Source organism: Nicotiana tomentosiformis, chromosome 9, assembly GCF_000390325.3.
Source record: "Nicotiana tomentosiformis chromosome 9, ASM39032v3, whole genome shotgun sequence".
In the NCBI taxonomy this organism is placed as follows: Eukaryota; Viridiplantae; Streptophyta; class Magnoliopsida; order Solanales; family Solanaceae; genus Nicotiana; species Nicotiana tomentosiformis.
The window spans coordinates 27691549-27752816 of NC_090820.1; the positions used below are offsets into that span (position 1 = coordinate 27691549).

Below are 61268 nucleotides of genomic sequence, written 5' to 3' on the forward strand. Positions count from 1 at the left end.
ATGTGCTCTTGTTAATCCTAATTCCATAAGAATAGAGGCGTTAGGTTAGTTTGAATAGGCGAGTAGTTCTTCGGGAGAATGCTACGAGTAATATTAACCTTGTCAATTAATAAACCAGATAAATTAATTCGACAATTTAGGTAAAAAACTCAACTGGATTGTTAGCTAACCCATAACTCTAGAATATCGTCTCTCATTGAATTTGTGTCTAATTTCGCCAACTTGTTCCTTTAATCTCTTAGTTTGTTACTCTAGATTAGTTTGAGTTAATTATTCATACTTTAAGAATTGCTTGAATAGATTAATCGTTTGGGTTTAATTTAGTTGATAGTTAATCACAAGTCCATGTGGGTACGATATCTGGACTTACAATCCTATATTACTTGTCGACCACGTATACTTGTGTGTGCGTTTGGGAGCAACGGATTTTTGGCGCCGTTGCCGAGGACTTAGAAATTAACTATATTACTAGATTAAATTTTTACTTTTTATCTATTTGAGTTTTATTTATTTATTTTATCTTAGTTTAATATTTTATAATCTTTGTTGATATAGCATCTTGGAATGAGGATTGGTCGAATATTGGTTATTCTTATTATGGTGACCCTTGTCCATATTGTGGAGGTCCAAACTTGTGGCAAAATTATGAATCTAAATCTTATGAGTGGAATATTTATAATGTGTGTGGTGGTTAAAGTGGTCATTGGGATAGTTGTCCTAATTCTTATTATACTTCCCAGAGCTCTTATTATGATGTTTCTAATAATGTTTATGAGTTTAATAGGAGCAATGAAGTGGAGGATATGGAACGCGTTACTCGTATTATGGACATGATGAGTCAAGAAGCCGGGCAACAAGATGAAATTCACAAAAAGGTTGCCTTAGCAATCGATGTATTACAGGCTAGAATGGGCAAATTAATGGCCAATTTTTAAGAAGAACCTCAACTCGACGAAGACAGCGTGTCCCCGCGAGAAGATAACTTTGAAAAAGCAAATATCGTGAGCCAAATTTGGCTAGAGGAACAACCTCAACAGGTAAAATTTTATGGGATTCTACGTAATGGTCTTTCAAATATGACAAAACAGTTGATAGATGAAAGAACTGAGCTCGAGCAGGAGAAAGACCAATTTGGCTCAAATATCCGTGACTTGCATGCTCAATTGAATAAAAAGGTTGAGGCGACTGATGCCCTACAATCAATTGATGTGGATACTAATCAGCTTGTGGAGCAAAAAGAGGAGTTCCAACTATTCGACCACAATATTATTAATGATGCCAAGGTTGACGAAGTGTGCAAAAGTGAGGATGTTAAAAGTGAAACGATTTTAGAGTTGGAGCGTATTGGACCTCATTCTAACCACTTTTCAACATTGTGTTTGGTTGGTGATACGAGAATTGATCCATTCAAGCATATGGAGGAGTCAATGGATGGGGAACAAAGTGCATACATTCTGAAATTTGCGATACCAAGGAGGCAAAATGACATCCCTCACTTAAGGGCCAAGAAGTACCAGATGCGATATCTATTACTTGGTTCCTTTATTTTCACACCACCACCTAAGGAACGTGACAGAAAAATTGATGCAAAATTGGAGGCGCAATTCATATCCTCAAAGTGAAAGGAAAAGTGGTGAAAATGATGGCGTCGTACCGCGACTATAAATAAAGTGCTTGTTGGGAGGCAACCCAATTCTACTGTTTCTTTTTATTTTGTTTATTTTTTTATTTATTATTGTATTAGTTTTATAGTGTTATTTTTGTACTTTATAGGAGTAGGAGCATGGAGTCAAATCCAATAGGCGACTGCAAAAGCGAGCAGTTGGTTGAAATTAAGTGTGAGGTACCCGCACAAAGGATCATACCTAGGAGAAGTCTAAGTATCCCGTGAGTGAGTTGCTAATACTTTGGCATTCGGCCTACCATGGAGTCTCTTTTACCTTCTTATTATTTATTGTATGCATTGAGGACATTGCACTATTTTAAGTGTGGGGTGAGGAGATTGTCTGAATAATTTTCCGTGCTACCCTAGCTTAGTTATAATATTATTTCTTAGTGTAGGGATTTTTGAGGGAAAAAAAAGAAAATGAAAAGGATATATTTTTTTAGAAATTTGGACTTTTCCCATCGATGGATTTTGTGGGGAGCTTTCTTGAGGGATTAAAGTCCGATTAAAAAATACCAAAAAGAATTTTTTTAGTATAGTTAGGTAGAATCTCTTGGTTTTGTTTTGGCGCTGGTTCTTTTCAAAGTGTATAGCTTGAACTAGGTACTTTATTTTTTTTATGAGTAGGTTAGGAAGAAACTGAGTTGTTCTGAGGTGCCTGGTGACATGTTTGGTGCTGGCACATTAGGCTATGACATGCGATCTATCTTCCTATACATTTGATCTGATTTGTGATGCCTGAGTAAAATAAATAGCCTATGACACCTTCTCTAAGTTGTTTGACTTTGTATGCCACATAGTATAATATTGCTTAAAATTTCTCAATTATATGTGCTTGCTGGACTTGAGAGTTGAACAGACCCGTCTTGATTGAGTCATGTGCAATGTATGCGTGAGAATTTGTGATCTTCTGTGCTATCCTGTGTAGTCTAGAACTTGCCCCGTGTGTTAATCGAAGCGAAATCATTAAGTTGAGCTAGTCTAAGAGATGACATAGGCGTTTCTTGCTTGATAATAGATGTGCTTGTAACATAAAAATAAATATTTCCGCCGCTAGCCCCTTTGAGCCTATAGACCTTTTCTTTGGGACCCACATTACAAGTCGTACCCCTATTTGTTCTTAATTACAGATTGTTCAACCTTTACCTCCTAAGGAACTTAGTCCCTAAAAGAAGTAAGGTGAGACATTGGGGAGTAGCTTTCGAGTGAAACCATGGAAGGGTCCTTAAGGCGCACTAAAGTTGTGAAAAAAGGTCACTAGCCGATGAACCTTAATGTATGGAGTGTGTGTAGAAAAGAAATTGCAAGAAAGAAAAATAAATTTCAAATAATGTAGAAAAACACACATCTCCTAATCCTACTAATTCGTGCTAGTAGAAATATAGAGGTGCTTAATTGAAAAGAGGGTTATATTATATATGATGTATGACGAGTGAATTGGTTGAGAAGAAGATATTCTCGATTGTTTATTGTAGTGTATTAAAGTGCTTAGGAGGATTAGTCACTATTCCTAAATGTATCCTACCCGTCCCTTAGCCTACATTACAACCTTAAAGTCCTAATTGATCCTAGATTTGGCTAGCTTAGATTGGTAGAAATGTTCACTACGGGCAAGCTTATGGTACGACCATGAGATGCACATGAATTCTTTGTGAGAGTGAGCGAATTTTGTTCAATTGTGTGATGTCCGTAAATTATATTCAAAGGCATACTTGAATGTGTGGACTATTCTATATTCACTTTTTTGTTTGTTGGTGAGGGCACATGATCTCATGAAGGATTGGTAATGTTGTAAACTTCTCTTGTTGGGTGAGTGCGCGAGTGAGGGTGCTTAGTGGTAACAAGTCGGCTCTTGAGGTAGGGTGGTTACGGATAGGTTGTTTGAATTCATTAGATTGAAATGATATACTTGGGCATATTTAAAATAGGAATAATGTGAAATTTGTATGTTCGTGCTTGATTACCGGTATCGATCATAGTCAAGAGTAGATTGTATAGTTAAAAAATTTGAACTAGTTGAGATGTGTACATTGTTGGGGTGTAGTTGATAGTCCCGTTGCTCGAGGACGAGCAAGAGTCTAAGTGTGGGGTGTTAATATTTGGCTTAAAGTATATAGATTTATATGTATATCGCCTCATGTTTTACTCATGTCTCGTAGATTTTGGATGTACAATATATTGATTTATGTTAATTCGTGATATTTCTATATGTAGCAATCATCTGGATGCAATAAGGGGCGAAATGTGCGAGATTAGAGTCAAAACAGAGAAAAAATGGAAATTGTTGAATTGCAGTGCCACAGGCAGCGCCCCACGCCACATGTGGCGCCGTTTATAGAATGCTCAATTTCCCAGAGCCAGTGTGTAACGACCCGACCGGTCGTTTCGAGAGTTATTACCCCGTTTTCCCCATTTCTACTTCTTTTTATGTTATTCAACTATATTATGTTATATCGGGTTAGTTGGTTCGGGACCAGAGTGATTTCAGAGTGAATTGAGACACTTAGGACCCGTTTGGCCATGAGTTTTGCCAAAATAAATTTGGGATAAATTTGGAATTTATTTGAAAAACACATGTTTGGCCATAGATTTTGGCCACATTTTAGCAAGATCCCAAATCCCAAATCCCAAAATCACCTCAATTGCTGATTTTGGGCCAAAACATGATCATTATAATTTTTAAAATTTTTAAATATTACCCCAAACTTTTATAGTTTGTAAAAGAGCCCACATTTAAATAATCACCTCAATTTCTGCTCTTGTTCCTGCTTCTCTCTTTGTATCTGCTCTCGAAAGAAACTGAGATTGATATCTACTTTGAGGAAGCTGTGACTACCCACTTGCAATTTGTCTTGCAAAAATATGGTTTAGCTGACGAAAAATTTTCACCAGCAGTGCCTTTCTTGCTTAACCCCAGCTTTTGCAAGATATTCGTTCATATGACCGAAAAAAATCAAGTCGAATGGTTTAATGACTTAAAGAAAAATTGAGCTAACTGTTATTTTCATTTTGTTATGTTGTACTCTAATGCATGAAATGCTGATGCTAATTATTTTAGTTGTACGTTGTGGTGTAGGCATGATTGTAATATGAGTAATGACTTCCTATGTGTAATATGAGTAATGACTTCCTATGTGTAATCTGAGTAATGAAGGTTTTGTATATACAAGATAGCAAGTTTGTTTGTTTGGTACTATTGGGTATTTGTGATAGTTTTTGGAACTTGTGGGTATAAGTCATGTTTCATGTTTTTTCAAATAAAAAGTAAAATATGTTTTGAAAAATCATGTCCAAACACATTTTCATCTTCAAATCAAACTTTACCCAAATCAGAATTTTTAAAACAAATTTGGGAATCTACGGCCAAACGCTAGCTTAGTCTCTTAAGTAGAAACTTAAGTTGGAAAAGTCAATCGGATGTTGACATATGTGTAAACGATCTCGGATTTGAATTCCGATCATTCCGTTAGCTCCGTTATGTGATTTTGGACTTAGGAGTACGTCCGAAATGTGATTTGGAGGCCCGTGGTAGAATTAGACTTGAATTGGCGAAATTGAAAATTTGGCGATTTCAGTCGGCAGTGGAAAATTTGATATCGAGGTCGGAATGGAATTCCGAAAGTTGGAGTAGGTTTGTAGTGTCATTTGTGACGTGTGTGCAAAATTTGAGGTCATTCGAACGTGGTTTGGTTGGTTTCAGCATCGATTGCCGAATTTGAAAATTTAGAAGTTCTTAGGCTTGAATCCGAGGGTAATTTGATGATTTGATGTTGTTTTGAGTGATTCGAAGGTTCGACTAAGTTTGTATATTGATATATGACTTGTTGGTATTTTTGGTTGAGGTCCCGAGGGCCTCGGGATGATTTCGGAAGGTTAACGGGAAGTTTGAAGTTAGAAAAATACAGTTGGTGCTGCTGTTCTGGTGTGGCCACACCTGCGGGTAGGGAACCGCAGGTGCGAGTTTCGCAGGTGCGGGGTTTGGAAGCCTAGGGTTTTATCGCAGAAGCAGATGAGGGGTCGCACCTGCGAGACCGCAGGTGCAAAGAGGTGATCGCAGGTGCGGGTTTTAGGACCTTAAATGACTTCCGCAGATACGGGATTTTGGGTGCAGAAGCGGAGGCCGCAGGTGCACTATTTGGACCACTGATGCGGGTTTGCTCGGCGGAAAGGCATAAATTGAACCCTTCGCAAATTTTGGTCATTCTTCACAATTTTAACTCGGGTTTTGGAGCTTTTGGAGGGTTTTGAAGAGGGAATCAAGGGGGTTTCGTTGAGGCAAGTTACTTGATCCCTAATACTTGTATATATGATAATTTTCAATTGTTTAATCATGGTAATTAGTGAAAATGAGGGGTTAGGGCTTGGAATTTTTTGAAAGTAATTTAAGGATTTGAAGGACCAAACGATGTCGGATTTTGATGAATTTGGTATGGTTAGACTCGTGAGTGAATGAGCTTTCTAGTTTGTGAATTTTGTCGGATTTCGAGATGTGGGCCAGGGGGCGGGTTTGAGTCAATTTCGGGTTTTGGTCTAATTTTGTAGCTTTTCTTGTGGAATTCATTCCATTAGCGCGTATTGATGGTATTGTACTGATTGTGAATAGATTCAGAGCATTTAGAGGCCGAGTCCAGAGGCAAGAGCATTGCGGGGTAGAGATTTGACCGGTTTGAGGTAAGTAACGATTGTAAATCTAGTCCTCAGGGTACGAAACCCTGGATTTTGTATCATTCCACTATTTTTAGTGACGCACATGCTAGGTGACGGGCGTGTGGGCGTGCACTATTGGGGATTTGTGACTTGATTTGTCCCGTAGCAACTGTAAAGTTGCATACTTTGTTGAAACTATATGATACTTATATGTTTTAGAAAGAATTTCAGTAAATTGGGTTGAATGCCATGTTTGGGCCTTGCGGCAATGCTGTTTGGACCCTTAGGGGCTGTTTCTTACCATCCTCTCATTGTTTTCGATTGAAAATTTATACTCAATCATGTTTATACTTGTTTACCGCATAACTCAGTTTTATGACTCTATTTTGATGCATATAAATGTTTTGGGCCGAATGCCCTGTTTTACTGAGATGCCCGAGTGGCTTGAAAGGTTTATGACTGAGTGAGGCCGAGGTCCTGATTTGTGAGGATGAGTGTGGATCGGGGCTACCCGCCTGCAGCACACTTTATTATTATGGCACGTGAGTTGTCCGTGCAGCACGTGAGTTGTCCATGCAGATTATAGCGCTTGGGCTGAAGTAGCCCCTACGGAATCTGTACACACCCCCAGTGAGCGCAAGTACCTACTGAGTGCGAGTGCCGAGTTCTGAGTGACTGGGAGGCATGAGTGATTGTGAGGTATGCCCGAGTGGCAAGAGTGATTGCGAGGTATGCCCGAGTGGCACGAGTGACTGTGAGGTTTGCCCGAGGGGCTGTATATGAGTGATGTTTTGCCCGAGGGACTGTTTATGATTTCATCATTTTTGCTCACCTTTGCATTGATCCTTTGTTTGAAAAACTGTTGGAAAAATATCTTTAAATGATTTTTGCTTGAACCGGGTTTAAACGAGATGATTTGATTCAAACACTGATTTTTAAAACCTGTTGTACTTTACTGAGATTTCATGATATGAACGTTATATGCTTTATTGCTCGTCACTACTGCTCAGTCTTTATTTATTGTTGTTACTTACTAAGTTTGCGTACTCACGTTACTCCCTGCACCTTGTGTGCAGATTCAGGTGTAGCTGGACACGGTAGCAGTTATTGAGTGTTCTGGTTGCAGACGTTTTTCTTGGAGATAGCAAGGTAGCTATTTGGCGATCGCAGCCCTTGCTCTTCTCCCACTTATCTTCCTCTAGTTGTATTTAGCTATTTTTCAGGCTGAGTTAGCCTTGATATTGTTAGACAGATTGTACTAGATGCTCTTGACTAGTGACACCCCGATGTCGGGCTTTTCTTTTCCGCACTTCTATTTTCTTTGATTTGAACTCCTTAAATGAAGGTTTTATGTTAAACAGTATTGAAATTATCTTTGAAATGAAAATATTGGTTTGTTTGTAAATGAGTCGGCTTACCTAGTTCCACGATAGGCCCCATCACGACAGATTAGGTTTTTGAGTCGTAACAGATTGGTATCAGAGCCTAGGTTACATAGGTCTCACGAGTCATGAGCGGGTTTAGTAGAGTCTTGCGGATCAGTACGGAGACGTTAGTACTTATTTTCGAGAGGCTGCAGAACCTTTAGAAAACTCCACATTCTTGAATTCTTGTCGTGCGAATCTGTTGATTCTAGTAACTAAACATTTGTTGTTTCATTCTCTCACGGATGGTGATGACTCGTACTACCGGTCAGGAGGGCCAGCCACCAGTACCACCAGCCAGGGCCGCGAGAGGCTGAGGCCACGGTAGAGGCCGTGGTAGGGGCAGAGGTGCAGCCCGTACAGCAGCTGGGGCAGTACCTGCAGATCCACCGATTGTCCTAGATAAGGACCAGGTTCCAGTTGTTGATGCACCAGCTCAGGCACCACATGTGCCTATTGTGATTCCAGGCCTTCAGGAGGCCCTAGCTCAGATTCTGACAGCGTGTACTGGCCTTGCTCAGGCGGTCTCTATTTCGACGGCCGCAGCCACTTCTCAGGCCAGGGGAGGCACTCAGACTCCCATCGCTCGCACACCCGAGCAGGTTATTCAGGGACTTCAGACACCAGAGGCCCAACCAGCCCAGGCAGTTGCAGTTGCTCAGGATTATGTGGTTCCTGCTATGCTTGAGGATGATCAGCATAGGTTGGAGAGGTTTCGGAGACTCCAGCCACCACCTTTCAGTGGCATAGAGAGAGAGGATGCTCAGGACTTTTTGGACAGGTGTCAGAGGATACTCCGTACTGCTGGTACTTTGGAGACTTGTGTGGTCTCATTCACTACCTTTCAGTTTTCTGGGGCTGTACTCAGATGGTGGGAGATTTACGAGAGGCGCAGGCCTGTTGGCGCAGCACTCCTTACTTGGCAGCAGTTCTCCGTGGTCTTTTTGGAGAAGTTCGTGCCTCGATCTCGCAGAGAGGAGCTACGCAGACAGTTTGAGCGGCTTCGCCAGGGTGATATGTCTGTGACACAGTATGAGATGCGATTCTCTTATTTGACCCATCATACTATCTGGTTAGTTCCCACGGACAGAGAGAGGATCATGAGGTCTATTGATGGTCTCACTTATCAGCTACAGTTGCTCATGACCAGAGAGAGGGTTTCAGGTGCTACTTTTGATGAGGTTGTCGACATTGCTCGGCAGATTGAGATGGTTCGCAGTCAGGAGATGGTTGAGAGGGAGTCCAAGAGGCCTCGTGGTCAGGGTGGATTCAGCGGTGCTCCTTTTAGGGATCAGTTCCAGCATGGTAGAGGTCATCATTTCAGACAGGCTCAGTCAGCTCGGCCATTTCATCGGGGTGCATCATCTGGACATGGTTCTCACAGTTCTCATCAGGGCCACTCATCACTTAGTGCCCTTCCAGTTTAGAGTTTGTCCCGTGCTCCACCTGTTCAGGGCTCTTCCTTGCCAGGTTCTTCTACCAGTCATCCCGGTGCTAGGGGTTCCCTTCAATTTCCGCCGCCAGCACCAGGGAGTTATTTTGAGTGTGGGGAGCTTGGGCATATGTGGAGGCAGTGTCCTCGTCGTTATGGAGGTCTATCTCAGCAGAGGAGTCAGCTTATGACTACAGCACCAGTTACCTCACCACCTGCCCAGTCAGCTCAGGGTGGAGGTCAGTCAGCTAGGGGTCGCCCTAGAGGGGGAGGCAGATCAGGGGGTGGTCAGGCCGATTTCTATGCCCTCCCTGCCAGACCAGATGATATTGCTTCAGATGCTGTGATTACAGGTATTGTCTCAGTTTGTCATAGAGATGCCTCAGTATTATTTGACCCTGGTTCCACGTATTCATATGTTTTCTCGTATTTCGCCCATTTTCTGGATATGCTCCATGAGTCCTTAGTTTCAGCTGTACATGTATCTACTCTTGTGGGCGATACTATCATTGTGGACCGCGTATATCGGTCATATGTGGTAATTATTGGGGGTCTGGAGACCCGAGTGGATCTATTGTTGCTCAGTATGGTTGACTTTGATGTGATATTGGGTATGGATTGGTTATCTCCACGTCATGTTATGTTAAATTGTCACGCTAAGACGATGACGTTGGCTATGCCGGAAATTCTGAGGGTTGAGTGGAGCGGTTCTTTAGATTATGTGCCAAGTAGGGTGATTTCATATTTGAAGGCTCAGCGCATGTTTGAGAAGGGTTGCCTATCTTATTTGGATTTTGTGAGGGATGTTAGTGCAGAGACTCTTGTCATTGATTCTGTTCTGGTGGTGCGTGATTTTTCGGATGTATTTCCTGCAGGCCTGCCGGGCATGCCGCCTGACAGGGATATTGACTTTGGTATTGATTTGGTGTCGGGCACTCAGCCCATTTCTATTCCACCATATCGAATGGCACCGACGGAGTTGAAGGAATTGAAAGAACAACTTCAGAAACTCCTTGATAAGGGGTTTATTCGGCTTAGTGTGTCACCTTGGGGTGCACTGGTTCTATTTGTGAAAAAGAAGGATGGTTCCATGAGAATGTGTATTGATTACAGGCAGTTGAACAAAGTCACAGTCAAGAACAAGTATCCTTTGCCTCGTATTGATGATTTATTCCACCAGCTTCAGGGAGCGAGGGTGTTCTCTAAGATCGATTTGAGGTCCGGTTATCACCAGCTGAAGATTCGGGATTCATATATTCTTAAGACAACTTTTAGGACCCGATATGGCTATTATGAGTTCTTGGTGATGTCTTTTGGGCTGACCAATGCCCCAGCAGCGTTCATGCATTTGATGAACAGTGTATTCCAGCCCCATTTAGACTTATTCGTTATTGTATTCATTGATGACATCCTGGTGTACTCTCGTAGCCAGGAAGAGCACGCTCAGCATTTGAGGATTGTATTACAGAGATTGAGAGAGGGGAAGCTTTATGCAAAGTTCTCCAAATGTGAGTTTTGGCTCAGTTCAGTAGCATTCTTGGGGCACGTGGTGTCTAGTGAGGGTATTCACGTGGATCCAAAGAAGATAGAGGCGGTGCAGAGTTGGCCCAGACCATCCTCGGCCACGGAGATTAGCAGCTTTCTTGAATTGGCGGGTTATTACCGTCGCTTTATGGAGGGATTTTCATCTATTGCATCGCCCTTGACCAAATTGATCCAAAAGGGTGCTCCATTCAGTTGGTCGGATGAATGTGAGGAGAGCTTTCAGAAGCTCAAGACTGCTTTGACCATAGCTCCAGTGTTAGTTCTGCCATCAACTTCAGGTTCTTACACCGTGTATTGTGATGCCTCGAGGATAGGCATTGGTTGTATTTTGATGCAGGATGGTAGGGTGATTGCCTATGCCGAACTATCATGTCCATGATCTTGAGTTAGCAGCCATTGTTCATGCCTTGAAGATTTGGCGACATTATGAGATCTATACTGATCACCGGAATCTGCAGTATCTGTTAAAGCAGAAGGATCTTAACTTGCATCAGCGGAGATGGTTGAAGCTTATTAAGGACTATGATATCACTATTTTGTACCATCCGGGGAAGGCCAATGTGGTGGTCGATGCTTTGAGTCGCCGGGCAAAGAGTTTGGCGAGTTTAGCATATCTTCCAGCAGCAGAGAGACCTTTGGCATTGGATGTCCAGGCCTTAGCGGTCCAGCATATCAGATTGGATATTTCGGAGCCTAGTCGGGTATTGGCTTGTGTGGTCTCCGGGTCTTATCTTTATGACTGTATCAGGGAGCATTAGTATGATGAACCCCACTTGCTCGTTCTTCAGGATAGGGTTCGGAGAGGTGATGCTAGGGATGTGACTATTGGTGATGATGGCATGCTAAGAATGCAGGGCCGGATATGTGTGTTGATGGGCTTCGAGAGTTGATTCTTGAGGAGGCCCACAGCTCGCGGTATTCCATCCATCCAGGTGTCGCGAAGATGTACCAAGATTTGAGGTAGCATTATTGGTGGAGGCGGATGAAGAAGGATATAGTTGGGTTTGTGGCTCGGTATCTCAATTGTCAGCAGGTTAAGTATGAGCATCAGAAACCGGGTGGCTTGCTTCAGAGATTAGATATCCAAGAGTGGAAGTGGGAGCGAATCACCATGGACTTTGTAGTTGGGCTCCCACGGACTTCGAGGAAGTTCGACGCTATTTGGGTTATTGTGGATCAGCTGACCAAGTCCGCGCACTTCATTCCAGTTGGTACTACTTACTCTTCAGATCGGTTGGCTGAGATTTACATCCGAGAGATCGTTCGCCTGCATGGTGTCCCAGTTTCCATCATTTCAGATAGGGGTACTCAGTTCACATCACAGTTTTGGAGGGCCGTGCAGCGAGAGTTGGGTACTCAGGTTGAGTTGAGTACAGCTTTTCACCCTCAGATGGATGGGCAGTCCGAGCGCACTATTCAGATATTAGAAGACATGTTGCGTGCTTGTGTCATTGACTTTGGGGGTTCATGGGACCAGTTTCTGCCACTCGCGGAGTTTGCATATAACAACAGTTATCAGTCGAGTATTCAGGTGGCTCCGTACGAGGCTTTATATGGGAGGAGGTGTAGATCTCCAGTTGGATGGTTTGAGCCGCGTGAGGCTAGGCTCTTAGGTACAGATTTGGTCCAAGACACATTAGATAAGGTGACATTGATTCAGGAGCGGCTTCGCACAGCGCAGTCTAGGCAGAAGAGCAATACGGATAGGAAGGTCTGTGATGTGTCTTTTATGGTTGGGGAGAAGGTCTTGCTGAAGGTATCACCCATGAAGGGTGTTATGAGGTTTGGTAAGAGGGGCAAGTTGAGCCCCCGGTTCATTGGGCCTTTTGAGGTGCTTTAGAGAATAGGGAAAGTGGCTTATAAGCTTGCCTTGCCACCCAGCTTATCGAGTGTGCATCCAGTGTTTCATGTTTCCATGATCCGGAAGTATATTTGAGATCCGTCCCAAGTTTTGGATTTCAGCATGGTTCAGTTGGAGGGTGATATGACTTATGATGTGGAGCCGGTGGCTATTTTGGATTGGCAGGTTCGAAGGTTGAGGTCAAAGGATATAGCTTCAGTGAAGGTGCAATGGAGAGGTCAGCCTGTGGAGGAGGCCACCTGGGAGACCGAGCGGGAGATGCGGAGCAGATATCCAAGCCTATTCGAGACTCCGGGTATGTTTCTAGACCCGTTCGAGGACGAACAGATGTTTAAGAGGGGAAGGATGTAACGACCCGGTCGGTCGTTTCGAGAGTTATAACCCCATTTTTCCTATTTCTACTTCTTTTTGTGTTATTCAACTATATTATGTTATATCGGGTTAGTTGGTTCGGGACCGGAGTGGTTTCAGAGTGAATTGAGATACTTAGTCTCTTAAGTAGAAACTTAAGTTGGAAAAGTCAACCGGATATTGACCTATGTGTAAACGATCTCAGATTTGAATTCCGATGGTTCTGTTAGCTCTGTTAGGTGATTTTGGACTTAGGAGTGCATCCAGAATGTGATTTGGAGGCCCGTGGTAGAATTAGGCTTGAATTGGCAAAATTGGAAATTTGGCGATTTCGGTCGGCAGTGAAGAATTTGATATCGGGGTCGGAATGGAATTCCAAAAGTTGGATTAGATTCGTAGTGTCATTTGTGACGTGTGTGCAAAATTTGAGGTCATTCGGACGTGGTTTGGTTAGTTTCGGCATCGGTTGCCGAATTTGAAAATTTAGAAGTTCTTAGGCTTGAATCCGAGGGTAATTTGATGATTTGATATTGTTTTGAGTGATTCGAAGGTTCGACTAAGTTTTTATGTTGATATATGACTTGTTGGTATTTTTTGTTGAGGTCCCGAGGGCCTCGGGATGATTTCGGAAGGTTAACGGGAAGTTTGAAGTTGGAAAAATGCACCTGGTGCTGCTGTTTTGGTGTGGCCGCACCTGCTGGTTGGGAACCGCAGGTGCGAGTTTCGCAGGTGCGGAATTTAGTCGCAGGTGCAGGGTTTGGAAGCCTGGGGTTTTATCGTAGAAGAGAATGAGGGGTCGCACCTGCGAGACCTCAGGTGCAAAGAGGTGATCGCAGGTGCGAGTTTTAGGACCTTAAGTGAGTTCCGCAGATGCGGGATTTTGGGTGCAGAAGTGGAGGCCACAGGTGAGCTATTTGGACCTCATATGCGGTTTTGCTGGGCAGAAAGGCATAAATTGAACCCTTCGCGAATTTTGGTCATTCTTCACAATTTCAACTCGGGTTTTGGAGCTTTTGGAGGGTTTTGAAGAGAGAATCAAGGGGGTTTCGTTGAGGCAAGTTACTTGAGCCATAATACTTGTATATATGGTGATTTTCCGTTGTTTAATCATGGTAATTAGTGAAAATGAGGGGTTAGGGCTTGGAATTTTTGGAAAGTAATTTAAGGATTTGAAGGACCAAACGATGTCGGATTTTGATGAATTTGGTATGGTTAGACTCGTGAGTGGATGAGCTTTCTAGTTTGTGAATTTTGTCGGATTTCGAGACGTGGGCCAGGGGGCGGGTTTGAGCCAATTTTGGATTTTGGTCTAATTTTGTAGCTTTTCTTGTGGAATTCATTCCATTAGCGCATATTGATGGTATTGTGCTGATTGTGAATAGATTCAGAGCATTTAGAGGCCGAGTCTAGAGGCAAGAGCATTGCGGGGTAGAGATTTGACCGGTTTGAGGTAAGTAACGATTGTAAATCTAGTCCTGAGGGTACGAAACCCCGAATTTTGTATCATTCCACTATTTTTAGTGATGCACATGCTAGGTGACGGGCGTGTGGGCGTGCACTATTGGGGATTTATGACTTGGTCCGTCCCGTAGCAACTGTAAAGTTGCATACTTTGTTGAAACTATATGATACTTATATGTTTTAGAAAGAAATTCTGTAAATTGGGTTGAATGCCATGTTTGGGCCTTGCGCCAATGCTGTTTGGACCCTTAGGGGCTGTTTCTTACCATCCTCTCATTGTTTTCGATTGAAAATCTATACTTAGTCATGTTTATACTTGTTTACCGCATAACTCAGTTTTATGACTCTATTTTGATGCATATAAATATTTTGGGCCAAATGCCCTGTTTTACTTAGATGCCCGAGTGGCTTGAGAGGTTTATGACTGAGTGAGGCCGAGGGCCTGATTTGTGAGGATGAGTGTGGATCGGGGTTGCCCGCCTGCAACATACTTTATTATTATGGCACGTGAGTTGTCCGTGCAGATTATAGCGCTTGGGCTGAAGGAGCCCCTCCGGAGTCTGTACACACCCCCAGTGAGTGCAGGTACCTACTGAGTGCTAGTGCCGAGTGCTGAGTGACTGGAAGACATGAGTGATTGTGAGGTATGCCCGAGTGACAAGAGTGATTATAAGGTATGCCCCAGTGGCACGAGTGACTGTGAGGTTTGCCCGAGGGGCTGTATATGAGTGATGTTTTGCCTGAGGGGCTGTTTATGATTTCATCATTTTTGCTCACTTTTGCATTGATCCTTTGTTTGAAAAACTGTTGGAAAAATATATTTAAATAATTTTTACTTGAACCGGGTTTAAACGAGATGATTTGATTCAAACACTGATTTTTAAAGCCTATTGTACTTTACTGAGATTTCATGATATGAACGTTATATGCTTTATTGCTCGTCACTGCTGCTCAGTATTTATTTATTGTTGTTACTTACTGAGTTTTACTCCCTGCACCTTGTGTGAAGATTCAGGTGTAGCTGGACACGGTAGCGGTTATTGAGTGTTCTGGTTGCAGATATTTTTCTTGGAGATAGCAAGGTAGCTGTTCGGCGATCGCAGCCCTTGCTCTTCTCCCTCTTATCTTCCTCTAGTTGTATTTAGCTATTTTCCAGGTTGAGTTAGCCTTGATATTGTTAGAGAGATTGTAGTAGATGTTCATGACTAGTGACACCCCGATGTCGGGCTTTTCTTTTCCGCACTTCTGTTTTTTTTTATTCGAACTCCTTAAATGAAGGTTTTATGTTAAATAGTATTGAAATTATCTTTGAAATAAAAATATCGGTTTGTTTGGAAATGAATCGGCTTGCCTAGTTCCACGATAGGCGCCATCACGACAGATTAGGTTTTTGGGTCATGACACAAGGCCAGCACCCCACGCTATCCTGGGCACTGGTGACGGAAAATATCTCCTACTTCGCCTGGGACAAGGTTATTTCGGCCCAAGACCCCTCCCCAAGACCCCCTCCCCCCAACTCGTATAAAATCAAGTCTAAACCTAATTTGGAGGGTATCTAACATATTTTTAAGGGAGAAAACTTTGGAGGAGGAGAACATAAACCACGCTTGGAGCAAGGATTCTTAGTTTTGCTTCCCTTTAATCTCATAGTTTATTACTTCTAGAGTTTTGGGTGTTACTTGAACGTTGTAGTTTGAAACTTGAATTATTCTTATTATTTTGTCATATTGGTTTATTTATTCAATCTTGTGATTAATTATTTGATTGTTTGATCACCAATTAAATATTATCTACATATCTAGGATTGAACTCGGGAGAGGGAATTCTAGATGGGAATTCTACATTGCATATAAGATTGAGTAGAGAAAGATCTTGAACTCGAGCATCGGGAATGGATTTGCGGTTAGGATAGGAATATACCTAATTACCTTGCTTGGTTATTATACGGAAATTATTAATGCGTTCTTGTTAATCCTAATTTCATAGGAATATAGTCGTTAGGTTAGTTAAAATAGGCGAGTAGGCTACGAGTAATATTAATACTGTCAATCAATAAACCAGATAAATTAATTCGACAATTTAGGTAGAAAACTCAACGAGATTGTTAGCTAACCCATAGCTCTAGAATATCGTCTCTTATTGAATTCGTGTCTAATTTCGCCGACTTATTCCTTTAATCTCTTAGTTTGTTATTCTAGATTAGTTTGAGTTAATTATTTATACTTTAGGAATCGCTTGAATAGATTAATTATTTGGGTTTAATTTAGTTGGTAGTTAATCACAAGTCCCTTTGGGTACGATATCTGGACTTAATTAAAATCTTATATTACTTGTCGACCACGTATATTGCATGTGCGTTTGGGAACAACATAGTTTATTTCTGACATGAGTAGGCTCGTAATAGGACCCTAACCCTGGAACCCATCTTGCAATTGCTATCTTCTTCTCACATAGGTATGAGATAGCTCATATCACAAAGGTTTAGGTAATGTTTTAAAGGAATATTAAAGTTGATATTACCTTTTTTTCAAATAATCATCTTCTGATGATCCCAATTATTTATCGTTGAGTAGAATGTCAAATATAATTTCATAGTTCGGACGAAAGTTTACTTGTGCTCTGGATTTTGGTTAAATTCTTTCAGACTATGCTTTTTACTTTGTGTTACTAAAGAGCTACTTGTGTTTTCTTTAGGAAATTTTCATCCTTTGAGTTAAATTAGGAATTTTTGACTTTTATTTAAACCAAACCTGTGAGTTCGCCCTAATTATTGCTAGACGCGACATTAATCTTGTAAACTTGCAAATTTAAGGCTTTGTTTCTCACAATACCAATTTCTTTGTCAGGTTTTAATTGAAAGTGAACACACAAAAATATTAATTTCTCGAAGTCATGTACAGATTTTTTTTTTTGGGGGGGCATGTAGAGAATTCTTTCTATTTTTTTTCTTTTTTCTTTTTTTTTTTTAAATGGCGTGTGGAGAATGATGATGAAATTCAGAATTGCCAAATGCCCTTTATCGTTTGACTCTTCAAATCTAATCTAGAAAGAAGTAGGGGTGTTCAAAACCGAATCGAAATCGAAATCGAAGCTTAATGGTTTATTGGTATCGGGTTAACGGTTTAACGGATGGGGAACGGATTGAATTTTTTTTATTAACGGCTTATCGGTTTGGGGGCAGATTATTCAATTTTCTTAACGGATAATCCGCTAACCCGTTAAGAATATATATATATATATATATATATATATATATATATATATATATATATATATTAAATATCAAAAACCATTCTACTTCTTCCATTACTCTATCTCTAAGTTCTAACGCCTAATTCCTAAACAATCAGAACCCTTACGTATTATGCATCAGAAGATCCCAGGTTTGGCTTAGCTTAGCTTATTCTCCCACCCTACAACAAGATTGTTTAAGTTGTTGTCTATGGTTTACCTCTGCTTTTGTTTTTTTAAACTAATGTCTGTTGTCTATGTTTAATAGAAGAACAGCAGTGATGTGCCATAACTTTTTTCACTCTACAACACATGACACACTACATCATTCTTATGTAGGCATTAACAGACATGTATGTCTGGACTCAATGTGTAATTTTCTATTCTGAATTTGTATGCTAGGCGGTCAACAAACAATTAATGCACGCAATATAGATTGAATTAGGCCGATAAACCGCCCGATAAAAGCTAAACCGATATCAATCCGCCCGATATCTTATCGGGTGGCTAGCGGATTAATACATTTAAAAGCCGATAATCATTAAGCCAAATCGTTAAGAGTAATTAACCGCACAATCCGTCCGATAAGCAGCCCTAGAAAGAAGCTAGCTGAGCTGAGATTTTTCTTCTTACTTAGAAGTTGCTTAATATAATATAAACGACGAATATAGGGTCCATGAGATTAATATATCATATCATAATACTAATCAAAGTGCAATCAATTGATTAGTTGTCTTAATTACCATTTCTACTGTTTAAGAATTGTACAAACACTACAATTCATCAAATTTGCAATATTTTTTATCCGTATCAAATCTGTAATATTAAGAAAAGGGAAAATTACATTTTTTTTAATTATAAAATCTTTTTTGACGGGAAGTTCTGTTTTTTGACAATTAATATTCAAATTATCGAGTAACTTTCTTCTTTGACCAAAACCTTCTGGTCTTTTTACTTGACTTAGCAAAGCAAGAATAACGAACTGCGAGGATAGTAAAAGCACAGAAAAGAGATGCAGCCTTGTTCTTGTAGGTTAACGTCGTTGTTCATATGGAACAAATTTGCTCATATATTATTTTGAACATTTTCGCCGTTATAGGTTGAAACTCCGTTAATGGCAAGGACAAATAAAAACAAATCTACCTTGGCAAAAGTATGAATAAACTAAATTTTATACTGGATGATAAAATTGAGCAATCTACAGTAGCACAAGAACAAATTTGTACATTCTTAAAAAAATATCAAAAGATTTTTCATTTGATGCCAAAACGTCATTAACATAGGCACTATCAATAATAGACTTTGACAACTAAGAGACCTTCTCGAATGGCCTACAAATCGTAGAATTGTCTATGTTGGAATAGTTATTGCATAACGTTTTTCCATTGGATAGAAGTTGGATAGTTATACATTGCAGACCATTTTTTGGGCTACATTTCTCTCACAAGCAGCTCTCAAATCTTGAATTTCGACAAATACTGTCGCCGCTAGAAAACTGTCTAAAATCGTCCAAAAATATCGATTAAAATCGGTCAGAAAATTTGAAAAACCGATCGATTTCCGATCGATTTCCGACCGATTTTAATTCCTCGAAATTAGGCTGGTCAGTAATAAATAGCGACCGAAGTCGATCGCAATTTCCAACCGATTTTGATCGATCAATAAAATTTCACAAGAGACCAAAAAAGAAAAAATCTGCCAAAAAAACCGACCGAAGTCGGTCGGTATTTTTAATTATGCAATTAAAAAATGCACCATCTGGGAATCGAACCAGGGTCTGTACTGTGGTAGGATACTATTCTACTACTACATTATTTGTACATTTTGGTTTAAGACTATCTTTTATTTTATTTGTACTCTTTAATTGTATTTTCGTGCGAAAATATCCGACCGATTTCGGTCAATTTTATTAAAAATATAAAACTACCGACCGAAATCGGTAGTATTTTGAAGGCTCAAACTCTTTAATCTATTATTATTATTATTATTATTATTATTATTATTATAAGCAAAAGTGTTACAATATATTTCTTCGTTATTTGATTTGGGTTATTTTATACCAAATAGTTCATAAATTATGATAATTTTATTACATTAGTTTATTTATTATTTATTTTAGATATTCACTAATGAGTGTTACTTAATAGAATGAACTGCAATCATTGTTTAAATTGATTAGAAGGTGTAAATATTTTTAACAATGTCAATACTCAAAACTTAAACTATTATGTTGTGTACTTTCATTTTTTTTTCTTGTTTGTGATGATAGCCAAATCAAAATTTTCGCTTGGAGTTTCGGACCTCAACATCCGATAATCCACCACTTTATTCTTTGTGCTCTTCTTCCTATTTTTTAATTTTTTGGAATTTGCTATTTTTTATCGTAAATAATTCATTTGTTGTTTAGAAAGAATTTTTTTTTATTAGTGTACAAATTTTATAAAATAAATTTAAGAGCCTCTGAATATAATTTCGTCTTATGCCACGAGATCTTTAGAGAGCCACGGGTACAAATAGAAATTTTCCCTTTACGTGTTCAAATCAACTTTAGTTCTTTGATATATTTTACAGACATCATGTGAAAATTACTCAAACTTAAAGTTTTCAAACTTTGAACAGCAATCGCGCATGTGCCTATTATATAAACCCTTAAACTATTGTAATTTTGTTTTGATGTCCGACACATTTTTTCTAGAGTAGAAAATAAAGTTAAGCACCTTAGGGTGAAGTGAATTTAAATTTTTTATTATCTATATTTAGTCTTTTTTTAGTGCCCTTAACTAGTCTTATAAACTCTATTTGTCAAAAGGTTACAACTATAAGAAACTACCATTTTTCATGTATCATTAGCTCAATATAAACAGAAATTTTCTCATCCTTTTCTTCTTCTTCTTCCTAAAGATCAAGCAAAAATTACATGTAGAAATTGAAGCTTATTACTTTTTTCCTATTTTGCATATATAATATGGATGTCAGTTTGATACATGGCATTAAGAAGATTTTGAAGGCTCACAAAGTACTTTCATTGAAGAAGCTTCACCATTTTCCATCAAAGAAACTGCATAATCAAAGTGCAAAAGGTGAATATCTTTTTTACCGTTTTCAAATTATTGTGCTTAGGTGAAATTATAATATATCCTTTTTAGTTTACAATGTCCGGGTGATATTCCGATGCGAGTTCAGAATTTAGAGGTAGTGAGTTAAAAAATGAGTATGATTTTATAATATGTAGCATTTTAAGAAATATATTTTGTATATTTATATATAGTTCAAGCTGAAAGCAATGTGTTGAGTTAGACCCATTTAACTGGCCCTAAATCCGTCTAGTGTACTATTAATCTTTGATCAATTCTTGTTTTTGTTTTCTACAGAAGCAGTATTCTAGTAAGAAGCCACATTAATTCTTGCGCCAGTATATGTGCAAACTGAAAGTTCGTCATCTCTTAATCCAATATTCCAATCAGTCAAGATAGCAAAATTAACCTGGTTCCATTCCTATATGTAAGAATCAATTTCACAATAATCCTTACACCCTGAGTTCCAGAAGAAATCCAGGTATGGTAATATATGTTTATATTTCCGAACGTGTTCATTTTTTCACTTTTATCTTATTATTCAAACACTTAGGGCTCGTTTGGTTGGGAAACAAGTTATCCCGTGATTAATTATCTCGATATTAGTTATTCCGCCCTCCCATAGGGATAAGAAAATATTATAATCCCGAGATTAGTTATATCACAATTTTATCTCAGCCAAACGTCGGATAAACTCATCTCAAATTTAATTCCGGGATTAATTATCCCTTATCCTCGTACCAAACGAGCCCTTAGTATTCTTGAACAATTCAGAAAACATGTATACCTAATCTAATCAAGCTAGTCCAAGACAGTGATCAGCTTTATATGTTTCTCTTCTTAACCACAAATTTCATGTCGAGATGCGGATCCAGTATTTGAAGTTTATGGTACAACCACGCGCATCATGAATATTGATTGGGCTGGTAAGATTCGCGCACATACAAAACAACATATGTGCTGGTCTTTCTTGGCCATTTTTCATTTCCAGTATAAAAGCAGAACATCAAATCATGACTCACACTATTGCTAATCCTCTTCAAATTCAAAAATTGTTACAAGTTTTACATGCTTTTTTTACTAAGCCTCTGTTATTTACTGTGGATACACAATTTGTTAATCTGAATAGTTTTCATCATAATCTTGATTGTTGTATACCATTATCTTGTAACTGTCATTTATCTATATACTTTACTTACCTATCTCTTTTTATAAGGAAAAAATATTTACTACATAGAATAGAGGAGGGATGTCAGTATTTAACAGAAATAATACTGGTAACTAAGAACTTCAGATTGAAGTAATAGAATTACTAAATCATCATAAGTACTTAGATATATACAACTTTCGGTCTTCCATTTCTTGGTTCAAACTGTTAACTGAATTATCTCTGATTTCATCATTTTTATTCAAGAATCTACACATCTCAAGCATTATTTCTTGACTTATCCGTTTTCGCTCATTTCTTTGTATTTTTCTTCTATTTTTCTATTCCAATCCTTCTCTCTACTCTTCTTTTTTCCCTTTCTTTCCTTGTTTCAGAAGAAGAAATCACTGAAATTTGAATGCTTAAATCAACAATTGTCCCTATTATCAATACTCATTCTTTAGCTTGTGTTAAATCAACTATCTGTGCTGAAAAAATAAAACTATTTGGAGAAGAAGGTAAAACCAAAATGAAGCCAACCATGGAACAAAACTGCTGCTATGTTAATAAATAAAGTTTGGATTTCCAATGAATATTACAAGAACATACACCTAGTATTCAGAAGTTGAAAAGAAAAGACTTTCTCAAATAGTAACCTATACATACTAATTTTGTAACCACTGCTTCCTCAAAGCTCTTCAGTCGATTAAATTCACTTATCTTCTCTGGAAATTGAACGCCTTGATGGCAAAAGCAAATGTAAAGGCAAACACAAAGACATATGCAGTGAGCACAGCTGCAACAACTCCAAGAAAATCATGCTTAAACCCAAAGTAACGTCTCAAGAATTGTTCCACAGTTTCATTATCAGATAGTGTCGTTTGGATGTCTCCGAATTGTGATGCAACCAAACCATACAAGGTCCATGCAACAGGGTTAGCCCAGTAGTACCATCTCCACCATACAGGCATACGCTGTAGAAAACAAAACAAAAAAAGTCATTTTTTCGAGCTATAGATCCATTTTACATTTGTATCTTATAACTAGGATATACGAGTTTGAAGATCTTACAGGTCGTGGAACGATGAATCCTGAGAAGAGATTCCATACACCATAGAAGAAGGCAGCAACAATCGAAGCCACGTTTTGATTTGGTGTGACAGCCACACTCATCATACCATAGAATGTAAAGTACAAAAGGGTGAAAAACATGATGAACAAGTACCAAAAGAACTTGCCAACATCCCATTCGAATCCAATCATAGCATAGACGATGATACCATAAAACACAGATTGTACAAATATGTAAGGGATTTCAATGGAAACCTGCAATATAGGAAGTTTTCATGAATACTAGGAACTGAATTCAAATCTGAAGTTGGTATATTTACCAGAAAATAGAACTTGTTATTCACCTGTCCAAAGGCATAGGGGATGGCAGAGTACATTCCAGCAGCTCTTTCTCTGTAAAATACTGTACGCTCAACGGCTACAACTGGTTGCACTGATGATGCATTTTGTACACCAAGGAAGAGAACAGCAGCATACATTGATCCCATGGCGTTTAAAAGATCTTGGCTCTTGCTCCTACAGCAAATAAATTCCAGTTTAGTATTAAGGATTTTAAGTAGTAATCTACTTTCTATACTTGTTTTAGTTTTCATGCTTCTGTACTTACACTTTAGTACCAAGATCCCAGAACATTGTCCCGAAGATTAGTGCTATGAATGTCGTGAAGATGAATCTGACTGCGGTGTAAGCTGGATTACGCCAGTATGACCAGTGTTGCTTCCATAGGCAAGCCATACATTGCGTCCAGAATGATTGTGAGTATTGAGTTTCAAAATGCAAGTCCTTTGAACCAGGGCGAGGGACGCCTAATTCACTAATCAATGCTTTGTTCCTCCTGTACAGGTCTGAGTTCTTGTATACGTCGGTGAAATCAACGCCTAACATCATTTCTTGAGCCGAGGCTGTGACTTCTAACATCCAAGTTGCTGGGTTGTAACCCTCCTTGATTTTTGCTACCCCAGGATTTGACTGTATTCAAGGTAAAACTAAGGTCAGTGTTTGATCATATACAGTGGAAAAGGAAGAGTCATTTTCTCTTTAGTACAACTTACCTCAAAGTATTTGATCAAATGGCAAGAATGGCGACCCAATGGACCTACGTAAATCTCTTGTCCTCCTCGTTTCATTAGAAATAGCTACAAAGCCGCTTAAGAGTTTAGTACTCGATTTTATAAAAAGATAAAATATAAAGACTAGCTGGGTTGTGCTTAAATGATATGAAATCCACCTCATCAAAGGCTTCAAAAATGTCGATGCTAGGCTGATGAATAGTACAAACAACGGTTCTTCCAGTATCGACAGTGTTCCTAACCGCTCTCATAACAATCGCAGCAGCTCTTGCGTCCAGCCCTGAAGTTGGTTCATCCATGAAAATGATAGAGGGGTTTGCTACCAATTCAACCGCAATGGTCAATCTTTTGCGTTGCTCAGTTGAGAGACCGTTGACTCCTGGCAACCCGACTAAGGCTGATCTTAAGGGTCTAAGCTCAACAAGTTCCATAACTTCATCAACAAACATCTGCAAAAAGACAAACAAAGAAAATGTTAAGAAAACTGCTACTTTCTCAAATGGTTTGAAGGATGAGAGAATTTCAGAGGAATTGACCTTTCTAGTTGTTTCATCAACATTTTGGGGTAAACGAAGCCATGCTGAGTAAACCAGGGACTCGTAAACTGTAACATAAGGTGAATGGATGTCGTTCTGCTCACAGTAACCAGAAATACGAGCAAAGGTTTCTTGCTTCTTGGGATAGCCAGAAATCTTGATGTCGCCGTCAATGTATCCTCCTGTTTTTCTTCCCGCCAAAACATCCATTAATGTTGTTTTACCAGCCCCACTAACTCCCATCAAAGCCGTGAGAACACCTGGTCTGAAAGCTCCACTCACACCCTTTAGAAGTACCAATCTATCTTCACCAGCACCTTGTTCTTTCATTTCCTGCGAGTAGTCACAAGTTTAGTTAAATATATTAATCTAAAGGTAGCGATGTTGACATAGGCGCTAATTTCTCATTTAGTAACAAGTCACCTGAGGCATGTCAACGGAGTATACAACATCATCGAAGGTGATAGAATGGGGTTCAAATGGAAGAACCATTCCCTTCTTATTATTATTTTGGCTCTCAGTGATAGAATCTCCTCCATCTGTGCTAGTTATCTGGGATGAAACTTCAACATTTTCAGCATTCTCACCGTCTTCTGGTAGCACTGCTTGTGGCTTATCAAATGCTGCAGATATTTACAGTATGTTAGTAATTTTACTTTTTTGATTCTCTTGGTGAAACATGAAATGGTAATACTCATAGGGAAACTCACGGTTGAGAAAAGCGAGTGCAAGACTGTAGCAGAAGTTAAACACAATTGTAAATCCGACAAGTGCCCCAACACCAATCCAGTACCAGTATGCCTCGGGAAAGAATCCTCGAGACTTCACAACTGTAGTTCCAAGGGTCTCGTTTCCACCTGACACAATCTGATTTATGAGAGCGGAAGTTAGCATTCATAGACGGAAAGGATACATGATTGAAGGTGGAATTAGTTATAGAGCCTTACATGATTCCATTTTTTCCCATCGAATTCGTTCACAAGAATTGAATTCACTGAATACATCATCGGCGAAGTCCAGTAACCCCAAATCCACCAGCTTTTCACATCATCTGCACCATTAGGCAAAATAAACATGAACATTAGTAGGTTTGGTTTAACAAGAAAAGATTTTCTGCATTAAATCACAAAATATACCTCGTGAAAGGACGAAACCACCCAATGCAAATTGTAAAAGAAGAGCAAATGATCCAAATGTACTCGCAACTCCCATGGTCCTTCCCATTGCCCCAATGAATCTAAACAATCCTGATGCCATCTGGTTTACAACTATAAGCAGCAAGAAATGTTTCAAAAATCTGCAAAAAAAAAAAAACAATAGTGATTAACAATCGTGGGGAGAAAATAAGTACGTATTAGTTAAGATATCATCATCACTGGCTTGTGTAGCCTATATATACTCCGCATACCTTGAAATATTAGGATCAAATCCAATGACATAATATGTTAAGATCACCCAAAGACCGACTTCAACAAGTGTTACAGGGATTTTGAGGATCCATGATGGAAGTGCATAAGCCCATGAAGGGAAAAAGAGAAGGTCTCTTTGCTTGTAAAAGACGGGAAGCTTGAAAATTGTCATGGCAAGCTCAGACATCCCGTTGAACATAATCATAATCACCACGAAAAAGAGAGCACCGGCATATATTCCTCCATCATCTGTAGTATCTCGTGGCATCTCAGTACGGAAGAAGAGTGTCATTGTTATAAGAGCCATTATCGTAAGCTGACAAGACACAGGCAAATACAAAGCAAACATTAGAACGTTCGTGCACATGGATATGACAAGATAAAGGACTTAAATCAGAATTTCAAATAGACCAACCTGAGAGAACTTGAACATGTAAACAAACGAGTTCCTCTTCATTAGTAGAAGTTCTCTTTCAGTGCAAACCTTCAACAGCTCTTTCTTTCCTATACCATACTTATCATTAGTCAAAGCAGCAGGGTGACATTTGGTCTTGTCAAATGGAGTAGCAAGCTCGTCGCCTAGTTTCCTTCCAACATGAAAAGACTCATATGCCTCAGCAAATTCTTTCGATGTGATAAACCTATAACGCTCATTCCTCTTTGACCAATATTGCTGTTGATCTTTCTTTGATGTCACCTGCAAAATCAAACTTTCAACATTAGAACCGATTTTTCATCAATGCTTCTAAACTTTATCGTTCTTTGTTTCTTTGGGAAAACATACTTCTTGCAAGAAGTCGGCCACGCCTTTTCTCTGGGGGCATTTGAATCCCATGGATTCAAAGAACTCGAGCACATCATCACGCGGACCCTGATAAACAATATACCCGTCGGATAACAGGATAATATCATCGAACAGGTTGTAGGTCTCGGGGGCAGGCTGCAACAGAGAAATAACAGCAGTTCCCTTCAAGATTTGAACAGATTGCCTTAAGGAATTCACAATGGAGTATGTTGTAGAACTGTCCAATCCAGTTGATATTTCATCCATGAAAAGTGCTTTAGCTGGTCCAACAAGCATTTCACCGGTCGTCACACGCTTCTTTTGTCCTCCTGAAATACCCCTTATCATATCATCTCCCACCATAGTATCAGCACAAATATCCAGTCCCAAAATCTGCAGCAGTATATATTCATTGTTGTAATTCAATCTTTGTTATTTATAATTCACATGTAAAACATGATTGGATATTGTAAGTGTTACCTTAAGAACATAATCTGTAACAACATTGGCTTCTTGTCCTTCTGTTGCTGCAGCCTAAATTCCACAAAAAAATACAGCGTATGATTACTTTTAACAAAATGAAGGTTCATTTTCATAAATGGATTGACAAGTTTCCTAATTAGATATATCTGCTATGTATTCTTTTCAATTTTTTATTTCCAAAGGTTATTGATTAAATTATTAATATCCTGAGGCCTGGAGCAAAAAGGACATAATTTATACTAATATACACTAACAAAAAAAACTCGCTACACAAGTCATCTCGCGCAGATAGTTTGCCCTAATATACACTAACAAGTTTTCAAACTTTCTGTATTAACTTGTCTAGGAAATGGCAAATTGTCTGTATAATGAGAAAAAACTTTTCATTGTTGCGTATGTGTGTTTCTTTTTTTACTTTTTACGTTTTTACTGTTGTTTCAATTGCAACATTTGAAGTAATCTAAAGTCAATGTGAAGTATGAATAAGAATAAATTACAACTGCCACTTGGAATTATATAAGGTCGTTTCTCCTTTTGATTCTCTTTCCGATAGCTTTTTGTTTGCTTTTGCTAAATTTCTTCCTCCTACCTAGTGGTTTCTTTACAGTAGTGGGGTCAAAAGTGTAATATAGTCTTACTTTGTTAGCCACCTTATTGGACCCGAGGAATACTACTATTTAAATATTACTCCACTAAACAGCTGTCCAATAATTTTGTAATAATAAATTCATTTTTTCTGAACAGAGTACGTGTATACTAGTGTGTCTTTTTCTCTATTATTTCTGTCGGGTCTGTTAAGAGATTAATATATTTCTTTTTGTGGGTTGAAGATATTTCTACTATTAAATCATTTTCACACAACTAAACACAGTATAGCTCAAGTCTAACCTTCATATAGATGTCAATATCAGCATCTGGTTTGATATTAGCTGCTTTTTCTCTTCTTGACAGCTCAGCTAACATTTCTGCAAAAAATGACAAGAAAATTAATTTTATTACTTACTTTAATATTTCAATTTTAACCAAACAAAAAATTTATTACAATTAAAATACTAACCAAAACGAGAGCCAACGCCTTGACATCTTGCAGAAAACTCCAAAGTTTCTCTAACAGTCATTTCTCCAATATGCAAATCATGTTGACTAATATAAGCTGCTGTTCTTTGTGGCACAAATTCATGTAATTCATGTCCATTATATGACACCTTCCCCGTTACCTGATTTTCCAAGAAAATTAAAAAAATAATAAATATTTTTTGTTTATATGTTTATGTTTCTAGACATAAACATAAATTAATCGGACCAGTGAATTTCGATACGAAGAAAGATAATTTTACCTTTAGAGCAGGATCAAGTTTTCCAGCCAAAGCTAACAACAAAGTTGTTTTTCCAGAACTAGGAGGTCCCAAAAGTAGAGTCATTCTACAGGGCTTGATAATACCACTAATATCCTTAAGAATAGTAAGTTGCCTCTTTCTACTTGGAAGAATATGCAAAGAGTTCAACAATGTCTAGAACCAAAAAAATAAAAATAGTTATAAATTTTTTTGTTAGATTCAAGAAAACTTTTAATCAAATTAGTAACGAGTTGATAATAAATAAAAAGGAATTATCATCTTTTTACCTCAACAAAGTTAGTCATGAAGTTCATAAATGTAGGCAAACCTCTACTTCCCACATATGCATCTGCATCAATATTTAGATGCTCATATCTCACTTCTATTGTTGGCAAATCAATTCCAACCCTGCAATTTTAAAAAAAAAACATTAATAACTAATTCAAAGCCTTATCCGGTGCGAATCTGAATTAATCAAAGAATATAAAAATACTTTATATTTACCTGTCAATTCTGTTCTTGAGTTTCAACAAGAACTTCTCATTATCTTCGTCAGCAACTTTAACAAGTCTCTCAAGCAAATTCTTTCTTTCTTGAAAACCAAGATCATTGATATCAACTTCAGCAGCAGCACCTTGTGATCCAAATAAAAGACCTTTTCTTAATCTATCAAAAGTTGGAAGTTTTTCAAGAGCAGCCCATTTAAGTGCTTCTTCATCATCTTCATCTCTAGATGAACGTGAGAAAATTTCTACACCATTATTTCTCCATATTGAATTGCTATTTGCCCTTAAACTCCCTCTCGTACTTCCTCTTAAACTACTCCCTCGCAAATTACTTAAATTTGCTGGCTCCATCTTGTAACCAAAACACTTAAATCACAACTTAAGACTCAATGCACTAATATTTTTTTATAATCACAAACTTGGATTAAAAAGAAATGAACCTCAAATAATCCCAAATGACACAATGGGGTGTCAAGAAATTTCGAGTTTTTTTTTTTTTTGGGCTTTAGAGAGATGTAGTTCTCTCTGTTTCAAAATGGTTAAAATGAACAAAAGAAAGAAAAGAGTTGCTGTTTAAGTCTAAAGGTTTGAGAGGGTTTATATAGTCAACTATTTCAAAATAGGCGGCTGTTAAATTTGATGAAGGTCAGCATAAAAAGAAAAAAGAAAAAAGAAAAAGGAAAATTTGTGACTTTAGTCCCTTAGAATTTGATGATTCTGATCTTGGTCCATGTAACGTTTGGTTAAGCACGTTTAACTTTTAATTAATTGGTATTTTCTTTTTCATCTCGCTAACCGTTAATCTCACAAATTTAGCTAGTAAGTGCAACACCATTAAATTATCGATGTGTTACGTTAAATTTATAATATTCTTACAAATTTGAGAGTAATGTAGAAATACTTTAAATATGAAATCCTTCTAGCATAGAAAGACCAAAAACACATATTTGAGCTAATTGAGGGTGAAATGTGCTTGGCCAAATGTATCAGGACCAAAGTTAAAATATACTAATGATTGAGAGACCAAAAGTACAATTATGCAAAATAAAATATATGTATTGTATTCATTGAAAATATAAACTACTTTTATTGGAATATTGATTACTATAAGCATGTGGAGAGTACAGACATAATATTTGAAAACCCCAAATGCCACTTTCTTTGAATCTTCATAATAACCACACGCTTTAAAATATACTTCCACTTACTTAGAAGTTGCCTAAAATAATATTACAAAAATAAAGAGGAATAAGGCTAATAAATGATGGTAGAAATGGGAAGAAACAATGGATGTATGGGGCATGGGGTCACTGATGACCTAATTGACGGTCTCAACTCTCAACTTGTAACTATACAGTATGAACTTAATTTTGTCGACATTTATTACCTTTATCCGATTTTTTCTACTTGGAGTTGCCTCATCTTTGATTGCATTTGCCTATCATTCTTGAATCTCGATTGACTTATTTCTATGTTCATACAAATGCTTATATTACTTCCGGTTCCAAATATTAATAGTTTTAGCAAATTAAGTTTATTTTGAAAAATAGTGGACAGTTTGAAAAAGTCACTTATTTCTACCTTTAATGTTTCAAGTAGTGAAATGGAAATTACATAAGACAATTAAGGAGAGAAAGTAGTTTGTAAAAATATACTTATTATTAGAGCTGGCCCTTAAAACTATCAATTTTCTTCTTGTAGCACTCCTCAAATCTATAAAAGTTTCAAGACACGCTAAATATAAAATTTAATTTTTTTTTAATCTTGCCTTGAGTGCATAAAATTATACTTCTATTACGGATTTAAACCCTTTTGATTCACTTTTGAGTTACTTTTCTATTTATAAATAATTAGATATATAATTAGAAAAATATTAATAATTTTAATATTATCAAACAAAAAAAAAATGGGGAAAGCGGGGAGCCTAAAGCTCATAAAGGGCTGTTGGAAGGCAAAAGGATTAACAATCCTTATACGAAAAACATAACCAGTGTTTCTATTCACTCACGAAATTGAGGTTGCCTTACTCACGCATGCAACGGAAATTTCTAAGGTTCTTTAAAAATTACTAATTCTTGAACTTAGGAATATAAAATTTTCTATTGTCAATTATCCTACAATAGTAGTAGGTAAGAATTAAATTGTTAATTCCCTTCTTTCTCTGTATCAACAGTAAGTTCCATGTTTAGGTGTGAAACTTTAAAATTAATTTAAATGCACTAGTTGTTGTAAAGTCGATTGTTTGACGGGTATAAATTGGACTGGGGCCTACGTATTGGCTCGAAAAGTTTTGAGATGAGTTGATATAACTCTTTACTAAAGTGGCTTAACTCACAAAAGCACGCATACAAGGTGTTTGATGAATTGGTTAAAATAGTTAATATGTACTTAATTGGAGCGAGTGAGTACCTATTAACTTAGAATTGATCTGGCTAAAGTTTAGATGAATTATTTTGATATATGTGCATAAATTTTTAAACTTTTGTGTTATTCTTATATGCCATTTTCATGTTGAAAATTCATTAAGAAGCAAGAATCTTTAAAAATACTTTTGAATGTTTATTTCATGCTTTTGCCATGCTTTACATTTAAGGATGCCACTATGAGTATGTATAGGTTGTTCCAGAAAAGATTTAGACTTGAATGGTCAAGAAAGTTGAGAGGTTGATTTAGATCCTAGCGAGGTCACATGGAATAATTTATTATTAAAGTATTTTTGGGAGTATCCTCTATTCTGAGAAGGGATCATCGTCGAGGCCGAGGGTCCTGATCAAGGTATTGACTTTCTGAAACTACTTGTGCCAAAGTAGGGAGCACAATTTACTTATCCAGACTAAGGTATAATACATGAGCGCTGAGAATCACGAAGCGAGTGGCACCTCGTGGATTGGGCTTATTCGACCAGGTTGGGATCGAACCCATGCCGATCACATGGTGACTATGACAGAAATAAGTCTAGATAGTTGGAACTCCCGAAGCATAAAGTGAAGTATTTTTTTTAGATAAGAAAGAAAAAAAAAAGAATTTCTTTTAGAATATTCATAAACTGTTGTTATGCAATTAGTTTAGAATTGTTCGTAGAAGTTTTATGTTTTTCATGCATTTAGAATCTTTGCTTATAATATATATTTTATTAAAGTTTCGTCCCATGTCGTTGAAACTCACTGAATACAATGGATGGTACTGACATTCTCTTTGGGGAACCTACATTGGTCTGCGGTACAACGTAGGAACCGGTTTTGCAGGCAAGCAGGCTAAAGGTTAGGACTTCCCTCACATCTAGTGCTATTGGTGAGCTCCGCTTTTATTCATGGAGTACTCCTTCGAGTAGTCAATATTTAGCTATTTCTTCATTTACTTGGAGAAATGGCCAGAAAATCTTATCTCCTGAGCAGTGCGTCAGTTTATCAGTAGAGGCTTCATAGACACAGACGGTGGGTTAAGATTCAGGTATTTTTTATAATAACTTTGCAGTATTTCAGTAGTTACTACGAATAAAGTTTTGGAGTTGGTTTATTTTAGATATTCAAATTAATTAAAAGTATTTGGTTAAAGTATTGCCTTGTTGCATATAGAGTTTGAGGTTATAATATTTTTGATAAGCGGAGATGGTTTGCTCAGTCAAATTTAGCGACCAGGTGCCGATCACATCTTGTTCAGAAAATAGGTCGCGACAAACTTGGTATTAGAGCCATGTATATGGAGTCCTAGGGGGGTCTATGAAGTTGTGTCAGTAGAGTCTTATTTATGGATATGAAGCGCGACATACTTATAAATAGGAGGCTATAAGCATTTAGGAAAAGTCCTATTATTTTTTCATACTTTAGATCGCGCAATAGAGCCTACTTCTAAGAAATTATCTAATATATTCATTTCTCCAAAACTCGCAGAAATGGCTCGTAATCGTAACTCTGACAGCGATACTCAGGATGTTGCTCAAGAAACTATTGCTACTATTGTGGCTCAAGTTAGAACTAAGAAGGCTTCAACTTAGAAAAGGAAGGGTAAATCTACAATGGGGTTCAAGTATCGCGGGTTGAACATGAAGAAGGGGTGGATCATGATGAGCAAGTACCTCAGGATCCAGTGCCACCCCCAACAATAGTTCCGGCTCAGACAGCTATATCTCTAGAGGTGGGTCAGATGTTTAATGTTGCCAATAGTGTTATGGAGATGTTTAAAGCCTTCATGGCCTACCAAAATGAGAGAAGAGCTGAGATTCTACCTCAATCAAATAGACAGAATAATTCTGAGTTCTCAAGAGTGAATGAATTTTTGAAGCTGAGTCCTCCATTGTTCTGGGGTATTATAGTGTATGAAGATCCAATGTTGTGGCTGGAGGGTGTCAAGAAATTCCTCCGAGCGATGAAAGCATTTGATGATGAAGCTATGGAGTTGCCTGCCTACCAGCTTAAAGATATGGGTGGCGCTTGGTTCGAGATGTGGGAAAATGAAAGAGATGAAGATGATAGTCCGCCTACTTGGGAAGAATTTGAAGAGGCCTTCATGGCTAATTTTATACCAGAAGAGGATACGGAAGCTAAGGCTACAGAGTTTGAGTAGCTCAAGCAAGGGAATAAAAGTGTGCAAGAGTACTACATAGAATTTATAAGTTTGGCTAAGCATGCTCCTCAGGTTAAGACATAAAAAGCAAAGATCTGCAGGTTTGTTGGCGGTTTAGCTTACCGCATTAAGGATACGACATCAGCTGCAGCGCTAGGAATGACAACATTCTCCTCTATTGTAGTTTTCACCAAGCACTTAGAAAAAGACAGACAACAAAGGAGAGGAAAAAAAAGAGCATAACAAGAAAGCTCGGACAACGGGCGGGTTTAGTGGTACATCTAGCTGAGGAGGAAGGGGGGTCATTAGCACCAGCTTAGTCCAGTCATCATTCGGGTGGTGGGTCTTCCTTCAGACATACTCAAGGTTATGGAAACCACTCTCGCCAGAATTAGAATTTTTGAACACCATCCTCATATAGCCAGAGTCATGTTGAGCAACATTCACAACACCAAGGTCTTTGTGGTACATGTAAGTGGTAACATTCAGGTCAGTGCAAGTTCGGGTTCCACGGTTGCTATCATTGTGGAGACAGTGGTCATATAAAGGCAAACTACCCAAAGTTGTGATATAACTTCAGTGGGGGATCAACTCGTCCTTCTAGTTCCTCAGATACTAAAGTTGCACCACCTCAGGCTCATGGTTCTCATAATCAGGCCAGGCATAAAGCGGGCAGAGGTGCAGATCTAGTTACTCAAGGAGGGGGACAACCCCATTTGTTTGCTACATATCGTCAGAGTGCAGAGGCATCTACAAAAGTTATTACAGGTATACTTTTAGTCTGCTCACATAATGCTTATGCCATAATTGATCCAGGTTCAACATTTTCGTACGTGACTCCATACTTTGCAATTAACCTCGAGCTAGAAACTGAATAGCTTAGTGAGCCATTCCTAGTATCTACTCATGTTAGCGAGTCAATGAAAACCACAAGAGTCTATAGAGGTTGTATAGTTTAAGTCCATGGTCGCAATATCGAGGCTGATCTCATAGAGTTAGAAATGGTGAATTTCGATGTGATTATGGGTATGGATTGGTTGTCTTCCTATTATGCCATATTAGATTGATGTGCCAAGATAGTAAGGTTCCAATTTCCAAATGAAGAAGTCTTAGAGTGAAAGGGTAGTTTCACATCGCTTGTAAGTAAGTTTATTTCTTACCTTAAGGCACAACGAATGATTGGTAAGGAGTGTCTCGCCTATTTGGCTCACATCATTAATCCAGAATCAAAACCACCAGCTCTTCAGTCTATGCCAATTGATAGAGAATTTTCAGAAGTTTTTCCAGATGACCTTCCCGAACTTCCTTCTAAAAGAATCATAGACTTTGGCATCGATCTCATGCAAGGCACTCAGCCCATATCTATACCTCCTTATAGGATGGCTCCAGCAGAACTTAATGAGTTGAGGGAACAGTTGAAAGACCTTCTTGACAAGGGCATCATCAGGCCGAGTATTTCACCGTAGGGTGCCCCGGTCCTGTTTGTCAAGAAGAAAGATGGGTCTCTCAGAATGTGCGTCGACTATCGGCAATTGAATAAAGTTACCATTAAGAACAAGTACCAACTGCCAAGAATTGATGATTTATTCGGAACCAATGCACTTGAGTGAGACAGAGGAAAGTGGAATTTCATGTGTAGGGGTGAAATCCGGAGATCTACGAAGGAACGCCAAAAGCGAAGGCAGCTCTCTGGGTCCCTAACGACGTTGAGGTGTGAAAGCCAACTTCAGGGTGCAACATTCTTTTTAAAGATAGACTTGAGGCCGGGGTACCATCAATTGAGAATAAAAGAAGAGGATATATCTAAAACAACCTTTAGAACTTGCTACGGGAACTATGAATTTCTAGTAATGTCCTTCGGGTTGACAAATGCTCCAGTTGCATTCATGGACCTCATGAACAGAGTTTTCAAGTCATTCCTTGATACATTTATTGTCGTGTTTATAGACAATATTCCGGTATACTCTAAAAGCAAGGAAGAGCATGCAGAGCACCTCAAGATAGCCTTGCAGACCTTGAAGGAGAATGAGCTTTATGCCATGTTTTCAAAATGTGAGTTCCGGTTGCAGCCAGTGGCATTCTTAGGCCACGTGGTATCTAATGAAGGCATAAAAGTAGACCCTCAAAAGACAGAAGCAGTCAAGAACTGGCTAAGGCCGACAACGCCAACCGAAATAAGAAGTTTCTTGGGATTAGTTGGCTACTATAGAAGGTTTGTACATGGATTTTCCTCACTTGCAGCTCCATTAATGAAGTTGACTCAAAATGCAGTTAAGTTCCAGTGGTTAGACGCTTGTGAGTAGAGCTTTCAAGAGTTAAAGAAGAGGTTGACCACTGCACTTATGTTAACCTTGTAGATAGGTTCGGGTGGGTTCACGGTGTATTGTGACGCCCCCAGAGTTGGTCTTGGTTTTGTTCTTATGCAAGATAAAAAAGTTATTGCTTATGCTTCTAGACAGTTAAAGAATCATGAGAAGAACTACCTCACACACGACTTGGAGAGCTTGCAGTAGTGGTGTTTGCATTAAAGATATGGTGACACTACCTTTATGGCGAGCATTCTAAAATGTTTATAGATCACAAAAGCCTCCAATACACTTTCAAGTAGAAAGAATTAAATTTGAGACAGAGAAGGTGGCTCGAGCTATTGAAGGATTATGACATCAATATCCTTTATCACCCGGGCAAAGCTAATGTGGTAGCATATACACTTAGTAGGAAGTCAATGGGCATCTTGGTCCATCTTGCAGTAAAAAGGCGATCTTTCGGTCTAGAAATTAAAAAACTAGCAAATGAGGGAGTTAGATTGGATGAGACCGAAGAAAGAGGTATAACTGCTTATGCCTTAGCGCAATCCTCTCTTCTTGTGCATGTTAAATCTAAGCAAGATGAAGATCTGTACTTAGTGAAGTTAAAAGAAGGAGTCAAAAATAAAGAAATCACTGGTTTCACTCTAGGAAGTGATGGAATTTAGAAGTTGGATGATCGGTTATGTGTGCTTGATGTAGATGGGCTTAGGAAGGCCATAATGGAAGAAGCTCGCAGCTCGAGGTACTCTATCCACCCAGGTGCTACCAAAATGTATCTGGACTTAAAAGAGTTGTATTGGTGGAAAGTCATGAAGAAGCAAATAGCATATCATGTGGCCAAATATTTGAATTGCCAGCAAGTCAAAGCCGAGCATCAGAGGCATGGTGGCCTAGCTCAGGATATAGAAATGCCACAGTGGAAATGGGAGATGATTAATATGGATTTTATAGTAGGTATGCCTCACACATACCGTAAGCATGATTCAGTTTGGGTTATCGTAGACTGACTCACAAAGTCTGCCCATTTCCTACTAGTAAAGATGACAGATTCTGCAACGCATTATGCGTAGTTGTACATCAAAGAAATAGTCTGATAGGCCCTCAATTCACAGCGCATTTTTGGCAGGCATTTCAGAAAAGATTAGGTACGAAGGTCAATTTGAGCATCGCTTTCCATCCACATACCGATGGTCATGCAGAAAGGACCATTCAGACTCTCGAAGATATGTTGCGAGCATGTGTTATAGATTTTATAAGTAATTGGGATGATCACTTGCCACTTATAGAACTTGCTTACAATAACAGCTATCAGACCATCATTGATATGGCTCCTTATAAAGCGGTGTATGGGCGAAGATGTAGGTCTCTAGTGGGTTGGTTTGAACCAGCAAAGGTGCCATTGGTTGGTCTAGAGTTTGTTTTGAGGCCTTAGAGAAAGATTGAAAGCGGCTCAGAGTCGTCAAAAGTCCTATTATGACAAGAGGCATTGTGACTTAGAGTTAATGGTTGGTGATAAGGTATTTTTAAAAGTTTCACCAATGAAAGGAGTTATAAGGTTCGGTAAGAAAGGGAAACTTAGTCCTAGGTTTATCGGGTCTTATGAGATTATAGAAAAGAAGGAAAAAGTGGCTTATGAACTAGCGTTGCCCGTTGAATTGCCCTCTGTTAATCTTGTCTTTCATGTATCTATGCTTAGAAAGTACATTCATGATGAGTCACATATAATACATGCCGATACTATAGAAGTTAAAGGAGGCTTAACTTATGAAGAGGTATCTATAAAAATTCTCGATAGGCAAGTAAGAAAGTTGAGAACAAAAGATATAACATTGGTAAAAGCTTTGTGGAGTAATCATGATTCAAAAGAGGCTATGTCGGAGGTCGAAGAAGATATGAGGAAGAAGTATCCTTATTTATTTGAGGAACAAGGTATGTGAACCTAGGTTTGGCTTGACATTTACATTTCATTTATTAAATACAATTAGCAATTGTTTATGTCCTTGCTAGATTATACTTAGTTGTTGAAGTAATTTAGTTTCTGTCAGAGTATATTTAGTTATTAGATAATTCAGTACCATGCTAGAGTATATTTAATTCATTAAAGTGATTTACTTTTGCTGAAGTATTGTGCTTTAGATTTTGGTTGGTTATTATGGTACCTCCTTGCTGAAGTGGGAGTAATTAGTTTATGAGTCGTGTATGATGCATATGAATAGCCTGTTATGGTATATTTATTTGTTGTTGGTGTAGTTGTGGTATTGGTGACATGGATATTTTTGGATAGTCCAATTTATAGGGGAGACTCTGCCGAAATTTTTAAAAATTTAGGAAGTTAGACAAAATTTTGAGTCCCTTGGGAAAGTGAGTAGTGCTAAGAAAACTTAAGAAGTTCAAAGACTTAAAGAATGATTGCTAGCTTAAGAATAAGGCTCTAGCAACACTTGAGGACGAATGTTTTTAAGGAGGGAAGATTGCAACACTCCTCAAATATATAAAAATTTCAAGACACGCTAAATATAGAATTTAATTTTTTTTAATCTTGCCTCGAGTACATAAAAATTATACTTCTATTACGGATTTAAACCTTTATGATTAACTTTTGAGTTACTTCTCTATTTATAAATAATTGGATATACAATTAGGAGAATATTAATAATTTTAATATTATTAATTATAAAAAATAGGTATCATTAATTATTAGTTAAGTCAAAATAAAAAAAAATTAAAAAAAAATAGGGAGCCAAGCCTAAAGCTCATAAAGGGCTGTTGGAAGGCAAACAAGTGTTCTATTCACTCACGAAACAAAGAACCACAAAACAGAGACTGCTTACTTACACAGGCAACGGAATGTTTTGGGTTTCTTTATAAATCACTAGTTCTTGAACTCAGGTATACAAAATTTTCTATTGTCAATTATACTACAGTAGTAGTAGGTAAGAATTGAATTGTCAATTCCTTTCTTTCTCTGTATCAACAGTAAGTTTCATGTGTAGGTGTGAAACTTTAAAATTAATTAAAATACACTGGTTATTGTAGAATTGATTGTTTGACGGGTATAAATTAGATTGGGGCCTACGTATTGGCTCGAGGAGTTTTGAGGTGAGTTGATATAACATTTTACTAAAGCGGTTTAACTCACAAAAGTACGCATATAAGGTTTTTGATGAATTGCTTAAAAGAGTCAATATGCACTTAATTGGAGCGAGTGAGTACCTATTAACTTAGAATTGTTCTAGCTAAATTTTAGATGAATTATTCTGATATATGTGCATAAATATTTCCAGACTTTGTGTTATTCTTATATGCCATTTTCATGTTAAAAATTCATGAAGAAGCAAGAATCTTTAGAAATACTTTTGAATGTTTATTTCATGCTTTTGCCATGCTTTACATTTAAGGATACCAGCATAAGTATGTATAGGTTGTTCTAGAAAAGATTTAGACTTGAATGGTCAAGAAAGTTGAGAAGCTAATTTAGATCCAAGCGAGGTCACACAGAACAATTTATTATTAAAGTATTTTTGGGAGTATCCTCTATTCTGAGATGGGTTCATCGTCGAGGCCGAGGGTCCTGATCAAGGCGTTGACTTTCTAAAACTACTTGTGCCAAAGTAGGGAACACACGAGTCGAGGGTCTCGTTGTTGAGAATTTACTCAGCTAGGCTAAGGAATGATACATGAGCGCTGAGAACCATGAAGCGAGTGTCACCTCGTGGATTGGGCCTATTCGATTAGGTTGGGATTGAACTCGTGCCGATCACACAGTAACTAAGACAGAAATAAGTCAGGATGGTTAGAACTCCCGAAGCATAAAATAAAGTATTTTTTTAGATAAGAAATAAAAGGAAAAGAATTCCTTTTAGGATATTCATAAACTGTTGCTATGCAATTATTTTCGAATTGTTCATAGAAGCTTTATGTTTTCCATGCATTTAGAATCTTTTCTTGTAATGTATATTTAATTAAAGTTTCGTCCCATGTCGCTGAGACTCACTGAGTACAATAGATGATACTGATATTTTCTTTTGGGAACCTACGTTGGTCTGCGGTACAACGTAGGAACCGGTTTTGCAGGCGAGCATGCTACAGGTTAGGACTCCCCTCACTTCTAGTGCTATTGGTGAGCTCCACTTTTATTCGTGGAGTACTCCTTTGAGTCATCAATATTTAACTATTTCTTCGTTTACTTGGAGAACTGGCCAGAAAATCTCATGTCCTGAGCAGTGCGTCAGTTTATCAGTAGAGGCTTCATACACACAGTCGGTGGGTTAAGATTCAGGTATTTTTGATAATAACTTTGCAGTATTTTAGTACTATGAATAGCATTTTGGAGTTAAAATATTTTCTTGTTACATATAGAGTTTGAGGTTATAATAATTTTGATAAGCGTAGATGGTTCGCTCAGTCAAATTTAGCGACCGAGTGCCAGTCACGGCTTGTTCAGAAAATGGGTCGTGACAAACTTGGTATCAGAGACTGCTTTATGGAGTCCTAGGGGGTCTATGAAGCCGTGTCAGTAGAGTCTTATTTATGGGTATGAAGCACGTCATACTTATAAATAGGAGGCTACAAGAATTTAAGAAAAGTCTCATTTTTTTCTCATACTTTAGATAGTACAGTAGAGCCTACCTCTAAGAAATTATTTAATGTATTCGTTTCTCCAAAACTCGCAGAAATGGCTCGTACTCGCAACTCTGACACCGACACTCAAGATGCTGCTCAAGAAACTATTGCTACTATTGTGGCTCAAGGTAGAACTAAGAAGGCTTCAATTCAGAAAAAGGAATGGTAAATCCACAAATGGGGTTCAAGTACACCGAGTTGAACATGAAGAAGCGGTGGAACATGATAAGCAAGTACCTTAGGATCCAATGCCACCCCCAACAGCAGTTCCGACATATACAACTATATCTCTAGAGGTGGGTCAGATGTTTAATGATGTCAATAGTATTATGGAGATGTTTAAAGCCTTCATGGACAACCAGAACGAGAGAAGAGCCGAGATTCCACCTCAATCAAATAGACAGAACAATTCTGAGTCCTCAAGAGTGAATGGTTTTTTGAAGCTGAGTCCTCCATTGTTCCATGGTACTATAGTTGATAAAGATCCAATATTGTGGCTGGAGGGTGTCAAGAAATCCCTCCGAGCAATGAAAGCATTTGATGATGAAGCTATGGAGCTGACTGCTTACCAGCTTAAAGATGTGGGTGGCGCTTGGTTCGAGATGTGGGAAAATGAAAGAGATGAAGATGATGGTCCGCCTACTTGGGAAGAATTTGAAGAGGCCTTCATGGATAATTTTATACCAGAAGAGGATAGGGAAGCTAAGGCTATAGAGTTTGAGCAGCTCAAGCAAGGGAATAAAAGTGTGCAAGAGTACTCTACATGGAATTCATAAGTTTGGCTAAGCATGCTCTTCAAGTTAAGACAGAAAAAGCAAAGATCCGTAGGTTTGTTGGCGGTTTGGCTTACCGCATTAAGGATACGACATCAGCTGCAACGCTAGGAATGACAACTTTCTCCTCTATTGTGGGTTTCGCCAAGCACTTAGAAAAAGACAGACAACAAAGGAGAGAAGAAAAAGAGTATAACAAGAAAGCCCGGACAGCGGACAAATTTAATGGTACATCTAGTGGAGGAGGAAGGGGTTCCTTCAATAAGGGATCAGTAGCACCAACTCAGTCCAGTCATCAGTCAGGTGGTGGGTCTTCCTCCAGACGTACTCAAAGTTATGGAAACAAAATTTTATCCATATTTTGTTTATAAATTTTATCCATATTTTATCCATATTTTGACAGATTTTAAAAATAAAATTTTCAAATCTCAAAACTAGCTCTACACCTCTTTTGGTCCAAAATATTACCTTTGAATTTTTTAACAATTTTAAAAATTACCCCAAACTTTTATATTTTATAAAAACGCATAATCTATTATAACCCAATTAATCCACCGGCTAGTTACTATCATTTTTTTGGACTGATGGATCTTGTAATATTATTGCAAATTTGGAATTGTAGTAGCTAGTGATTGTGTTACTAGTAGTTGATTTTAAAATATCATGTTATGATTTTAGGATAGTGTATTGTGTAGTTTATTATAAAAATAATTATTTTGTGCCAAGCTTATCTATGTTCAAGACTATGGTGTGTGTTAATGATAATGGATGGAATCGATGAAAGTTATGCATATACAGGATTAGCAGATTTGTTTGTTTGTTTGGTATTGTTGAGTATTTTTTTATAGTTTTTAGAACTTATGGGTATAAGTCATGTTTCATATTTTTTCAACAAAAAAAAAAAGTAAAATATGTTTTGAAAAATGATGTCTAGACATATTTTCATTTCCAAATCAAACTTTACCCAAATTAATATTTTTAAAATAAATTTAAAAATATGGTCAAACGTTAGCTTAATAGCACGGGGAGGTCCTGAAAGGCTGAAACTATCTCTTCAATTTTCTACTCTTTGATTAACTTTGTTATTCGCATAAATTTGAAGCCATTTACTTTTGACCAATTACACGTTGAGAATTTGAGATTAACCAACTAATAATGGCAAGTTCCATTAAGTTAATCAGTTTCAAAAATCTCCTAATGAATCAATAATAACTTTCCCATGTGCTTAACCCAGTGCGGCTCTTTTCTTATTTTTGTACAAGACTTCTAGAAGATAATCATTGTGTATACCATACCTTACTACGTCAAGTTTTTGGGAAGGTAAAAGTATTAATTTTTCAAATTAAAAAAACACTTATGTTAAAGGAGTAAGGTATTTGGCAAGTTTTTAGGAAAAAAATAAGTGTTGTTGAAGAGTAGAAAAAAAGTAACTTTTCTCCTGAATCACTTTTGAAAATTTGCGAGCACAATTGTTGTTTTAATATTGGAAATATATTTTTCAAATTGATTATACAAATACAAACTACTACTCTTTAAAATTATTTTTTCGAAAAGTACTTATAACAAAAGGCACTAATAAAATTAAGTAAATTTTTGAAAGTTTGGTCAAACAAACTAATAAACAAACGGTCCCGAAGTCTAAATTATCACATTATTAGTTAGTAGCGTAAGGATTATAAAATTCAGTCAATAGTTCCACTAAAACTTTTGTTGAAAAAACATAATATAATACTACTATTTTAAGTATCTCATCCTATTTGACCAAATTATTTCTCCGAATTTAAAGTTCGGCAGACTAGAATTCCAATCCCCTTTTGCTTTTATCTTTAATATCATAAAAAATCAAACCAATTAAATCAATTTCTGAAGACTGCCAGTTTTACGTGACATTTCTTTGTCCTTTTTTATTGGAAATGGATGATATTTGGTCTTTTCGCTTTTGTTAAGTTGGAAAACAAATAAATATGTAAAACTTAAAAGAAGACTTGGTCCAAGTGGATGTAATTTTTGTAACTTTCGAAGGGTCACGAGAATTATATTAATATCCAAAAAAAAAAGAAGGACGAAGAATTAGTCCAAGTGGTGGATGGATATTTTCCTCTCTTCTAATTTGGAATTGTATGTTTTCTTGTTTTCACGTATTCAGACTTAGAAATTGACACGTTTGGTCTACTTGGCCCGAAACTCTGCCCGACCCGACGATGACATCACTGATGGTCTCAACTTGTATGCTAGTGTAAAGTAGGAACTTATTTTATCGACATTTATTACCTTTATTCCTTATCTTTGATTGCAGAGTTTTTAGGTCTTCTTGCCTTTTACAATGTTGAATTTAAGAAAATGTCTTTCTTAGATCTCTTATGTATAAATGAAATATCTCTTATGTGTAAAAGTAAATCTCTTATATATAAAAAAAAAATCGGATCATAAAATTAAAAATAAGTTTGTAAAAGGCCAAAAAACCAATTGACCCTTGCAGAGGTGATTGCATTTGCCTATCATTCTTGAATCTTGATTGACTTATTTCTATATTCATACAAATGCATAAAGAATTTACTAAAAGAAGTACTCACTCCGCGGTGAAAAAATAAAAAAATATATTTTATTTGTACCTTTTAAATATCATGTTTCATTTTTTAGAGTCAATTTAAATATTTTTTGAAATTAAATTAGATTATATTAATTTAATATTTTAAAATTAAAATTTAAATATTCAAAAATTATATGAAAAGTACTATAAGTTGCAATTCTTCTCATGTCAATATGATTAAAGAAAGTATAAATTCCTTTCAAGTGATTAAAGAAGCCAATATGTTTCATGCCTCTTTGCTAGTCTACTCTTCATGGCTCCCTCGCAGTAAACTTCTTGTATGAGTTCTCTAATTATGATTAGTATAGCAGGTATTTTCTGCTTGTTCCGAAATAATCGCATATTTCTCTCTTTCCAGATAAGATACATCTACTAGTGTCATTCGAAAAAAAATTCTGAAGGAGTATGCAAAAATCTATGGCACCCTAAGCGAATTCCATATCGACAAAACACGGAAGAGATGATGGATATATAAGTAGACATGTCTTAGACTTTAGTGACGCGTTTTAAAGTCGTGCGGACCTAGATTCAAAGCGGACAATATCACTAGTGGGTTGAGTTGTTATAGGTTGGTATCAGAGCCTTAGATTATTCATGTAACTACTGAAGCACACATCGATAGTAGGATCTCAATTATGCTTATGTAGCCGGCCATTTTCATAATCGTGATTTTGTGAGTACATAATAGGATGTGTCTTGTCTTCTTTCTTATTCCTATGTACGTGTGTGGCGATTAGAGTCAAATAACTGAATCTGTAATTATTTATTTTGTTCCTATATAGCTTGGACCAATAATTGATAATAGAATTTGGCTAGAGGTTCCAAGACATCAAATATTGCCAATGGACAGACAACTATCTCCCAGCACAAGAATGCAATAGAAGTATTATACAAGGCTAATAAAAGGATCATTGTGCCACAATGAAGGGCTTTCATATTGGTAAGATGTATAATAGAGTCCATTTCAAAAATTTGTACTAGTCCACTACTATAGCAATAGAGGATTACAAAGGTTTTCACCTCCATGAAAAGGAAAATTGAGATCTTGATGTATATAATAGATAGACATGAGAAGAATAGGCAACAGAAAAGGGCTCCAGAGTCCTTGCACCTAGAAGATGGTAGGGAACAAAGATATTTCCTTAATAGAGTTCCAAAAATTGAAACCACCAAGTTTACTATCTGATAGATCGGAAGTTCCTTAGAGGATTTTAACGGGAAAAAAAAAATTAAAGCATTACAAGCTCTAGCATGTTCTAGCAAGAGGTATGTAGTGCTAATAACTTACAGATCGGAGAACATGACCAATTTATGGTATAAGCCAATCCGATGAACAAAACATGGTCAATTTAGTATCAGAGCCACTCTACGTGCAACCTTGAACGATGGTGGGGCAAACCTTAGCGAGAACGCTGAGTCCCTAGGGGAAAGTGTATATGACACCTTAGGCGAATCCCACATCGACAAAACACAGGAGAAATGCTGAGTATATAAGTAGACATAACTTAGACTTTAGTGTCGCGTTTTAAAGCCGTGCAGACCTAGATCTAAAGCGGACAATATCATTAGTGGGTTGGACTGTTACAAAATCTTAAAAGATAAATAATATGAATTGAGTGATATAAAATAAAAAGTTATGACATAATAATATAAGGAATATATTGCTTTTTATATATTTGTATTTATTTATTTCCAATTTCCAATTTAAAGGACAAACAAGACTAATTGAAGACTTTGTTAGAAAGCGTTTTATTTATTATCCATGCATGGGCAAAAACGGAAAACAGCTTTTCCCAGTGATGTCAACTTAATATCACAGGAAAGTCCTGAAAGGCTGAACTATCTATTCTGTTTTCTACTCTTTGATGAGCTTTGTTATTCGCATAAATAGGACGGCATTTATATTTGACCAATTAACGTTGAGAATTTGAGATTAACTAATTAATAATTGCAGGTTCCATTATAGTCAATTAATTTCAGAATCCTAATGAATAAATAAATAACTTATCCATGTGCTCTTCTAATATTTTGTACAAGACTTCTAGAAGATAATCATATTGTGCACAATAGTTTACTAAGAAACAAACGGTTCCTAAGTCTATATACAAACCACACCATTAGTATATTAGTAGCATAAGGATTATAAAATTCAGTCAATGATTCCACCAAACTTTTTATGCAATTACATACAATACTAGGGTCTAGAAGTACTATTTTACGTAGCTCGTCCTATTTGAGCTAGTAATTATTTTTCCGAATTAAAAATTCAAGCAGACTAGCTCCCAACCCCCTTTTGTTTTTATCTTTAACATCGTTAAATCAAATCAATTAAATCAGTTTGGGATGAGTGTATCGGTTTTTATATTATATACTATATAATATATTTTTAATTAGGTATTTTACTTATAATTAAAATAACTTTAAATTATTTATTTATTATTTTTATAATATATCCATACATTTAGTTTTTTTTCACGGCACTCAATTTGTTTAATCATATTTAAACATGAACATATTTTAAATCTAAAAACCATAAAAAATATTTATTTTTTATATTTATTTGAAATAATAACAAACTGATTTGTTTAACAAATGATAGTTTTTTTATAGTCAATACAAATTTTGAAAAAAGTTTCAAAGATATTTGTATTTAATATTAAGATTTTTAAAGCTTTATACGCTAATATTATTTATTTGAAAGTATTAATCCGATGTGGCATTATGCTAAATACGAGTATTTTATTTATTGAATTAATGAGTATGACTTGGCTGATCATTAAAAATATTTCATTAAGCATGGTTAAGAGCGTGGACTTGAGATTTGTTCACGGTAATATTTACTGACAAATTTAATAATTATACTTATATATCTTGAAAATTATCGTTAAAAAAATTAAATGTACGAATATATTATAAAAAAATAAATAAAATAATATCAAGTTATTTTAATTATAAATAAAATACCTGGGTAAAAGTATATTATGTAGCATATAATAGAAGGTATTACATAAATGGAATGATTAATAATATCAAGGGCATAATAGATTTTTCAGGTGAAAGATTTGTAAAATCTAGTCAAAGTGATTATTGTGATAACTAGAGGATAGACAAATGATTTTTGTGTAACAAAAGAAAGAAAAGTGATTTCAGGGTAATGAATATAAAGTTGAATGACTTTTACGTAACAAAAAAAAAATGACTTTTGAATAATGAACACAAAGTTGAGTGACCACCCATGAAATTTACTCATTGATTCGACCAAATTATATTCTTAGTACTTTCTGTAATTTCCAAAATATTATTTTCAAAACAAAATCCTAACTCGCTCTCCGTTCCATTTGCATCGTTTGTCCATCTCTCGGTTTCGCTCAAGTCCTTCTCCCTTATTGCATTTATCATTAATTCACATGTATTAAAATAATCATGTCTAATCAATTTAGAATTTAAAGTAAATTGAGACATAAGTTAATTTGTATTCTAACTAATTTGAACTTAAAAATCTGCTATTAATCAGCTCTTTTTTTATGTACACAATTACAAAGGCTTTTCGATCATTTTAAACATACATCAATGTTTATTACATGAATTTCAACACTACTTTTATCCATACAAATAATAACTTATTTATAGAAGATGCGATGAAAATACAAAAGATTAATAAATAAAATACATAAAAAATTTATAAAATTATTTTTTGATTCAAATTGTACATGGCTAAGAATATTTTCCAATTACTCTTTCCTCTGCCAAGAAACGACTTTTGAGGAAGACAATTTGTCTGTTACGTTCACAACTAAGTTTACTTTGTTCATAACAAAGACCAACCCTTTCATTACTTTCTTAAGACTTGACTTTTTGACCGTTCATTTTATTCTATAGTATATTTAATTAATGATTTTTCCATCCTTACATTTCTTTCTTTATTTTCTTGGTCTATCTGGATATATAGAAGCTTCTTCTGGTCAATTTGACCAACATAAACCTGTAAAGTCGTTCCCAAAATTTGTGAAAACAAAGTATTATGTGCCAGTCTAAAAGAATAGGCAGAGTTTGTCAAAAGGCTTTGCTTTTCCAACCTCCAACAAAATGGAGGGGAAAATGGTTTTGTGGGTCAAAATAAGATCAGTTTCTTGTTGTAATAATCACTCTCTTTAAATTCTGTCTTAAATAAAAGTTCATCGCTTTAGTAAAAAAAGAAAAGATATTAATTATCATTACTGAAGTAGTGAGTATTTATGAGACTTATGAACTCGTTGAAACTTCAGATGATCATGACCAAGTAGAAAAGGAAGAAAAGGAAGAAAAGTTTGATTAAAGTATTCATATATGTTTGATCACTGCCGTATGGACAAATTTTTAAAAGGTTTTTGAAAACATTTTTGAATATTTGATGCAATTATTTATTTCTCAAGACGTTATCTATCTATCATTAACATTTAACAGTGCTAAAAATGTGTTCCATTACCTTCATAAAGTAGATTATACGTTATCAATTCTTACACAATTTCCTGGCTAATTTTTGTTTACTATTAGTAATAGTCTATTGCTAATACCCAATAAATTATCTTTTGAATATTTGATGCAATTATTTATTGCTAACCTTAAAATTAATCTCTCTTTGAGCCGTACGCTATGCCGCTAGTTCTCCCTCTAATGTATCTCTATATTATTATACCTATGTATAACAAAAGTACTAGTCGTATTCCAGCTAATTTCCACAACAAATTACTGTAAAAAATCCAGTTTTTTCATATATTACCCATTTTAAAAAACCTAAACCCAATTGCTTGACCCATTTGAGCGATTCTGACCCATTTTTTTGTATCAAGTCAGCTTATAAATAACCATCCTCCTTTCCCATTCATTCCTTATTGATTTTTGAATCTTAAATGCAATTCCAAACTTTGTAAACGTATACCTAAACGGTCCATATATACCGATGTATAACAAACACTTAGTTATCCATTATGTAAAGTAATTATCAGATTGGACAATGAGTTAATGATGATGAGATTGAAAATCAAACATATGGGCCCACTATAGTTAACAACAGAAAATAAGATATTGATGTGAAATCACGATGAGAGCACGATCTCTACACACCCCTTGCTTTATATCCTTTTATTTATGTCACAATTCACAAAGAAATAATGAATATTGTGTGATCCTCTAACCATTGGTTTAAAAGTTCGAATCTTCCTGTAGTATCACGACGAGGTCAAAAATGAACTCAATTTTCATGGACAATAGGATTGGAAGACTACTGACGTAAATCAAAAATAAGAAAGATGATGGAATATAATAGTTGATATAATCACAAATTAACTTATCTCGTACATATAATATAATATCTACGTTTTACTGTAATGAATATCAGAAACAAGACGTAAAATGCTCAAAGCATTAACTCAATAGTCAATACTGACAAATCTATCTCATGCAATTAAAAATTCATGTAACAGTTGGTTTGCCACGATTGTGCCATATGAAGGCTGTCATATTTGTCATGACTTATCAAATATTTTTTTTATTCAAAAAGAAAAAACAATGTTTATTTAAAAGGTTATATTATACTATTACATTATTTATATCTGTTGTAATGGGTAAATTATATTATTTTCAAGATTGTAAATTCTACTTTTTGTGGATGACAACTTGTAAATATATTTAGGTGATCGGATGATTTAAAAATTCTTTAAACGATCAGTATATATAAATTAAATTTAATATTATAATTATATATAAATAAGGAGTAAGAATAAACCTTTTTAGGCATTGTTCTACTAAAGTAGTCAGCATAACATTTGGTTCCCGTATTTAAAGAGTTTTTATTGATCCTAGCAGGCTTAATTAACATAATTCATTTACCTGCTTGAAAAGTTAGCATTGTGCCGTCACTTTTGGTTCCATTATGAAGCAAACAATATCAAAAATGCGAAAAAAATCCGCAATTTTGGGGCAAGAAAACCGATAAATTGTTAAAAAAAAATTACAAAAAGGAAGATGTCTGACACTGACCTTACACTTATATAATGCAGATTGCAGGGTATGGCACTCATTCAAAGTGAAAGGTAGCTATGGATAATGTTGATTAAAAAATAAACATTATTGCAAAGAATTGAGATTATATTGGAATGAATGATTTCAAACGTCCTTTATTTTTCATTAAGGGGTCCACATGCAGAATATTCAAACAAAGTGTGCTATATATATATATTCTAAAGAATGTACAAAATCAAGAATACTATTCTCAACAAAATGATTTGACATGAAAGCAACGTTCTTGTGAGGTGTGACTCAACTATCCCAATTTAAAATAAACGACCACTTGAAATTACCATCCTCAAGTAATTACTTAGATTAAACGATCATCTATTTCATAATTTAAAACTAAAAGATGACTATCTAATTTCTTGACACATTATTCTACTTGTTAATAATTAGTACTATTATTTAACTCTTGAGAGACTAAAAAGAAAAAGATCTTTCTTTAACCCTTGATGTCAATTACAGCAATAGTACTATGTATTTTATCAATGTCAACGTCAAGAGTGGTTTGGTGGGGTACTGTGTTATGTACTGCGCGAGTAGGGCAATGATCAATTCTAGTAGAGTATAAGATTATATAAAATGACATAGATTTAATACTACATAAAACAACATAGACTTAGGGTGTCTTTGTGTGGAGTTTCAATTATTTTATATTTGATTGGTTTAAATATTTTCAAGAATATTTTTCATGCAAACATATTTTTCTTTAATACTGAAAAAATGACTTTCATATAGCAAGAGCGTAAAAAAATATTTTTCGAAACTCTCCGACTAATGGTTTCAATCCTCCCTTGGTAAACATCCCAACCCCACCTACGCTCCCACTCACCGCCCTCCTCCAACCCCAATTTGTTTAGATCATATATAAATACTTGCGATAATATTTTTTACTTACTGCCAAGCACAAAAAATAAAGTATTTTCGTGAAAAATATTTTTCTTCGTGACAAGCACACCCTTAACCATACATTTCCTCTCTCTAATTTGACTTATTTTTTATTTCGGGATTCCACAAGATAAGACGACATCATACAACTGTCTCTTTGTCCGTCCAACTAGTGAAGAATTTTCAAGCGACTGGGAATAGGATAGCACTGTTTTTTCGCTAATCACCAGAACTTAATTACCTGAAATTACCTGTACTGTCCCACTAATCATCAACTTAATTAACCAAAAGAGTTCTGTGTTTGAAACGGCAATTTTGCATTAAATATAAATTAGTTACTATTCTTTTTTCTTGATCAAATCCAACTGCTCCCTCTGCTCCAAAGTACATACTATTTTAGTTCATTTTTGTTTGTCGTTGACTTTGCACGCCCTTAAGAAATAATAAATAAAGTACATAATTCATCATGATCCTCATATTAATTGATGTATAGTCTTAATGTACTTTGAAAAATAATTTGAAATGAATAATTAATGTTTAAGGGCATAACAAGAAAAATAAATTATTTTTCTCTTGATATGCGAAAGTGGATGAATAAAAATAAAAATATATTTTTAAAATTATGAATAAATGAAAGTAAACGGACGGAGTAATCTTTTTTTCTTAACTATATTTGAGTTAAATATCTTTTTTGAAATATAAAAAAGTTAAGAAGTGATCATTGTACTTTTGGCAAAAAGAATACTGTCTTTTCTCCGTAGTTTATCAAATCGTTTTTCAATCACTGCAAACTGCAAAGGACGACATTCTGTACGATCCTAGGAAGAAGGGAGAGAAATTCTGAGAGGATTATATTTGATGAACAATTTTTTATATATATATATATATATATATATATATATATATATATATATATATATATATATATATATGTGTGTGTGTGTATTGATTGGAAAGCTTTTTAGTAATAGTCAAAGGCACATGAACTGGATATAACTTAAAAACAGAAACAAAAAGATTAATCAAACAAGGAGTGCTGCAATATTTTTGACGCACCCAAATGTCAATTATTTGTCATATCTGTGTGTATTATATTGTTTGCCAGACGTCCCTACCAAAACTTTAGAGTAGAATTAGTGTTAGGTGACTCATCAATAGATATTTGGTGAAATGAATAATTAAGTAATTAAACATGTCCAACTCCCAAACCACAACTGTAAAAATGCTAGGGCGACTAGGTTTTATAATGCATTGGCTAGATATTTGGCTATATTCATTTCAATTTTCTTTTGGGTAACTAACCATTTGCGCAAATATTTCGAGCCTAGTTGGAGCGGTAGAAATGCTACAAAGGTAAAAATAATACGGGCTAACTAATTTTTGGATTGGTAATTCAAAAATAGTCAACGTTTGTAAAGTTATTGAAAAATAACTACTATTTTGTTGCAATACGGACCGGTCCAGCATAATATACTAGAGATTGATGCACATGTGTATGAACTTCCAGCATATTATACTGGAACTCCAACACGCGGAAAGTTCCAGCATAATATACTGGAGATTGAAGCACCTGTTTATGAACTTTCAACATATTATGCTGGACCGGTATATTATACTGGAGCTCCAACATACCGGTATAATATACTGGAACTCAATATATTATGTTGGAATATTTTCCGGATTTTGAACAGTGTTTTCGTTCAGATTTATCTTTACTTGAAAAATGACTAAATTTAGATTACTTTTGAAACTGTGACTATTTTGCAATTACCACTTGTAAATTTAACTATTTTTTGAATTTCTTCGGTTACAAAGTTCTTTCAAGGAAATTAATTTATCCGCTAAATTATCAATCTTAAATCTTCATTAACTCTAATCCAACTGTAGTACTCGAAGTTTTTTCCTCTTTAATTTCTGCATTCTTGAAACTGAATTTTTAGGTTATGAGACAGTTTATTGCCAAGAAGTCAGAATTCGAGTTACCTATAATATCACGTTAAACATCTCGTAACTTAACTTTTTAACCAGTAATACTTGGTTACTCCTTACTCTTTTTAATTAACCAAGCGAGAAAGTAATTGATATTCTTTTAGTGTTTTTAGCAACTTGTTACTTAATTAATACATCATTAATTAATTAGATCGCATGTCTACTCTAATCTAGACCTTATTGTGCAACTCTAAAATGTCTAAGGTATGTGATACATTTATTAGCTTGATCTTAATTCAACGTACGTGATTACTATTTGCAATACAAGACAACTTTAAAGAAAGATCCCAGGCGAAAGTGTCCACGTGTCGAGTAATCTCATTGTTAGAAGTTGGATTACTTGCATTTTAATGTATTAGTATACGACAACAACAACCCAGTATAATTCACTAGTGGAGTCTGGGAAATATAGCGTGTACGCAAACATTAGGGTAGATAGGCTGTTTTCGATAGACCCTTGGCTCCTTCCCTCCAAGGACTTCCTAATTTGCTCTTGGAGTGATTCGAACTCACAAACTCTTGGTTGGAAGTGAATGTTGCTCACTTCTAGAGCAACCGACTCTTGCCAAAATTCCACCGGAATGTATTTGTATAGAAGCTTCTATCTTATATTATTATTATTATTATTATTATTATTATTATTATTATTATATACAATCAATTTTTGAACCAAATAACGCTCACTATACACATTATTCACATATAAAAAGTCCACCGTATTAAAGTACACACACAACACGTATATGTTCGATGTTGTCGTCAATAATTTAAGGCAACCCTAAGAAAGAAGTATTGCAATAGTTATTGCAATAGTTATTGTTAATCGAAAGAATAAAGTGATACCAATTAGTAGTTGAGAACATGTTCCAGTCATGCATTTTAGGTTTCATATTTTGTAAAACTTCTTTTAATTTAATTTTGTGAGAAATTTATATTCCAGTAAAAAAATACAGCAAGCTACTATTACTTTTTATTTTTACTTCTACTTTTTACTAGTTTAAATGGTAATCCCAAATTGGTTGAGATTGATGCTTAATTTTTGTTGATGTAACAGTAGGAGATTTACATCCGTTTCAGCGCAAGAGTCTTCTTATCCCTCTTGTTCTTCTTCTCATTTTTACTTTCTTTCTTTTTCTTTCGTAAACAATTGCTAATTTAAATCTATAAGATGTGTATAAAATAAGTGTTGAGAATTTAAATCTAGATGGGTAGTATAGTAGTAAACGCGCTATATTGAACCTTAGAGGAATAAGATTTGAATCCTTTTACTTCAGATTATGAACATCCAATCGATGTGTCAAGAACGAACCGACGACTACAAAGAAAGCAATCAAAATGGTATAAGTATTTAATTGGAATAATACATTGATCAGATATTATAGTGAAAGAATTAGACATGACAAGTATAAGGGACGTTTATAAAAGAGCATACTCCATTAATTATAGTGTCCCAATGTCAAACGATCACCAATGTGCCCATCCTTGTTTATTAACTTAATTAATTGTGATGTGAAAGTTGACAAACAATTCCATATCCATTTCATATTTATTGTTGAAATTAATTCTTTTGGTTTTTGTATAACTCCAGTCACTTCATAAGTAGCAACTTAAACCTAATTTTCTCCAAGTATTAGTGAATAAATGTAAAAGTTAAATTTCTTTAAACTTTTACTCCCTTCATTAATATTGGCAGGTTTCGAGGTACGAAATGTTAGCACTTTAAAGTTCAGTGAAGATTCAAGAACCAACTTCTAATTTTCATTTGAGATAACATCTAGTTCTATAAGTTCACCATTATTATAGTTAAAACAATTGTTAAGAATTATTGCAATATTATAGATTTGTAGTGAAGAAAATTTTGAATCCATAAATAGTGATAGTATGATTTAAAACGGGATATAGGGAATACTTATTTTTTGTACATGGATCTTCACTATAAAATCAGTTGAAGAGCGGATATTGATACTTTTTGCCTTTGTTGTTGTTGTTGTTGTTATTTTTATTATTTTCTGAAAGATTTTCTCTCATAACTATGTAATAACCTTTAAGGTTGATATTTTTCCCGATATTTTTTATCATCTCACTTTTCTGCCATTTTTCTCTAAGATATTATACATAATTTTCTTGAAGTTCAAACAGATTTTAGATTTAAGGACATGTAGGAAGAAATAAGCTAGGAAGTCCTGTAAGTTTTGAATTTTGATGGGCCTACTTTTGACTAGCTGAATTAGTCTTATGGGCTGAGCTAGGTGAAGAGTGGGTTTATACCCAATTATATTGGGCAACGTCACTTTTAGCTCGTGTCCGAAACTATTTATATTCGGTAACGATAAACGAGCATAAAATTTATATATATATATATATATATATATAAAATATTTTCGGCTATTATTCTAGCGGCTATACAATGTCATTTTTCCAATTATATTCACATTTTTTTATTGGGTTTGATCGATACAAATTTTCACAAACAAAAGGGTAATTTATTAGTTTTTTTTTTGGTTCTGGTCCAACTAATCCGGATTCGAGCAATTTTTTTAGTAACTGAGCACTTGTTACTAATATATATATATATATATAAAATATTTTCGGCTATTATTCTAGCGGCTATACAATGTCATTTTTCCAATTATATTCACATTTTTTTATTGGGTTTGATCGATACAAATTTTCACAAACAAAAGGGTAATTTATTAGTTTTTTTTTTGGTTCTGGTCCAACTAATCCGGATTCGAGCAATTTTTTTAGTAACTGAGCACTTGTTACTAATACGACCAATTTGTTTAGTTAACTAAGCAAATTTTACTAATATGAGCAATTTGTTTAGTTAACTAAGCACTTGTTACTAATAACAAGTGATATGCTATTCTTAGAGTTTAGCTGTTGTTTACTGAAAGAGGCAGTTTGTAACTTTTTCCAAAAGAATTACGTTATACTGACTTGTAACAACTAACAAGTACTAGCTGTTTGTAGCAAGTCTATTCTAATAACATGGAAAATAAATGAAATAACTTGTTATAACTAGATAATTACTTTATAGAGTAATTTTTTTTACAATATTTGTGTATATATAGAGCTCGTTTGGGTTAGCTAATTAAAAGTAAGTACTTTAAGATGCTATTAACTATTTTTACAAATAAACATTTGCAGTTTTGTATACTAAAAATTACGTTGGACAGTCCTTTTTAATACCTGTATACGACCAAAACCGATTAGTCGTTCGTACGAACTGGTCGAGATGGTAATACATTGATTGAAAAGCGTCTTCGTAATATCAGGTTGAGGTCCGAAGTCAAGTCATCAGGCTTCGAGTTCTAGGACCGATCAACGTCAAGCTCGATATTATTATCGAGCTAGAATCCAAATCGAACTATGAGGCGAAGCAAAATTATCGAGCTTATGAGTCAGAAACCGACCGACACCGACCCCGAGCTCGAGTCAATATCGAGCTCATAAACAAGAGCCGTTACAACCGCACTAGGGGAGATAATCCTGGCGAAAATTAAGAAAAAGCTGATTCATCATGGGTCCTCACTATGTATTTTTTATTATATCTAAAGTAGGATCCCTCCACTATAAAAGGGATGATTATTGTTTCTGTAGGAGGCATCAAGACATTCACACATTGTAACAAAAATACTATTTCTCAAAAAGATTAACCTTTTAAGCTCCATTACTTCATCTTATTTTGCTCATTTATCTTTCATTCTTTATAGTCAAGATTGGATATTTCTATTTCTCTTTACGATTTGTATCAAGTTATACCACATACCTTTAGAACTACGTACAAATTTAACTCTATCCGATTTTTCGGGTAAACAGTTTGGCGTCCACCGTGGGGCTAAGGATAACAGTGGTTATTTGATACAAATCTGCAATACACACCATTTTACACTTGTCTTTTGGAAGTGTCTTTGATTTCGGATTAGCAATGACAAACTCTAGATTAATGGTCTTACCTATCGACAACGAAGCAGGCCTTCAAGATGAAAACAACAACTTGAGGCCCAAGGGCCGAAAGGCCGCTTGTCGATGCCGTTGAAGCTTGAGTCGAAATACCACTAGACGTTAATTCGCATGTGGCCATATAGGCAAATCAACGTTCTGAACCTGAAAATAGCATTCATGGTGGTACTTGATCTGCAGCTCGAGACACCCTTAACGTTGAACAAAACAGAGTTAGCTTGTATATGATTTTCAAAATATTGCAAGCCCAACAAGTAGCGATAGCTCAGTTGCAGAGCCAAACCCAGGTACCGAGCAGGTTGGAGTCCAGTCCACCCCGAGAAATTGCCCACAGAACGGAGCCGGCCATAGTAAGATCAAATGAGCAAGAATCGAGAACTAATCCCGAAATTGCTAAGATACTCGAGGAGCTCACAAAACGGATCGAGGCAAACGATAAAATAATAGAAACATATAACTCCAGGGTCGATCAAATCCCCGGGGCACCACCAATGATAAAAGGGTTGGATTTTAAAAAATTCGTGCAAAAGCCTTTTCCCTCGAGTGCAGCTCCAAAACCAATCCCCAAGAAATTCCGTAAGCCCTAGATCCCTAAATATAACGGAACGACCGACCCCAACGAACACGTCACCTCTTACACATGTGCCATCAAGGGTAATGATTTAGAAGATGATGAAATCGAATCTGTGTTGTTGAAAAAATTCGGAGAGACCCTCTCGAAGGGAGTAATAATTTGGTATCATAACTTGCCACCAAATTCCATCGACTCATTTTTCATGTTAGAAGATCCTTTCGTAAAGGCACACGCTAGGGCCATAAAGGTCACAACAAGGAAATCAGACCTTTTCAAGGTAAAACAAAGGGATAATGAGATGCTGAGGGAGTTCGTGTCCCGATTTCAAATGGAACGCATGGAATTGCCACCGGCCACAGATGATTGGGCCGTTCAAGCTTTCACCCAAGGGTTGAACGAGCGAAGTTCGATAGCATCACGTCGGTTGAAACAAAATTTGTTCGAGTATCCAGCTGTAACTTGGGCAGATGTGCACAATCGATATCAATCAAAAATCAAGGTCGAGGATGACCAATTAGGAGCTCCTTCCGGTTCAGTACATCCGAACAGGTCGGCAGTAACCAGAGGGACATCGACAGAGAGCCAAGGTCGAACAGAGACTGATATCAACCATATACCATAGATCGAAGGAACAATGGTTCGACACGCAATTTTCGCCCGGAACAATCGAAGAAGTGATCGAGGACAGAATTCTCAGGGACTTATGGGCAAAAGTGGTTTTGACAAATATGCTGATCCTATAGAGGCACCTCGATTATCGGAATATAACTTTAGCATCGATGCATCAGGCATTGTATCGACAATCAGAAGGATCAAAGATACTAGGTGGCCCAGACCCATGCAAACCGATCCTTCCCAAATAAACCAAAATTCAATGTGCAAATATCATGACACACATGACCACAAGACCGAGGAGTGCAGACAATTAAGGGAGAAGGTAGCCCGTCTATTCAATAAGGGCCACCTTCGAGAGTTCCTTAGCGATCGAGCCAGGAATCATTTCAGAGAAAGGGATGCCAACAGAAAAAATGAACAGGGGGAACCCCAACATATCATTCATATGATCGTCGGTGGGGTCGACACTCCACAGGTACCCATACTCAAACACACAAAGGTACCAATCACTAGGGAAAAATAAACCTCGATATTATGTACCCGAAGGCACTTTATCATTCAACAACGAAGAAGCCGAAGGCATTTCTCAGACCCACAACGACGCTCTGGTAATTTCTATCTTGTTAAATAAAGTTCAAGTTAAGCATGTTTTAGTGGATCCAGGTAGCTCTGCAAATATCATCCGATCGAGGGTCGTGGAGCAGCTTAGTCTGCAAAATCAAGTCATGCCCGCAACTCGGGTCTTAAACGGCTTCAATATGGCCAGTGAAACAACTAAATGGGAGATTATAATACCGGTAAACGTGGCTGGGACCATCCAAAATACCAAGTTCCACGTAATCGAGGGCGACATGAGGTACAATGTCCTACTCGGAAGGCCTTGGATCCACAATATGAGGGCAGTACCTTCGACTCTCCACCAAGTGATGAAATTCCTGATGTCGGACGGTGTAAAAAAGTGTACGGGGAGCAGCATGTTGCGAAGGAAATGTTTGTGGTCGATGAGGTAACACCGATATCGACACTACCAACCTCGAAAAGGTTAAGCATCAAAGGTAAACGAGAAATCAAATAGCAATCACAGCCGCCAACCTCGACCGAATCGGGGAAGTAGGAGATGGAAGTAGAGGAGGAGGATTTTCTGACCCCTCGAACTTTTATCATCCCCGAAGATTCTGACGCCACCAAATCAACGGTCGAAGAGCCGGAACAAGTTATATTGATCGAGTATCTTCTCAATAGAAAGGTATACCTGGGAATGGGATTGACCCCCGAACTCAGGAAAAAGCTTATCAATTTCTTATTAATAACATAAATTGTTTTGCTTTGTCCCATTTAGACATGACAGGGATCCCACCATCGATAACAACACATCGGCTAAGCCTGGACCCTAGGTTCAAACCGATAAAGCAAAAAAGAAGACCTCAGTTGGAGGTAAAGCACGTATTCGTAAAGGACGATGTAACTAAACTTCTCAAAATAGGGTCGATTCAGGAGGTGAAATATCCCGAATGGTTAGCCAATGTAGTTATAGTCCCTATAAAAGGGAACAAACTTAGGATGTGTATAGATTATAGGGATTTAAACAAGGCGTGCCCCATAGATTCTTTTCCACTGCCTAACATCGATCGCATGATCGATGCCACGGCCGACCACGAGATCCTTAATTTTCTCGATGCCTATTCCGGATACAATCAAATCTAAATAAACTCGGAGGACCGAGAAAAGACTTTATTTATCACCAAGTATGGAACATATTGTTATAATGTAATTCCCTTCGGGTTAAAAAATGCAGGAGCTACTTACCAACGTCTAGTAAATAAAATGTTCGAAGAACAAATAGGTAAGTCAATGGAAGTTTATATTGATGACAGGCTAGTTAAGTCCCTGCGCGCAAATGACCATTTGACTCATTTGCAGGAGACGTTCGAGATTTTAAGGAAATACAACATGAAGCTCAACCCCGAGAAATGTTCTTTCGGGGTTCGTTCGGGCAAGTTCCTTGGCTTCATGGTATCAAATCGGGGGATCGAGATCAACCCCGATAAAATCAAGGCCATCGAAGACATCACCGTCATGGACAGTGTAAAAGCTGTGAAGAAGCTAACTGGACGGATAATTTTCTTAGGCCGATTCATTTCAAGGTCGTCAGATTGAAGCCACATATTTTTCTCTCTACTCAAAAAGAAGAACGATTTCGCCTGAACTCCGGAATGCCAACAAGCATTAGAAGAATTGAAGTGATACCTATTGAGCCCACCACTGCTTCACACTCCGAAGGTAGATGAGAAACTTTACTTATACTTGGCAGTAACGAAAATCGCGGTAAGTGGCGTCCTAGTTCGAGAAGAGAAAGGTACGCAATTTCCTTTTTATTATGTAAGTCGAACCTTAGGAGAAGCAGAAACTAGATATCCACACTTAGAGAAATTGGCACTTGGACTGATAAGCACCTCTAGAAAGTTAAGACCATACTTTCAATGTCACCCCATATGCGTATTAACCATTTACCCACTTCGTAATATTTTGAACAAGCCCGAACTATCGGGCCGATTGGCCAAATGGGCCGTCAAACTCAGTGGGTACGATATCGAATATTAAACCCGTATGACCATCAAGTTTTAGCGGACTTCGTGGCCGATTTCACACCAACCCCCATACCCGAAGTTGAAAAAGAACTCTTGTTAAAATCGAGTACATCATCGGGGGTTTGGACCCTCTTCACAGATGGTTCTTCGAATGTGAAGGGGACCGGGCTTGGCATCGTTCTGAAACACCCCACGGGTGGCACTATTAGGCAATCTATCAAAACTTTTAGGTTGACTAACAATGAGGCCGAGTACGAGGCCATGATTGCAGGTCTCGATCTAGCTAAATGCTTGGGAGTAGAAGTTATTGAAGCCAAATGTGACTCTTTACTAGTGCTGAACCAAGTAAACAAAATCTTCGAAGTTCGAGGGGATAGAATGCAAAGGTATTTGGACAAACTACAGGTAACTTTGCACCGTTTCAAGGAATGGACTTTACAACATGTGCCTTGATAACAAAACAGTAAGGCCGACGCACTCGCAAATTTGGGGTCATCGGTCGAGGAAAATGAGATCGACTTAGGGACTGTCGTTCAACTCTCGGGATCCGTAATCGAGGAGGGTCATACCGAGATAAATTCTACAAGCTTAACCAGAGATTGGAGGAATAAGTATATTGAATACTTGAAGAATGGAAAACTCCCATCAAACCCTAAAGATCGAGGGCCCTGCAAACCCAAGCTGCTCGATTCATGTTGGCTGAAGAT

At 36.6% G+C, this 61268-nt stretch overlaps 3 protein-coding genes across 3 annotated transcripts; 2 read left to right on the top strand and 1 right to left on the bottom strand.

Moving 5' to 3' along the window:
- Positions 1 to 22381: 22381 nt before the first annotated feature.
- Positions 22382 to 29601, bottom strand: LOC104092600 (pleiotropic drug resistance protein 1). Its single transcript, XM_009598235.4, has 20 exons — positions 29034 to 29601; positions 28817 to 28937; positions 28530 to 28703; positions 28250 to 28409; positions 28081 to 28157; positions 27190 to 27243; positions 26710 to 27102; positions 26341 to 26622; positions 25925 to 26241; positions 25653 to 25813; positions 25464 to 25567; positions 25227 to 25383; positions 24940 to 25139; positions 24517 to 24849; positions 24139 to 24429; positions 23963 to 24046; positions 23518 to 23879; positions 23255 to 23426; positions 22911 to 23165; positions 22382 to 22813 (listed from the first exon to the last, which is right to left on the bottom strand). Exons 1-20 carry the CDS (start codon positions 29384 to 29386, stop codon positions 22556 to 22558), a joined length of 4308 nt encoding a protein of 1435 aa, XP_009596530.1. The 5' UTR covers positions 29387 to 29601; the 3' UTR covers positions 22382 to 22555.
- Positions 29602 to 37409: 7808 nt separating this feature from the next.
- Positions 37410 to 40699, top strand: LOC138898521 (uncharacterized). The gene is made up of 2 exons (XM_070184593.1): positions 37410 to 37836; positions 40581 to 40699. The coding sequence occupies exons 1-2, from the start codon at positions 37410 to 37412 to the stop codon at positions 40697 to 40699; spliced, it is 546 nt and encodes a 181-aa protein (XP_070040694.1).
- Positions 40700 to 40778: 79 nt separating this feature from the next.
- On the top strand, positions 40779 to 41306 carry LOC138898522 (uncharacterized). The gene has a single exon (XM_070184594.1). It carries the CDS (start codon positions 40779 to 40781, stop codon positions 41304 to 41306), a length of 528 nt encoding a protein of 175 aa, XP_070040695.1.
- Positions 41307 to 61268: the final 19962 nt, after the last annotated feature.

What these genes read in the sequence shown, in the direction of transcription:
- LOC104092600 (XM_009598235.4), bottom strand. Translation starts at nt 29,386, where the DNA reads ATGGAGCCAGCAAATTTAAGTAATTTGCGAGGGAGTAGTTTAAGAGGA. An exon ending in TGGCCGACTTCTTGCAAGAA is followed by an intron (nt 26,623 to 26,709) that starts GTATGTTTTCCC and finishes TTGATTTTGCAG; the next exon opens with GTGACATCAAAGAAAGATCA. An exon ending in TGGGATCTTGGTACTAAAGT is followed by an intron (nt 23,427 to 23,517) that starts GTAAGTACAGAA and finishes TATTTGCTGTAG; the next exon opens with GAGCAAGAGCCAAGATCTTT.
- LOC138898521 (XM_070184593.1), top strand. Translation starts at nt 37,410, where the DNA reads ATGGTTGGTGATAAGGTATTTTTAAAAGTTTCACCAATGAAAGGAGTT. An exon ending in TTATTTATTTGAGGAACAAG is followed by an intron (nt 37,837 to 40,580) that starts GTATGTGAACCT and finishes CAAAACTCGCAG; the next exon opens with AAATGGCTCGTACTCGCAAC.
- LOC138898522 (XM_070184594.1), top strand. Translation starts at nt 40,779, where the DNA reads ATGCCACCCCCAACAGCAGTTCCGACATATACAACTATATCTCTAGAG.